At 42.7% G+C, this 60,948-nt stretch overlaps 1 protein-coding gene across 1 annotated transcript; it reads right to left on the reverse strand.

The window, feature by feature from the left end:
• Window positions 1-9,581: 9,581 nt before the first annotated feature.
• Window positions 9,582-57,240, reverse strand: LOC149273533 (E3 ubiquitin-protein ligase UBR1-like). The gene is made up of 47 exons (XM_089506187.1): window positions 56,131-57,240; window positions 53,316-53,572; window positions 52,959-53,037; window positions 52,423-52,524; window positions 51,310-51,440; window positions 50,889-51,030; window positions 47,796-47,858; window positions 46,172-46,295; window positions 45,818-45,919; window positions 45,608-45,696; window positions 44,410-44,508; window positions 40,558-40,715; window positions 40,133-40,232; window positions 36,862-36,990; window positions 36,386-36,566; window positions 36,093-36,154; window positions 35,702-35,812; window positions 35,392-35,457; window positions 34,769-34,873; window positions 33,970-34,033; window positions 33,680-33,804; window positions 32,311-32,363; window positions 31,851-31,953; window positions 30,977-31,025; window positions 30,618-30,772; window positions 29,867-29,966; window positions 29,339-29,448; window positions 28,902-29,015; window positions 27,842-27,996; window positions 27,246-27,448; window positions 25,588-25,681; window positions 22,297-22,449; window positions 21,458-21,555; window positions 20,699-20,789; window positions 19,384-19,532; window positions 19,114-19,169; window positions 16,801-16,897; window positions 15,222-15,289; window positions 14,828-14,978; window positions 13,504-13,591; window positions 12,608-12,744; window positions 12,069-12,177; window positions 11,795-11,851; window positions 11,004-11,081; window positions 10,383-10,553; window positions 9,810-9,911; window positions 9,582-9,723 (listed from the first exon to the last, which is right to left on the reverse strand). The coding sequence occupies exons 1-47, from the start codon at window positions 57,238-57,240 to the stop codon at window positions 9,582-9,584; spliced, it is 6,282 nt and encodes a 2,093-aa protein (XP_089362313.1).
• Between the last annotated feature and the right edge of the window lie 3,708 nt (window positions 57,241-60,948).

Genomic DNA, 60,948 nt, shown 5'->3' on the forward strand with positions numbered 1-60,948 from the left:
GAAAGAGGTGTCCCTGCTTGTGAAAGAATACTGGTATGAGGCACCTACCTTGGGTGGATGGAGCTCCCTGCCAGCATCCTTCCCTTCTACCCGCAATGGCCACCTCATCAATATTAATCAGGAGGACCCCATCCTTGACTCTGTAGCATCGCTATGACAGCTGATGACACGGTCACGTCATTGATGCTTCAGGACCCCCCCAGGCTATTTAAAGTTGCAATATCCCAATGCTCAGTTGTACTGTGGTTCTTGTGTAGATGGCCCTGCTTCCCAACGTTTTCCTAAACTTCTGTTATTATTTATTCCTTAATCTCTTAACTGTGTATCCTGACCCTGGCTATGTTATACGACTATCTGTGATCACTGGTAACCTGACTTTTGCTGTTATACGTGACCTCTGGTATCCTGACTCTGGCTATGTTATATGACAATATGTGGCCTCTTGTATGCTGACACTGGCTGTGACCTTTGTTATCCTTGACCTCTGGTATCCTGACCCTGGCTGTGATAAACATTTGTCCGTGATTTACCCTCAGCTACATTTCATCATATCTGTGCACCCCGTTCTTATGGTTACTCACTAAAGAGCCCTGTTATCCGATTCAGGCCTCTTATTGTGCGTCCCGTGTCCTCGTGAAATGTGAGTAGAGTCTTACAACTGTACATTCAGGGATGACATGAGCATTCGGTATGGTATACTGTACAAAGGTTCGACCTGCACAACTGAAAGAACCAATGATGTTGCATGTGCTGTCTACCCGACCTTGTGCAAATTGTAAGAATGGATCTATCCACCCATACAGGGCAAGTATTTCTACTACATTTTGACCATTGTTCTGAAATTGACCGTTTACCTTTGACCTTGATCTTGTTCTCAGCTTTCAACATGGTTCCTTTCTCAGTAAGCCTTTTTAATATAATAATGCACACACATCACATTATGTTCTGGCATCTCCAATGTTATCTACCCCAAGACTTCTGCCACTTCCAATATGATGTGTACACACATTATCCGGTAAGGTTAGAATGTTATCAATATCATTCTGCTTTGATTTTTAAGAACCGAAAAAAAATAAACGGGGAAAGGTATTGGTAAATATGAAAGGATGTGGAAACATGAATGTTTTCTTCTTTTATAAATTTAGGAAGAGATAGAGCAAATTCACTGACTTGGTCCAAAGGACCATAGTGCGGGTTTTCCTTCACCTTGGACTTTATTGTTGCAGGATGTCAAAGGTTGCCATGAATGTGGGTGATCCTTGATTCTCACCCATTTTGGAAATGTTGCGTCCACTACTAAATGACAGTCTTATGCAAGGCATCACCACCAAAGTTGCTAACATCCAGAGGATTTTTGTTTCACATTTACATTTTCAACACAAAACTTGACACAGACACCCAACTCCACTTTTCTATCCATTTTTACAAGGGAAAGACATATGTCTGTGGTTGAACATTCTCCTGTTTGACATTGGTACACAGTATGGAAAATGGCTTGTACCCAACATAGGTTAACTTTTATCTTTATCACACACCTCAGTGCACATGTCTCTATAGCCTCACTTGTAAAGTCTGAAAACATTGTATTCCTTTTGCTGTGAAAAATATTGCTGCATAGCTGGATCAGTGAATTGATTATTTACCCTGCTTTAATTATTGACTGAATATACATATTGAGCCAAAAGTCATTAAGAACTATCTTCAATATAAAGAACTGGCGGTACGGCCCTTACAGAGCCCTGATCTCAAGAAACCAAGGCTGCCTAGATCCACAAAGATGTGGTTCTCCAAAGATGTTTGGAACGACCTACCTGCCTGAGTTCCATAAAAAAATTTGCAATTCTACCTAGAAGAAGTGATGCATTTTTTGTGATCACATTAAATGCTGATTTGATTTAGATGTTTTTTTTCTGTTCAATCACTTTGCATTTTGTTAAATGATAAAAATAAACTATTAACATGTCTATTTTTGAAAGCACTTTACACATGGGCGTAGGTACCACGGGGGGACGGGGGGACAGATCCCCCCCAGTAACTGGGGACTTATGTCCAATAATCAAGAAATCCCCCCCAGGGCCGTAGGAACTCCCCCCCAATAGAAAAGACCTCGAGGTGCGGCCCTCGTAAGATCGGCAGCCAGGGCATCCGATCTTACGTGGTCCGCACCTCGAGCCCTGCTACAACAAGAGCCCTGCTACTTACCTGTGGGAGGGTCTTCTGTACTGCACAGAGGAAGCGGAACCCAGCAGAGTATTTTCGGTTTTGGTCCAGAATTTTCATTTTGGTGTATCCCTAGAATAAATAGAACTATTTCATTTTTAATTATCCTGAGTCCTGAATTTGTAGTCACAAAACTTTCTAGGCCCAGAAATCAGTGAGAGGAAAAGTAAAGGTTTTGTGTCATTTACTTTATTTTAATCTGCATATTTTTTTAAAGGCCATATTTTCTCACAGTGAAAAATAAGTGCGGCCCGCGCACGTATACAATTCTGATTAAGTGGCCCACTGCAGAAAAAACTTGGACACCCCTGGGGTAGACAGGGAGAAGGGGGGTAGGGAGAGGGTAGCTAGTGAGAAGGGGGTAGGGAGAGGGTAGCTAGTGAGAAGGGGATAGGGAGAGGGTAGCTGGTGAGAAGGGGGGTAGGGAGAGTGTAGCTAGTGTGAAGGGGGCGGTAGGGAGAGGGTAGCTAGTGAGAAGGTGTCATGATTAACTCATATAACGTAGTGGATGCATGGAAGGGTAACCCAGCAGAGGTGGTTAGTTTCTTTGTTTAAGCATTCAATGAGTTAATCTGAGGTTGATTTAATGTGTTTCTTTCTGAATGCCCTCTGTATCTGTTCTTGCTAGAGGTGTCATCTTCCCAAAGGACCCCTGTGGTGATTCATGGCCTAACAGATAAGGACCCTGAGTTATAGGAATTCCATTCCTATCTTAAGTGGGGGGTTTCCATCACCTTTACCCCACCATAACTTATTGGCACATCAAAGATGGGACCCGATTCTTGGGGATGGTGTCATATAATCAGTCATGTGGTCAGAGGGGCGTTTGCTTGCAAAAGTCTGATTTAGGGACAAAGCAGCGACCTCAAAGCAGAACTCCATGATATACTCTGATCGGAACAACATCGTAAGAAACCATCTGGACTTAAGGAGTTCCCACAGGCCTACTTATTGGAGAAACTCGTGAGTGAGGGTCCTGTGTTTAAGTCCTATTGTTTTTAAGAACTGTTTGCTGTTTTATTTTTATTTTGTATGTCTTGTTTTTGTAATTCTGGCACTGTGTAATCTTTGTCTTTTTTTTATTAAAATATTCATAATCCAAGTCTGTCTTTGGGCTCTAGTATCGATATCCACAAACCCTAAGAGAGGATAACACGTTACCATATTGTTATTAAGTTTTACAGGATATATATATATATATATATATATATATATATATATATATATATGTTAGTTGCCCGGGGTGGGTTGATATATATATAGAGATAAAGGTTCTAATTCGGATTTCTCACGAATCCGGTATAAAAATCGTGAGTGGTGGCAGACTACCTGGGGGGATACAGGCAGGATTTGGGGGTTAATTTGGTGTAACTTATGCCTTGTTAAGGGGTGACGTTAGTAAATCCAGAGGCCTGGTGCTATTAACCCCTTCATGCCCACGCCCTCCACACAGTCACGGCTTGGCAAGTAGTCCTGACCGTGACAGAAGGGGGGTGGGGAGAGGGTAGATAGTGTGAGAAGGGAGGGTAGGGAGAGGGTAGATAGTAAGAAAGTGTGAGAGGGGGTAGATAGTATGAGAAGGTGGAGAGGGGGTAGATAGTGTGAGAGATGGGGAGAAAGTGGGGATCTGATGGGGGAAAATGCTGTCCCCCCCAGATTTTTAGGGGTTCCTACGCCCATGACTTTACAGCGTTTTTACACCTGCCTAAAGCATTTTTCAAGGATAACCTAAAGTGTATACCATAGCCCAAGCAGACCTAAAAGGCCACACGCTTGTGGGTGACAGGTCCACTTTATAGATGGCAACAATAAACTATATTTCTGTACATATTTCGCAATCGTAAGGGGTAGATAATCTATTTTGACATAAATGCTGGGGGAGGGGTTCTTATTTAACTTGAGAAGGGCAGACAGACTTGACAATTAATGGAATCGGGGTGTGACAACACTTCATGTGGGTAGAAAAGATGGATGTTGATTTATGGAGACAGTAGGTTATTCACCTGAAATGTGGGCTACTTTCTGGCTTCGGCTCCACACGCTTGTCGGTCAGGCACTGAGGACAGGTTTTAAGAAGTAATAACTTTAAAACCACCAGCATCTTGGTTGCTATTAAAGGGGTCTTCACAGCTTTCAGAGTACCTAAATCCCCTTTCTACAACTACCGGTGTGTTTAAAAAAGATTGTTGGGGAAAAAGTGGCAGAATGTTTCAACATTATTGTCTCTCCTACTCGGCTGGCCAAGCCAACAAAGGAACAGTAAATAAACTAAAGGGGGTATAACATAATAAGGTAGAATAATCTTGTAGATTCTAAGAAAAGGAAGTGGCTGTCCAAAAATATATAGGTTTTACACACAGGAACCTTTTAACAAACATAAACTATGCTTTTATTCCACACAACAGGACATGAAAGGTTAATGTAAGAGACGTGAAGGAGCGCACAAGTTAGCTGGGACTTAACATCTGCCATCTGACCGAAATAGACAGGTTTAGCAGGAAGACTTAGAAGCCTGTCATTCTTGATGAAATCAGAATTAAGGGAAGCAGAAAAAGCCCTTGAGATGTGAGTAATAAACTATTAACATGGTAAAGCCAGGAGCAATGTGTGCAACTAAAACGACATACAGGACCTTTCAATATGGGTCATATGCTATTTACAAAACAAACATTTTCAACTCTTGAGGTCCTGGAGGTACTTACTACATCCACTGGTTGCCTCTCAGATGTCCTTCATAGCCATAGATACATAGTTTCTGGGTGAGCTACAGGACATAGTACTTACAGTATGCTGACTCTGGGACCAATGTTTTGTGTGTTAAAGAATAGCTTCTAAGAAGAAGTAGTAAAGCTTGTACCAAACAACACATGCAAGGGTGAGCCTAGGGCTGGTGGCATCTAGGTGCATAAATTATTCAGTGCACACCTCACCTAACTAAAACATATGCACATACTAACATGTAAACGTACTATAACACCCACTCGCTTACACACTATCTTCCCCCTCTCCCACGCATCATTAACCCTAGGCTGCCCTTGACACTCTGACATCATACACTGAAACGCACACTCACGCTAACACCATACACTAACATCCATATATTGACATCAAACACTGCCAAGCACACTAATACCAACATTAGACACAAGCATGCCCCTTGTTATTTTCCAGACTAATATCCACATACATGTATAGAGTATCTGACAAAAACAGCTTAAAAGCTTTGGGCATTGTGAATGGCTGTGGTAAGGACCATTTTTTGCTTTGAATAAAAAGGAATACTTTTGGTTTCTGTAAATGAGATAGTAGGTACTATTTCCCCAACCCATCACAAGGTTTAGATGTGAGTCTCCATTAAAAATCACCTGGGATGCATTATGTCTGCCACACATCTAATTCCCAAATGAAAGACTGGTCTCTCGATTGCGAAATGCATGAGGCACACTGTTAAAAATGCACCTTAAATTAAATTTTTTTATATCATCAATATGAGAAATTACATACAAAATCAGAGGAACTCTGGGAAATTCTGGAGAAATTGGTACGCTGCACCAAAATTGTTACTTTAAAGTATACAAGTATATATACAGTTTCCACGTGAACATTTCAGTGATTAAAAAATATTTGCACAGGATTTCATGCCTTATAAAGCTTTGAAAGTTCAATATATGGAGCGTAAACTAATTAAAAAAAATAAAAATGAGGGTTGTATCAATTTGAAAAGTGGTCTTATTACCATAGTACAGGGGCGTCCAACCTGCGGCCTTCCAGCTGCTGTAGGACTACATCTCCCGAAATGCTCTTTCAGCTAAGGTGCTAGCTGGGGAGGATGGGAGATGCAGTCCTGCAGCAGCTGGAGGGCCGCCCCTGCCATAGCAGTTTTGGGTAACAAAACTTACAGAAAAAAAAGTTTTAAATACAATATGTGCTCAAATCAAAACAAGAAATAGTTATTTTTAGAATGTAATTTTATTTGTTTTAAATATATATAAAGTAGTATAAAAATAAAAAAATCCAGGCCACCATATTGGCTATAAATCCATGACCAGGTTAGAAAACTCATTCCCTGCAGAATTCCCAGCTGAGCCGTGTATTAGTTTAATATTTAGATGTTCAGTGTAAATAAATACCCCAAAATTCAATATAAGCCATAAGTAATGAAAACATAACCACATGTGCCTATTACTAAACGGATTTTGCTATATGCATAGGAGGATATGACATGGCTTCTGCCAACGTGTTACAGTGACTGGAAACTAGAGTTGGGTGAGCTGAACTTCACTTTATCCCAACACAAAACTCAACTCTGGATTGTGGAAGGAGAACTATGACCCAGGGCTGCAGGATTGCAGGATAGGACTGGTACCTTTTTGGCCTGGGGGTGGGGGCAAGTAAACCCCTGTCCCTCCATGTACACAAATGCAGACACACTCACACACTCTATCACATTCACTTATACTAACCTGGAGCCTGGTGCCCACATGCACGTGTTGCACTGCTACTTAGGGGGCCAAATAACATTAAATTATGTGACTCTTACTGTACTCTATAGCCTGCCACAGCAGGCTGACCCTGCTTGCAGAATTTGGACCGGTCTGAGGGGACAATTGCTCTTCTGTCCCCTGAATGTATGTATGAAAGTACACGTTATGAAAGAACACGGTATGAAAGTATGTATGAGAGCACACGGTTTTCTCTAGTTTTCTTATTTTCCTGGTGTGTCTGGCTTGGCTTATGCATAGCTTGCTAAGCCAAGCCTTCCGGTGAGGCTATACTCGCCCTGCACACCCGCTCACCTCCTAAAAGACTAAGGTGAAAGCGACATTTTTAAGCGCCACAAAGAAGACAGGGCTATACATTGAAAAGTTATTATAGCAACATGAAGATCCCCATCAAAATCAAGCAATCAGCACCAACATTAAAACAGTTGCCATAGAAACACTGTATGTAAACCCCAGTGTTTAGATGTGAAAGTCTGCATACATTTTAACAAAGTAATGTGTGTATTATGGGACTTTTCATATTCCAAGTTTAGTTGCTCACATTTAGATGTTCTTTCTTGCAGATGAACCTTTAAATTCCCACATTTATTATTTATTATAGCCCAGCAACGTGATATTTAATGGGATGGATAGGAAAAATATTTAATAAGTAGAATATAATTCACAAAGAAAAATGTTCGTGTGCATTTTCATCAGATTGATTTATTTTATTTAAACATATTTAAAATTCATCTCTTACATTCTTATTACTTTAGTAATATTTTGGGAAAGGCTATTTCATTCTATTTACGTCACATTAGTGAGAGTAAGCATTTTCTACCATTTACCTGTCATGCCAAAATATTCTTTCCTTGCTATTATTAGGCTACATTTCTGTTTAATTTTTTTCTTTTTAAATTCAAGATTATTTGGTCATCAAGACAGCAGCTCAGAGCATTTTGTTGAAAGCCTTTGACACTTTGATGTTATCTAGGAAAACCTGGTAGTGTGGGGTTTATAAACCTGTACATGTCCACCTATTTTCGAAAGAGTTTGGGGCTTTATATTGTGTACGGATTGCAAGTTAATTGGGGCAAAATAAGATATATTGTAATAAAAAAAGGGGGTTAATACATTTATTTCCTGCTGTGGGATACAACCAACTTAGCAATGCATTACAGAAGGCCAACTTGGCCTTCCTTCAAGAGAAACCTACTAATCCACACACTTCATTATATATAGATAAGTTGGTGTCATTCAATCTGTTATCTGACCCTAACACACATACCACCCATATTTAGTGAATAAACCCAGTGGACATCTTGAATTGGGATACAAATGATCTAATTAGTTGACACACGTGGTTAAAGTCTGCATTGATTTAAAGTATAAAAGACCAGAACAGCTGAAACAACCTATAAACATTGTTTTTTGCCCTCTTAAGCGGCAGTTTGCAGGTGACTTGCAGTCTTGACTCTGCATGGAGTGAGCTGGTTCTGTGTAAAGCAGTTCAGCTTTGATTTTCGATGAAATCTCAGGGATTTAATTATGGATCACCAGAGTAGAATCACTTCTTCTCGCATGATCTCACTAGGGGCCATTCATAACAACCATAACTGGGCTCCAGAAATCACAGCTGATTACTGGTCCTGCGAGTTGGTGTTTAATCTCCTAGCGGTTTGTCTCCGCTCACTCCCCTCTCTTTTACACTCGTTTGCATGACTAGCCCTGCTTCAATGTGGCCACCTATTAGAATCGGGATGTACTGATGTTTAATAATAAGGTATGCAAGTTTAAAACTGCAACATTTCTGCAAACTCCTGCTTTAGTGACTCATCACTATAGTCTCTAATATACGAAACACTCAATGATGTGTTTGTGTTGTAAACCAAATACGAAAATTGAACATTCATAGTTCACTGATTATGTCCTCAAGTTAAGAAACAAATAACTCCTGCAAAAAAAAAAAAAGATTGTCAAATTTCATTATAGTTTAATAAACTAACAGAAGGCTTGAGTCAAGAGCTTATACAAATGTCAACCAGACGGTGTAGGCTTAAACCTAGCAAGAAGTATGGTTTCTCCACTATTTGAAACTTTAGCTGCGTTTTGTTTTTTGTAGGAGGGAAGAACCCCTCTCATTGTGATTAGAGCTGGTGTCCATAAGGCTGTCTCAAGCAGGGGTCCATAACAAAAATAATCTCTGTTTGTGATTAACAGGGACATGGGGAGTATACGGTTTTTAAAGCATCCACCTGAAAAAGAAAATATATATATATATATATGTATTTAAACAATAATACTGCACAGGTAAAAATAAATAAAGAGGCTGCAAGGCAGAGATTGGTGAAACCCCAAAATTTATATGCACTTTAATCATATGATAGCAGAGAGGTCCCTTTAAATTTACATGGAGTCTCCTTTGCAAATGCACGGGGCATTCTGCAGATTCCTCCATATGCATTTACCCACCCCAGTACTCCCAAATGCATCTCCTTATCACCAGTCAGCTCCAGAGTTGACTCAAACGCTCCAGCCATTGATTCCAATAGGAGTGCTTTCCTGCCAGGAAATATTGGACCCCAGAGGGCTCTGCAGCTGCAACTTCTCCCTAAAGCAGTATAATTCTTTTTCAACTTTGAACAAAGTACTTTCATACTTATTGCTTGTTTAGGGGGGGCTGGGACGCTGGAGTTTCTCTTTAATGCTCACATCCGCATTAATATCCTCACATTAATGGGACAGGGACATCTCTTTTTACTTTATCATACCTGTTTCTGCAAATGTATGAAACAGAAAAAGCTCAAATCATCAGGGGTCTTATTAAACCAAGTAAACGGTGGGACATTCTGCTCACCTGTTGGGTTCTTACCATGGCATTTAAAGCAGGCTCCAGTTGAAGCCAAAGAATATCTGGCTGATCTCCAAGCTCCGAGCTATTTCCTCAACAATGCAGTGTTGCTGCCACAGCTGGTGCAATTTCTGATACCGCTCGTGTGAGAGATGCAGAGGGTTCCCACGCCTAAAAAAGAAGTCAATAAAATAAATGATACACTTTTTGCACACTCAGCTGTTGCATTAAAGTACAAAGCCAGTGGCCCATCTTACTTCAGCCCGGGGTCAGTTTCTCCATACTCATCCAGGTAAGGTGCAGGGTATATGCAACCTCTTGTTTTTCCTTCAATAAGGACAACCTTACATTCCCGGATTCTGTTGGAAAAAAAATTCCACAAAAAAAGTTTTAATTTTCAACTGTAATTAAAAATGAGGCCAAATGAAATGGGGATTTCCTTTCTGCATGCCCAATAAAACTAACATTTATAAATGGCCAAAACATCATATTCATACACATTCTTCATGTCACTGGAAATTATATGTTCTAGAAGGAATCCTTAACATATTGGACATATTCCTGCTGGATATCGTAAGAGATAAGAGCTTTTGAACTGTGTTCTGTGTTGGTGGTGAACACATTTAGCCATATGCCAGGGGTTTCAATATTACTGAAGGGCCCGCTTCATTCAAGGGGAGGGTACAATTCTATAAACCCTGCAGGTCTTCTTGAATGAGCCCATGACCCCTTTGTCTTTGATGACATAGATGTTGTTACTGTCTTGGTTCAATTTGTAGACGTAGAGTTCCCCAAACAAATATCATTTGTCCACATATTGGGTGACATACTTAAGGAACATGCAGATGCCAGCTCCACACTGTATGGCGTGTGTAGTGCAAGCGCCCAACTCTTCTCCATTCACCACCTCCTGGCAGCACGTGTTCTGGGAGCAGAGAACCGTGCCGCAGAGCAGACACAAAACCGGATGCTTTCGTTCTGCATCCTTAGACTTTGGACACCTAGAAGGAGCACAGTCAAGAACGCCATTCAATAATACAAAAAAATCTCCAAAGCAAATGCCAGTATCACATTTACTTCCAAGAGTCCTTAAACACACAAACTGTACGAGGAAGAGCATCATGTACCTTAAGGCTGCCTTTTATATTTCCCAATTCTGACAACAGGGAGTAAAGATGGCAGCTCCCATACTATACACATGGGGTATAATTCTGATACATATATTTACTGTATAAACACAGTTCTACTTAATTTGAAAGAAAATCAGCAAATCTGGAAAGAGTTGAAACGTGGTTTAACACTTAAAGGAATATAAATCTTTACTCAGTGGGAATTTAAAGCTGAAAAGTATAGGGACTCGTAGTTAACCTTCTACAAATCTATAGAAATGATTTACAGCATGTATGTGAAGTGTGGAAAATGGCAAAAATGTAGAAAGTCTTTCAAATCACCTAAACTGAGAGGCTTGATTCAGGAGGGAGCTGTAGTCTTCGGGAAGTTTAGTCAATGTGTTGCGTTTCCTTGGATACCTGCAATTCCAGATAATTAAATTATATAAATACTAGCTGATAAATATCAAATACGAAAAAACAACAAATAAAGACTTCAATACCGTTATTGAAAACAATTTTACGTAGGAAATATGTCAAGACATCTAATCCACAGACGATAATGTAGAATTGCTTCACCATGTGCTTGAGTAAAGCAAAATGATTCTTTCCGTCCCATCTCCCACATAGGTTACGATTTGCATAAAAATAAGATCCAAAGCAGCAAATTTTTTTTTCCATATAATCCCTATTAATAAGTCTTTCATTATTGTTACAGATTCTAAGCCACATAGTGCCCTAGTATCAGTAGCCAAATTCACCGGCAACCAGGGTATATTCAATATCTCAAGGTTTCATCTCCGTGACACTATAGCACTATTCCCCATCACTAGGTAGATGGCAGCCAGCTTGGCCAGCATGTATACCAAGAAAGCGAGCGGTGGGCTGGACAGTCATAGCATCTCACACCGATCTTTAAGATTGCTTGGGTGGATTGCTTTAGTGCTTGATATATGCCTGTATTTACACACGTGTAGGTATAACAGTGCAGAGTGTGGCCGCACACATGATTAAGTAGCTTAAAGTGCTAGGGTTGGTTTTCAGCCCCATATCGCTGCCAGATGGCAGAGAATCAGAAAAACATTCAACAATTTTTTCCCGTCAGTCAAAACCCACGTACAGCGCATACTAACCTGAGTGCAGACGTTTTGCCAGAGAGGACGCTCAGCACACGTGAATCAGAACCCAAACTACATAGTGAACAGAGCAAAGTTAATAAGGCAAACCAGGCTACTAGTTAGTGAGCATATTATATCTGCGGGACCATATTTTAAAATACAAGCAAGGAAGCTCACTCCACGTGGTAATAGGCAGGTGCCAGGGCAGATATTTTGTGACATTTTCCAAATAGCCAAACTATAAACAAACTGAACGCAAATGAAATGGGTCCCCATACGGGATCTGTACCTCTGAATCAGTGGTTTCACAACATCCCGATTCTCCTGGAAAAGTAGGAACACGTTGGTAGGCAAACTGAGGTAGCTGCACAGTGCTTCTAGCTGGTCTTCTGACGATACTGGAAGGAAAACGTCATAATGAGAAATTCAAAGTGTCCCATCATCCCTAACGAAAACTGATGACTGAGGGAGAAGAAACGAAACTGGAAGAGCTTGCAATGTCAGCAGCCAACTGAAAGCAGACATAGACCCAAATTAAACTAAAACTTGTGCTTTATATTCATCGATCAGTGTCATTGCTTTCATATAAGCAGTGTCAGACGTCTCAGTTCCCTGTCCTAAACTTACCTCCCATACAACCCCCCCACCCCATTTTCAGGTCCAAAAACAAGAAATTCCAGTAAACAGACCATTTTATGAAGCCAGTGGTGGCCAGAGTGTATCGGTATTCATTATCCCAGAGCCCGCCTAAGTGTGATTAGCAGGTACATATAAATAAGTACAGTACAAGGGTGATATATACTAAGATTTGTCTGTCCTAAACAGTACCTGGTGATTTCAGCGCCTCGGGTGGTGTCACTCCCAGCAAATAATGGAAGAAGAGAGCTGAGCAGCGCAGGTACGGCATGAGCCCCTTCTTCACACAGCCCCAAACATACCAGCCCGGCAGGTCTGCCCAAAAGCAGCTGCAACCATGAAAGTCAGAGAAATTTACTATGTTACAGTAAAAGGTGCATGCGGAGTAACACAAAGAATAACGTGTGAAATCAGTGACCAAGCCTTCTTATAGATATAGACAGTCTTTTTACGGTGACCCAAAATTGGTGAGTTCTATCATAGACATACAGTCTTAAGTTTGTAGAAATACACGAAAAGACCAACAATATAAAACCTACAACAATACTATAATGTGATGCTTATAACACTTAAACAAGTTTTTTCAAATTATTAAAATGTATAGATTAAGGATATTGTACACAAAAGACTATTTAAGCTTTAGAAGAATGGTTAGCTATATTACTACACACTATACCTGTTATATTGGGGGGCAGAAATAGCCAAGCCAGTGAAGCCACACATGGACCTGACCTCTGTGACTGATGCACATGGGAATTGTGTAGCAGGGGCTCCAATCTGTGTTTACCTGCTACTTGACCGTTCAGGCTTTAAGAGACTCGAGACGCACTAAAATATTGTAAACTCAGCACCTGTCTGTGGATTTGTCTAGTTTTCAGATTAGTAAATGGAATATGATATAGTATCATATCTCCAATATAGCGAAAATGATGGAGTTTAAGATGTGAGGTAAAATCCAGAAAAACCTTGAAAACATTGGCGTATCTAGGGAGGTACGGTTACTTATTAAGGCAGAGGAAATTAGATCATAACACAGCTATAACCAAAGCATGCAGGGGAATTTTCAAAATACTGTATTGGGTACCTACCCATTGGTAAATTGACAAAGATCACGGCAAAGACTTGCAGCCATTCGAGCCTCTTCACAGTCTTCTGGGTCTGCAGAAGGCACCGTGTCTGCCAAAAGGTCGGACAGATCAATGTATTATACATGTATGACTTATTCAGCACATGCAAACTTTGGAATCTGGGCAGTTTTGATGGGTGTCATATAATTCATCATCTTTAGCACTAATTCTATTCAGACAAACCCAACCACCTTTCACATGTTGAGGAGGCCGTATAAGAAAGCCACGGTTTAGGGGGCATTATGGGGCCTGGGACTCAATGTTTATGAACACTTGTGCTTTTGAGAATTGCTTCAACCCCCTCACCAGCTAGGGTTCCCATAGCCCAGGGGCGTCCAACCTGCGTCCCTCCAGCTGCTGCAGGACCACATCTCCCATCCTCCTCAGCCAGCCCCTTAGCTGAAAGAGCATTATGGGAGATACAGTCCTGCAGCAGCTGGAGGGCTGCAGGTTGGACGCCCTTGTCATAGCCCCATTAACTGTCTTTAAAAAAATAGATGTGCTGTCCAAAGAGAGGAAGATGGAAAGTCTCAGTGATCCAAAGAAATGTGTATTTAAGGAAAAACAACACTGCAGCGGTCGGCACCACGGTGGACATTTACTGGGGTCTGTGTGGACAATTTAGTTCTATGGATCTTCAGAAACCTGTCTCTGCAACACTGTCAGTTCATTATTGTAATACTGAGTTTTCTCCCAGCAAGTTATGAACACATCTCTCAAATACCTCATACTTTAGCTCTTCATTAGTGCAAAAACAGCACCACCATATTAACTGCTGTTAAGAAACGGTGTTGTTTGGTCATCTTGACAGAGGGGGTCCAATAATGTATGAAATAAAACATGAACTGGCGGCCCACAGGCACTCCATGGAGTACAGCAGGTCCAGCCTCATCATACGGGTGACAGCATAAGGAAGAAAGGACCTTGGCACATGGTTTGCATACAGCGCCAGAAAATAACACGTTCAGGGTTCAATTGTATTCAACAATCATGAACAGAAAAGCATCCAAACTACCTTTGACAGCACATCTTAGACATTCGGCTTTCTAAAAGTTAATTTCCTTTTTAACTTAGTAGCGCTCTGAATCTATTATTAGGGCAAACGGACTATAACAAGTAGTGCAGCAAGTAGTACGAATTCAGAACACCAGCAACAAAAGACGAGAAGGACCTTATTCAATAGAGCTTACAAGAAACTACCTTTTATCCTCTTTTATCAATGCCCAACACAGCAGAAGGTTAGTTTAGTTATAACACAGTTTGCTCTGATTCATTAAAAAATCACCAGTGGCCGATGCAAAGATGATCTGCAAAATATGTGTCATCGTGAGCAGATGGAAGAGGTAGAGGTTGTTGTAAGCAGATATCAGAGGCGAAGGCTGTAGATCTACATTTTCTTCACAGTACAGAGATGGGAATGACAAAACGGAGCCCACCTAAGAAAAAAGATCAATCTTTTGTTACAATCTTTTAAGAACAAATTCTGATCTGTGTCACACGCAAGGCTTTTAATGGACCCTTTTTGTTAAACATTATAAGTAGCGTCAAGGGTATCGCATGATATGGCAGCGACATTTACATGTTCTCGGTATATGCACATTAGAACATCCATAATTACACCAATAAATACAGCAACCTTTCCATCAATTCTAAAGGAGAAAAGCAAGGCAGATTGTTACCAGTAGGTGGAATATGTCCACAGACAGGAAGGACGGGGTGTCTTCCAGTTCCATGTTCGGCAGGAACACTGTTAAAAGGAATTACAAAAACACGTTTTAAAATATGTTGACAAATGTGGTCTTTGAAGTTTAGTTCTAAGTTACTTAATTACCCTTGGAAATGTAGCTGCTGTGGCCTCTCCCCAAGTGGCCTCATCATAAGTGGCTATTTAAGAGTTACACTGGACTATCCAGACATCCATCACTGGTCTTCATGCTTTCATCCAACTACTCCTCTGGCAATCACTAATGTCTGCCATATCTCCTTCTCTTACAGGTATGAATATCCCATATTTCATTTGAACCCCTCATCTCCTGCCGATACCCCTGCTTTACACCCGGTATGTCCGTATCCTGCCTGTCTCCATACTTTGCTGCTATCAAAGGGTTACATTTGGTAAATTAGCTTAATTGCATTTGTTGTGAGCCATGGTATGAAACATCTGCCTCCTGTGTGCAATCACCTTATCTGACCACTTGTGAGGCAGCCCTATAAATTACCAGGCCTCACTTGGAAACAAGCTTTCTTGGTTATGTAGCTGCTGTGGCCTCTCCCCTAGTGGCCTCATCATAAGTGGCTATTTAAGAATAACACAGGAGTTAAACGGGAGGGAAACGACATACCAGCATGGGCGTAGGAACCAGGGGGACGGGGGGATAGATTCCCCCAGTAACTCATGCGGGGGGGACCGTTAATGAAGAAATTCCCCCCAGGGCCGTAGGAACCTCCCCAATAGAAACGGCGCAGGAGGAGAAAAAGCGGTCGTTTTCAGCAACCGCTCGGCGTCCTTCTGTCTCCCCTGCTCCCTGCCGCCACCTGCCTCAACGCTGCCCGACTGCGGTGGTGGGAGCGTGAGGCACCTGTCTCGGTGCCGGCGCTTCATGCTGAGCGCCAGCATATGACGTCATATGCCGGCGCTCAGCAGTGAAGCCGCGCACATCACGGCAGAGCAGCGAGGCAGCACAAGACTGCACGGTAAGTAGCCTACAAAGGGGGTACACACCCATGCATACCAGGTACCACTGCAGAAAGAGGCTACAACACATCATCGGAACCAGATCAACTCATCCCCATCCAAGCCGTGTCTCCTATTGTCTTCGCTTCCCCCTCAACCACCGACTAGCTTGTAAGCTCGGGCAGGGCCCTCTTCTCCTTTTGTACCAGTTTGTTACTGCATGTGAAATTGTTCTACTGACTGTAACAGCGCTGCAGAATCTGCCGGCGCTTTATAAATAAATGTAATGTAATGTACCCTATTTTTGGCTTGCGTTTGCTAACATGTATATGTAGGAGCACTCTATATTGCAATTATCTAGCAGTAGGCTGAGTCACTTGTGAGATTTTCCTCTTTAAATGCAAAATATTAACTTGTGTGAGTTTTTAAAGTCTTTATTTTAGTTTAGGATTCCCAATACACGTATTTGGTAATTCCATCTTCATAAAGAGCAGCCTAACAGATTTAGATATGTTTGCTTAAATAAGTGAAATGTTTTTCAAGAGTAGGGATGGAAATATATAACACATTATATGAAGATATACCTGCCAATAACTGAACCAGATGTTTCTGTAGTGCCGTTGGAGGACATGTTGCCCGTTGGGCTTCAGCAAATTTCACCAAGGCTTTGAGGCATGAGTGCTAAAAACAAGGAAAGCAGAAAAAAAGATGAAGCTTGCATACCCCCTTTTTTTTATAGATACATGGAACTAACTAGTAGATCCATCCCTGTTAAATTGCTGTTGATTTGTTTAGCCTGGATAATGCTGGCTCTGCCACATTGAGACACAAGAGTCGACTTCCACAATGTGACCTTTGAAATTGAATATCTCCAAAACAATTACGTAGATTTCCAAACAAACGAACGAGCAAAAGTATAAGTCAACTGACATGTATACAAAATAATATATTGGAACATTAAAATTAATTTTGACAGCCTTTATTTTAAACAACCACAGGTATAAAAGGCACAACATAAAAACCACCAGGCCTTTAAAACCGGTTGGGGTCTGTTTTAGGGCAGGGCTCGATAAATCCCAGGCGCCAGGTCGCCATGGCGACAGAGAATTTTGTCCTGGCGCCTAGGTTTTGTCAGCCTCTTACATCCATAAAAAAATGTGGATGTAAGAGGCTGAGTAACCACACGGGGGCGCTGCTGCTGTCTGCCCAGGAGTCTGGGCAGACAGCACAGCCACTCAGAGCCCGCCCCCGAGCCTGAGATCACTCCCACGGAGTGATCCTGTAGGCTGAAACTGCCGTTGCTGCAAAACCAGCAATCGTGTTTTCAGCTGCCACAGGCAGCTTCAGGGAAGGAGGTTGTGTGTTGATTGGGTCCCCACACAAGTGTGGGGACCTGACCCAACACCCCCCTGCTGCCTGATCGCTCCATGAGAGCGACAGTGCAGCGTTAACCCCTTCAATGCCGCGATCGCGGCATTTAGGGGTTAATTCCCGTTTTGTACGGGGCTCTGCTGCTGGTGGTCTGCCTGGAAGCCCAGGCAGACCAGCAACAGCAAAAACGAGCCCCCACAAGCCCTTTGATGATTCCTGTAGGCATGGAAGCCTACAGCAGTCATCAAAGACTCCCCTCCCTGCAATGCCTGGTCTATAGACCAGCAATTGAGTCCCAGCTGCCAGAGGCAGCTTCAGGGACAGGGGGAGAAGGTTCTTTGGTCTCCACATGAGTGTGGACACCAGCCCCAACACCCCCCTGCTGCCTGATCGCTCCATGTGCTCCAGTGCAGCGTTAACCCCTTCAATGCCACACTTGTGTATGACACATTCGTGGCATTGCAGGGGTTAACATTTTTCCCCACAAGCTTGTGGGGACTAAATATCAGTCAATGCTGTGCTCCAATGGAACATCAGCATCGAAAGAGTTAAAAAAAAAAAATTAATAATAAAAAAAAAACAGCACTGACCTGAAAGTCCAGGGTGCTTCCAGGTCAAACGCTGTGAGTTTAGTAAGTGGGCTGATGATGATCCGATCACTCCTAACCAACTGTTAGTTTAAAAAAATCCTGGCTCCTAACTTTTTTACCTGGCGCCTAGATTCACAACAAATTTGTCAAGCCCTGTTTTAGGGAGTCTTCTAAACCAGAGATCTACAAATAGTGGGGGCTTTTTGGATCTCTAAAAAAAATCTGTAGGATTAATAGTTTCATACTATTAAATATTGTGGAGAACTCTCTAGTTTAAAATGTCGAGGTGAATGGACTCAACGTTGGCCAATGGTTTTCTCCTAAAGCAGAGAATTTTAAAAAATTATGTCTTTTGTGATTATGCCGATTATATCAAAGCAAAGAAGTGCATAAAATAATTAGAAAACTACAATTTTTTTGGATTAAGTTTTTTGGATGTAAATCCAGACCTACAATCTAATCAACTACTAGAGACGTGGGTTCATTACGAAGACAAGAAGCAGCATTTGCATCTCTAAGCGCATTACAGCAAAGCATCGAACCCTAAGAAGCTTTTATATCTTGGCTTATGACATGCTAAGGCTTTGGCTCCATTCTTTGGGAGAGAAGTCGGCCGCTGACATTGTACATTTACTGTAGATGCATATTTATAAATGTTTTGTTCTCTTACCGAGACAATAAAACATTGTGACAAAATGTCACATTTCCTAGAATCCTCAGCTACATTCCAAAACACTGCAAGAGATCTCCCTGACCTTTTAGAACAAAAATCGCTACTAAAATAACCCATACCAGATATATATATCAAACCCAAAAGAGTATTTTGTACTTAAGTTCTTACATTGTATCTTATTCCCTTTAAGGAAAACTAACGGTTTTATATAAATGTTATACTATATATATATATATATATAATATAGTCACATGGTCAATTACCTGTCGATTCTGCAGAGAACCAAATAAAGGTTTGTCATCGTCCTGTAATAAGCTCTCTGGAACAAGATGACATTGTTTTAGTGATGATTCACAAAAAGAAAATTAAACCCATGTTAAAGTAAACAAGTTTATTGAATTAAAGGTTGATTTTATGAGTTTAAAAACATTAGGATACCGGGGAGGAATTTACTGATGAAGTTTTCAAGTGGCCGCTCACGGAAAACAGTTGATGACATTGATGGTATCGTGTTTTGAATGTAGAAAGATTACCTATGGACTGGATGGTGAAGGCACAAGTGTTCCACGTCATGACAGGTAGACGAGGGTCGGACTCATTAGGAGCAACATTCAGGCCCACGCGGTAAATCGTGGTAGCAAAATGGAGCAGCATTTCTTTTGTACTTGCTGAATAAGTTGGCCTGAAATGAATTAGCAAAACAACAACAAATATATTTATAAGGCCCATGCTACAACACTAATACACAGGGAGCACCGTTACCGACCATCTAACAGGCACCACTAAATGGGTTTTTGCACCGTTATATAGCGCTTTCTGCTCAGATGTAATGTAATGAATGTCACCGCCACTAGGTCAGCGCAGCATAACTTCCTTTGACGTGAAGTGTCCCCATCCTGGTTTAAAGCAAATTCTGGGGAACATGGAACAAATTTATAAGGGGGTAGTAGAAGCATTATTAAACACTCATCTACAGACACCCTCAGAAATCTCATGGTGCTGCCACAACCACAAGGGATTCTGGGTAGGCACATGCAAACAAGGTCAACAATGATCAACTTTTGCCTCTTTATCCACTTCTTACATGGATCCCTTGAAAGTAATTGCCCTCTGTACAAGACAGCCTTTAGACAAAACTCGGGTAAGATCACCGCTCATGGACTGCGGTTTCATCCTTAATGGGACTCATCAGTATGAGGTTGTGATACTGGCTTAATACTTGGGGAAGCACGAGAAATACCACTAACAAAAGTTATGGTGGGTAAAGGTGATGGAAAACCCTTCCACTTAAAATTAAGGGGTAGTAGAAGCATTATTAAACACTCATCTACAGACACCAGACAAGCCAGAAGGCTTCTTTCTTTCCCTCAGAAATCCCATGGTGCTGCCACAACCACAAGGGATTCTGGGTTGGTATAAATTTATAAGTGCAGACTAAGGGGTGGAATGAGTGCACTCGGAAAAATCAAACACTTCCAGGAAGTATTTTATCTGCCGTCAAACATATACACATGACGTCACTGTTGAAGGTAATTAGTCGTATTAGCTGAATCAAAGACACATACAAACATACACTGTATAGATATCTCTGCCACCAGTGTTTTATTATTATAATAAATAATAACGGCAGACTTTTGGATTATGGAACGAGAAATGCAAAGAGAGTTTGGGTCTCAGGCTGACTGGGCAGAGAAGGTTTGTATTGCTAGCTAGAAATTGACAAGAGTCAAAAGAAGTCATCAAACCCAGCCACCCATACCTCCAAGGCTGATGAAGCATCGTGGAAGTCCAAAGTACACAGTGTAAAAGGGTCTTGGGTATCACTATTACTTGTGTAAGGTTACTCACGGGGGCTCTACTCCAAAACTCAGGATGGAGCGGAATTCATTGCTTTGGTCCCCTTGACATTTATAGAATTTGGGTGAAATATATCTGTCTCCTAAAAGGAATAAAAAGGAAATTATATATATCATTCACTTGGACCTCTTTAAGTAGACTTCTTTAAAAAAATTCTAAACGTTTCTAAAAGTTTAGAAACAGATTCAGTGCATCTAAGTGGGTAAACTATATATAATGACAAAAGGTTGCCCCTAGCTGGGTTTTATCTATGGGGTGAAAGAAGCAATTGGCTGTGCCTAAAACCACCCATGAGGGCCTAAGGTGGAAAAAAAGAATTGTCAGACTAGCCTTCCCAAATTGCAAGTTCTTTATAGGGAATATGGACAGAATTGGTCAAAAAGCAGATGGACTCTATAGTTGAAGTGATGTCAGAAAAGATCTATAGTCACATAAGCTTTCGGTATCTCAGAGGTCTCTTCTATGCTGGTCCAATAAAAGGACTGAGGACTACAAGCTCTTCATAGAAGACTTGAGTGTGGCTTGTGACCTATTAAAGAGCCCCCCCTAAGAGGTTGCTATGGTCTGATAATCATTTTCATAAAATGCTAAATAATGTAAGTATTGGGAGCTTCAGGGCGCATTAAATAAGCCATCAGGCAGTAAAGAGGTCTGTACATAAATATGTTGTATTCTTTTACAGGGGTTTGAACGATTTGAGCTGAAATTGTGCTGGCAAAATAATGTAAAGAAACAGTTAAAAAAAGATACCGTTAGTGATTTTCAGATTGTAGCCAGTAATTCTGGCTGCGACCACATCCAACCAGCGGGGAAACGACAGTACTTGGCCAATGACTTCGGCATCAGAGCTGCAGGGAAATAAAAGTAATCGGTTAGAGGACTCTTGTAGGTTCCTCATTCACAAGGGACTCCTGGCCATGGTTCAAAGGTATTTTATTTAAGCAGTGTTCTTTCGATTTAGTGTCAAGCTACAAATCATATCAAGTATAACATGTTATGTTCAAAGTATATACTGTATCTAGGGATGTGTATTGAAAGTAAGCTTGGAGGACTACCTTCCTCCTTGCAGTTCGATCTCATCCATCATATGGAAGCTAATGGTTAAGTATAGGCTGTCAACTTTTAGCATTAGAAGATTCTCCAATGAGTTCCTCTTGAAACTTAAAACTGGAGATAATTTAGAGTAGCATTCCCTAACTCTTAATACAGAGGCTTTCATATGACTTGGGAACAAAGATGGGCTTAATAAATTATTAAAATAAACAAACAAGTAGGACGAGGCAGAGACAAGTCCAGCCTATGGGCTGCCACTTGAGAAACAGCATAAGCAGTCTCAGGAGAAATCACCCCAAAAGCATTAGTAAATTCAGAAATATAAACGTGAGAGGGAACATTGAGGGTTTTATGGAACAGGTGATTCTGATGCAAAGCGAGCAAGATGGTTTTTTCACATTAGTTTAGACAACCAATTAGCAACATAGAAACATAGAAACATCTCGTGGTTACTATGGCGATAATGGCACTTGTCAAACTTTGCACCAGAATCCCTTTTAAAAAACATAGTCCTTTTAGGTATAACTAGATGTTACCTGTTCACTTGATCAGCAACAAGTGGGATGATGGGAATAACAGTGTTACAATGGCACTTGCAGAGAGGACACAAATACTCTCCATTCCCAAGATCGAAGATCAGTTCGACATGAAGCCGCTGCCGCATATTTAGCTGCATAGCCTCGAAATACCTGACGTATACAAGATATGTGATTTGTACATGTAAGTTATGATGAAAACAATTCTGTAACCTTTGGATGATCGATTCCCTTTGACCATCTGGCAAGTTATAAGCAGAAATGCTTAAAAAATTTGTACAATTACTGTATTTCTGCATGTTTTTTTTAGGTAAAGGTTTCTTGGTCCCACAAAGTAATGAAAGGAAAGCAAAACAAAATCATGGTGTCAATGACAAATATCTATCACAAAACTGAAAAACATTTTCATGAATACTTTAATAAGACATATAAAACAAGAGACGACAGGCTGTGAACCTGAGGGGGCCATCCCTTGGAAGACCTGTCACCCATGGAATATTCCAACATGCTTCTGAGAAAAGACACATGTTGCACATACGTATTGGTATAAGAAACCCAGGACGTCCATAATTTCAGCAAGACCTCCTGAATATAGTTATTATGTAGGGCTGCAACTAACGATTATTTTCATAATCGATTAGTTGGCCGATTATTTTTTCGATTAATCGATTAATCGGATAAAAAAAATTAAATTTTTCATTTATTTTAAATTATTTAATAAAGTAACATAGGATGTTAAAAACAAACGGCAGAATAAATTTTTTTTCTTGTTTTTATTTCCCCAACCTGCCCCCCAGTTATGCATATTTGAGCCCAGGCTTGCCACACTGCCCTCCCCGACATGCCACACTGCCCTCCCCACATATGCCTTATATACCCTATATGCCTTATACCCCCAGATTTGTCACTCCGTCCTCCTCAGGTATGCCGTATACCCCCCTGATATGCCATAGTGCCCTCATAGGATTTGCAGACTCGTTCACAGACACAATACTTTTATAAATAAATACAGGATTAATCTTCACTGCCCCCAGGATTTAGATTCCCCTCAGTTTGCCCCCCTTTACCTCTAACTGCACCTTAAATTAACTTTATTAAATTAAATTAACCCTCAGTCCTCAGCATTAAATTAATCCTGAAGAGAAGACCCCATTAACCAAAACTGCCCTAAATTAACCCTGAAGACCCCATCAACCACAACTGCCCCTAAATTAACCCATTAACTATAACTGCCCCTAAATTAACCCTAAACACCCCATCAATCACCACTGCCCCTAAATTAACCCTAAACACCCCATTAACTATAACTGCCCCTAAATTAACCCTAAACACCCCATTAACTATAACTGCCCCTAAGTTAACCCTAAACACCCCATTAACTATAACTGCCCCTAAATTAACCCCCACCTCCCCTAACTTTCAGCAGCCCAAATATTAATTTTCTACTCACAGTTAGATGAGTGTCACAGCCATGGCGATGCTAAAGAAATGGGCGGAGCCAATCGACCGTTTGGCTCCGCCCCTTTCTTCCTCCCTGTAGTCACTGCCGATTGGCCCCGCCCCTTTCTTTCTCCAGCAGCGATTGCAGGGAGGGACTGGAAAAGGAAGTGGGCGGGCCAATCGGCAGTGACTGCTGCTGTGACTCCTGTGAGTCACGGATTATAACACGAGGGGTATTTTTCAGAGCATTTGCCAACGAATTTCATTATCGATTATCATCGATTTTATCGATTAGTTGTCGCAGCCCTATTATTATGATTAAAAAACTAACAAGAGGTGAAATACAGCGCTAACAAAACAGCAAGAAAAGCTCCAAACCAAATACTAAAGGTGGTCTCCCTTGAACACACCCAAAAACAATAAAGTGAAAACATATAGCACTTTATTAGTGCTGCTGTAAAGTGTGAGTTTGATACTGCACCATTTTTCGATCTTACCCATTCTGTAATTAGAGGTTGTGCTATGTATTATTTGTCTTTTTATGTTTCATGTTACGAATTCTAAATATTCGGACAGAAGATCCTTCCACATTCGGATATAAGTATATGTATCCATTTTTTATATTTATTCTTGATACCACAGGGTGTGAACAACACAGTTTTTATATTGATTTAGTGATTTGTTATTAACAGCTCACCTACTCTAAGTTTCATTTTTCACTTCATAGTTATTATGATGCTTATTTGTAAGATGAATCCCCAAAGGAATGCACAGTTCTCCCGGATGGATCTCATGGTGTCTACAGCAAGCAAGAGTGTCTTGTTTTATCTCCAGAACAGGCAGGAGCTAAAGCTCACATGGTCAATCTCTCTTTTTATTTTTGTTGGTACCAAAGCAGGACCAAAGAGATTGTCTCACCAACAACTAACCATCAGTCCAGAAGTGACTGGTGTTTATGCAGGATCTACATAGTGATGCCAGCAGATGAAGAATGTTGCTGTGAGGCAATTGTACAGCACAGATTCAGGAATCTGATCACTATGTTACTGACATGTAGTTTCCCCATTCAGGAGCAGAGGGGTTGTGTTTATGTATCTGTTATGTGCAGATGTGGTGGTAATTATGGTATATATTTCCACAATGTCAGTAGAAAAGGATTTTAAGAAGGAAGGTGCTTCTGCTGGTCGCTCCAACAATCATCTATCTAACCAGGGAGCATCTCCACCTGGGAACCTCTCCGATTTCTCCCCAAGCAATACAAAAATACTGGACGGGAGCCCACTCGGTCTCAGTAAAAGCACTTCTTTTTTTTACGCTTGGCTGATAAAGTAACAAAGTGGGTTTGATGTTTTGGACATGCTGACTGCCTCATGTATTTCGGGCTTATGAATGAGGGCCCCAGTAAGCCTGAAATGCATGAGGTTGTCTGCATTTTGTTGATACGTTCCAGTTTGTTATTTTTTGTGATGGGGAATAAAGTAATGCTTTCACCAAGTAAGCTCCCATCTAGTTTTTTGCATATATAACCAAAATGCCGTTATAGTGGTAATTGTATAATCAGTGAAATTTGCATTTGTTTGATGCTACATGTAAAACTAGAACCCTAGCAAGTGATAAATTATGTGTCATGGTCTCTGTTCACGCACATACATGGGATGCATGCAGGTCTGTAGGTTTATGTGCACATAGCTATTTTTGGTTATATGGCACAGTCATATTCCACTGCGTTGTACAATAAGGTTATATGTAAACAAAAGTCATTTAAATAGACAGAGACAAAAGGTAGGGAGGGTCATTCAGCACACAATCATAAGTTATGACACAACAGAAAGCAACAATATCAGAACTTACTTTTGCCAGCATACGACATGCATTACATGTCCGCAGCTCCCTGTATGCGTCCCACACAGCATCTCGGGGTTTGTAAAAAGTGGATCAAATGATTCTGGGGAAAGAGCTAAAAAATGAATGCAGCTCTCTTAAGGAAAAAAACAGGTAAAATGCTTATGTGGTGGGCTTTCCTTACTATCTCAGTGGATTTGACGGTGTATTTTTTCACTATACCTATACATACTACACAAGGTGTGTTTAACAATAAACATTAATATTACACAAAAATAACATTTATAATGGATTATTACGGTAATTAGATTCCCATCAACAACATGCCCCCCCAATAGAATTTCCTTTTAATCCCATTATTGCTATTGTCTAATACTGTCACAGCTGGACAGGTTGCATCACCCCTAAAAGGTTATTATACACAGTAATTATACAGTAGGATTTAGAGGGGGTTTATGTGGAAGTATGTCTCCTCTAAATGGTGACCATTCTTCAAGGATTTATTTTAGTTAGTTTTTTTATTGGCCTGGCATACAGACGGGGGGGGGGGGTTGGGACCTTCTGGCCACTAACATACACATACTACTACTCAACACACACTTACACACTCTCCCCTGCAAACTCACATACACACTCAATGAAACAGGAATGCTCATTTAAAGTTCACTTGTGCCGTCATATATATATATTGGTGTGGTTTTGGAGTAATACAGAAAAAGCCCAGTTGCTTTGTTGAACTATTTGAAAATAGGCAGTATCTATTGTAGATCTTGTATGGGGTAGGATAAAAAATACAAAGTAAATGCAGGTAATTTGGGTTCTAAATCATCAAGTTGCTTTGCCTTCACACTTCAGCATTGCTCTTAAATTTGTATTAAAAGATAGAAGACATTATTGTCTACCTTCACTTCAAAGATCTATGGAATTCAATTCATTCTACAAGGTTTCAAGGTTTCTGTTATTCTGGCTATGTTAAAATTGTTTGAGGGAGGCTGGCTAGAAAGAACCTTATTATATAGTTCTGGACCATTTTTTGTAGCATTTTACGCTGAATCCACGTGATCCCAATTTTTTACTATATTTAATTGGCTTGATTCTGGCATTTAATTTATTTACCATGTATTTTAACAATTTGAGGCCTTCAGCAACATAATACATATTTTGAGGGATCTGTTGCTCTTCATAGGAAAACACTGATTACCAATTCTAGACAGGAAAAATAAATCTGTATAGCTGTTTAAATACAAAAAAACATTTCCATACCATGAGAGAACTGCAATTGTAGGGGTTTGGTAGAAAGCAGCTGTGCTGGTCGGATCTGAAGATTATGGGACACTACAAGAGACTTGTGCTAAGTAATTCAATTCCACATATAACCAGCAGCAACCTAACAAGAAGTCCTATCTGTGCTTTTTATGTAGTTCCTTTTGTCAACTGCATACTACAGAGAGTCCACATCAACATTTAGCAATGTATGGTCGCAAGGCTAAAATGTAGTAGTCTGCCCTGACTCAATTACAGAACAAGAATGGGTCATCATTTAACATCTTACCTTCAGTGGACACTCACTAAAAAGGTCTATGTTTCTTTTGCATGATAACATTGCTTAGCATAAAAAAAACAAGACAAGAAACAATGACTTGTTTTGTCTGAATATAGCCACGTACCTCCTGAGTGTACATGACTTTTGCCCCGGCACTGGGACAGAGTGGTAGATTTCTGCACACATGCAGTTAGCACCATAGTCGCGCTGTTCAGTCTGACTTCGTGGTCCTCTTGACAGAGGATGCAAGTCAGCACTTCCTGCTCAGGAACACATGGGCCGCGCTTAGGACCCAAGGCAATCTTTGAGCCTTCTTCGGGTGTTGAGCTAAAAAGAAGTCCTTTTATTTAGTACCAATTTCATGACTGGATTTAGAACACTGAAATGAGGATAAAACCATATCAAATGCTACACATTTTAAACATCCTGAAATATGGATAAAATAATTGCAATACTAACAAGATGAAAAGAATGACGTTTGAGGGCTTTTTAATGAGGGAATAGACAGTCATTTGGTTCTTAACGCCCATAGAAACCTATGATTCTACTTCTGAAACAGTATTTTTATGCATGCAAGTATTCTGTAGTAGAACACATGGTATCAATTGGAAAGAAGCAGAAATCCCCTTTCTTTGTGAATATCATTCAGCGCTTTGTAACTTGCGTTGCAAAACTACCATCTGGAAAATGTATTATTTTACACGTTTACAAGTCTCTCACCTCTCCTCCATAGGAGTGGACCTTTCTTGCGCTTCCGGAGTGGTGTCATATAGAAGCTTATTACTTTCAATGAAATTTCTTTGCAGAGCAGACATTTGAGCCATAATCTTTTGCCTGTGAAGTCGTGCCGCCTCTGCTTTCCGTTTACGTTTTTCCTTCTCTACAGGACTCTGTTTTTGAAAGAAAACAAGGGGCAGATACAGAGATCCTCAACATACAATAGCAAAACAACCCAAATGTTCTTTCATATGCCCACTAGGGCCAACGCTTCCTCGAAAGGGCCCATTCAGTGGAGGAACAGGGAAGAGGCTGTCCAAGAAGTATTCCAGGGGGCCTGGTCAACGGAGCTGATACCGGAGGGAGAAGCGGATGAAGACAGAAGAAGAAGCGGAGCTGCGGGAAACGAGACAGGGACACGCAAGCAGTTCCGGAGAAGGTAAGACATTGGGAGAGAGGGAATTTCCCGGGGAGCTGGGAGCTCTGTGTGCCGGCATGGCAGCCCCATGATGAGTGGCAGCCCCATGATGAGTGGCAGCCCCATGATGAGAGGCAGCCCCATGATGAGTGGCACCCAGGTGAATGCCCCTCCACCCCCTAAGTACGCTACTGGAGCCAGTTAATACCAATGTACACTATGTGTGTGAATCTAGAATAATCAAGAAAAAAATGAGCCTTGGTGAAACAACTCATGGGTAATGCCACCTTAAAAGCAGATAAAGCAACCTCTTTGGCCCCCCATTGGTCTTAGAGATTCCTCAAAGTTATATCTGTATAGTGTGTGCTTTATTAAAACACACTTAAGATCATAAGTAACACGTTTCTTATGTGTAATGCTTGTAAAAAAGAGATCGTTGGTAAATATGTCAATTATCAGGGTTCAGGCTTGGTTTTAAATGTCAGATATTTTATGAATCAGGAACTCTGTATTATGACATTTTAGGATTTCACATTATATGCCAATTGCGTACTATGGCGGGCTGAAATCTAATTACAAAGCTTATTTTGTTTTCAAGAAATTCATACTTTAATACACTTTCATTAACTGCAAAAATGACAAGGCTCGATTTTTCTCCCATGTTGCTCTTACCTCGTCAACCGAAAGAACATCAGAAGAAATCGATGCCATTGCGGTCTGGCTGGACTTCTCTCGAAGCCTCTTCACAGTTTCAAACATCTAAAATGAACAAAAAGGCAATCCGTTTTAATGCTGAGTTGTTTGATATTATGTATGTTTGCCTTGGGTTAACAACTGTGGTCTAAGAATATGAGCCTGAAGCACCAATTCCTCCCTCTCAAACTAGCAGAGCTGAAGACGCAATGTCAGGTTTGATGGCAGAGGGTGCACTGATGGTCTTGATGTTCCCCAAAATCAGTGCCTGGTCATATCAGCTCAGCTCCCTTGTGTTTGTTATCATGGGCCATAGAAGAACTACACTTCTGCCAATATGAAAATAAATCCATCTTATGAACTGAAACAAGATTATTTTAGTTACTCACCTGCCGCACCCAGCCGACCATATCTTTTTGAGCCTCCAGCAGGGCAACACACCTCAATTTCTCTAAAAGCGTGAGCACGCTCACAGAGTTCACATCTGCGCTCCCGGCTCCTACACAGGGGAGAAAGAACATACCAATCGAGAAAACTGAAGTGGATGCATTCTTTATATATGATAACTACTCAATGTGTATATAAAGCATTGTATAAGTTACAGAAGCCAAAAAGCAAGATTCAAAACGCATAATAAATAGAGAAATATGAAGAAACTTACATTAAATAAGTGTTTTTCGTTGCATTCATTAATTCAGATGTTGGCAGAACTATACAGGGCCAACTTTTTCGAAAGAGAAGCTCGCTAAAGTTGGTCCATCATAATGCTTAAAGTCAGGTAGGTGAAAAGGTTAATCCTCCTGCAAAGCCCTTATGCATCCTTTGAATGGATAATACCAAATAACAGAACGTGCCAGTGTTGCTCTTTTAGAATATCAAGTCAAAAAAAAATCTTAGCAGAGACAGCAATGCCTTACTTGTTGCCTTGTGATAGAAATCAAATGTTACATCTTCCTCGGCTGCCTTTTGTAGCTGCTGCTTCTCCTCTAGCAAACCCAGGGCAATGAGGTGGAGCACCTATGCAGGCACAAAACAAATATATGTTCATATACCAGGCATGGAGATGCAGCAAAAATCTCAGCGACTTGAACAACATCCCCAAGGGGTAGCAAGGTCCAGGGGTGTAACATGACTCACATGTTACGTTTGTGTCTCCCCGTGCTGGTTCAAAATGGTTTAGAAAGGGCACCGCAATGTCAAAACTATTCTGAACCAGTACAAGGCGACAGGAACAAGGTGTCGCAGGGGCCGCAGCGGACCCCGTCGCAGCTGTGACCACTGCAATACCTGTAGTTACACCACTGGCCTCGCGCCTATCCAAAGCCCACAATGAGGTGTCTATTGTGCTTCCTAGACCATGCTCATAGAAGGTGTTAGACCTCTTTACCTCACCTACAATTCCATGATAGAAGACTTGCAGCACACATTATGTTGTTTCCATGTGGCTATCCTACATTCAGAGTTTAGCCCTTGCTTAAAACAAGTCTCTCCATGTTTTCCAAATACACATAGGTTCTCTTCCAGATATGAAAAAACTACTATTTGAAAGCCTGCTCATTAAAGAGCCCTGACTGTTACCTTCTATCTTTTCATAGAAGAAAGAAAAATGGTAAAAGCAGTCATGAACTGAACTGCCAGCATCTCCTACAAGAGACAAGATCATTGTACCATCTGGATCATGGCTTCTGTCCATGTGTTTGGCTCATCCTCTGTTGCCCTCTGGAGAATTGTTCGGAGTAGATGCATCATGACATCGCAACACAGGAGGTTAATCACATTACGAAAAGCGGGGCTGAATTCTGGAGGGGCTGGTGGAGGCAAAGCTGTACAAGTAAGATAGAAATAAACCCATAAATTCTTTGTGTTAGTGTAAAACTTACAACACTGTTTCTATGGCATTAGAGCGGTTCCAATATCAAGCTCTTACAACAATATCTTAAGTAGCTTTTGTGACCTAAGAACCAAAACTATGCCAAAGCACGCACACAATGCGGGAGCAAGTCTGACAAAGCACCCTGCACCTTTACCTTCAGAGCTATTGTCCTGCTTTCGTCTCTTCTTCTGGGTGTGTTCAGCCTGCAGTAACACACAAAATAATATCCGTATACACACAAACGGTAATAATACACCAGAAGAATGAAGAACACAATACATACATATGTATATATATATATATACACACACATATATATATATATATATATATATATATATATATATATATATATATACACAGTACTGTTCAAAAGTTTTAGGCAGGTGTGAACACATGCTGTAAAGTTAGAACGCTTTCAAAGACATTAATACTTTTTTTTTTTATCATTCCACAAAATGCACAGAAGAGAACAGAAGTGTAATTAAAATCAATAATGGGTGTGACCTGAGCCTTGTCCTGCCCTGCGCACACTCTGCCTACATTGAACATGCTCCGCCCACATTTGCTAATGCTTTCCCAAGTACAACCCTTTCCTATCAGCATGGATGGCACCATGGATGGATTTTTGTGCCTCTGAGAATATAGATCCGCTCACAACAGAAGATTATCACTAGTATGCAAGTACAGACTCTTCCTATACAGAAGAGAATAAATGTAAATATATAGCTCAATATATATAATTAGCACCGTACATAAATGGCTAGTGTTTGTATTACCTACTGAAAGCAGACCGTGCCCTTCATGTATTTATAGGTGACAGGGCCACTTTAAAAGCAACAAAATAGAGTTGGAGCCATGGGCAAACAGGGGGTGCCTTGGGCATATAGGAATAGGTTTGAGTTGAGCTGTGGGTCAAACTTACTGGCTGCATGCTTATTGCTTAATTTAAAGCTTACTCACGGCTTCTTAAAAAAAACAAAAAAAACAAATGAAACAAAACCTCTTGTACGAAGGGCGGCTCTTACCTTACTGCGCTGGGTCTTGGTATAATGATAAAAGAACACATTGAACTGATCGAGGTAATCATCCTTCAGCTCATACACACCATGTCCCGATACCCCAGGTTTCCTGTACGAAGATGACAATTCATTAAGTAACACAACTTTACACAATAACTACTCCACCTGTGTGGTCAAGGTAAAATTGACTACTCCTAATGCTGGCCCAGCAAACTCATACATCTGCACCCAACTTTACCAAGCCATATCCACTTCAAATCCATTAATATCTCATTCCTCATACACTCCGTTCTTTCTATGTTGATTAATAGGTTTGGGGTATTATAGCATTCAATTATATCCTGTTGTGACATATTTATCATTTCAATAGTATATACACACACTTACATATATACACACACATACACATACTTATATACACATTCATACATATGTTGTATTCTGAAGTATTTGTTACACGACTTACTTAAAAGTGGCCACTTTATTGATCACTTTATCCAAACATATGTCGGTGTTTTCCTACAAAATAAATGCATAAATAAACATTATAACAGTTTATCATCTACTGTATTCCGAGGTTCCGTATATTGTCATTAAGGGGCGAACCAATATATATATACCGTATATTCCGGCGTATAAGACGACTTTTTAACCCCAGAAAATCTTCTTAAAAGTCGGGGGTCGTCTTATACTCCGGGTACTAACCGAGTACCGAATACTTACCCAGCCGGAGAGTCCCACGAAGCCACAAATTTCTAGGGGAGGGGTGAGTGGAGAAGCCGCCTCCCCTGGGCCGGTCTTCAGGGCCACGCCGAGGTAGGTGCAAGATCGTGATCTCCCCAACTAGCCCTGATCAGCAGGGCTGGTTGGGGAGATCACGACCTCCCTCTAACTAGCCCGACATTAGGGAGCTCGAGGTCTGGCACTTCAGACCTCGGCTTCCCTGCTCCCTAATCACTACGTGCCGGCTATTGATGCCGAGCGCGGTGATGACCTCATGTCCGGGCGCTCGGCATCAATTGCCGGCGCGTAGTGATGAGCGAGCAGTAAACAGAGGTCTGACATGACAGACCTCGCGCTCCCACGACTGGATGGAAGAAAGAAGATAGAAGTTGAGAAAGGTAAGAGATGGGGAGAAAGGGGTGTGAGTGCAGTGTATGTATGTTGGTGTGAGATGGTCAGTGTGTTTGTGTGTTTGTAAGCTGGTGTATATATATATATATATATATATATATACATACATGTGTGTATATATACGGTATATACATGTGTGTGTATACATGTGTGTGTGTGTGTGTATATATACATGTGTGTGTGTGTATGTATGTATATATATATATATACACACATGTGTGTGTGTCTGTATATATATATATATGTATATACGTGTGTGTGTAAAGGCAGGGGTGTGTAGTGAGGGCAGTGTATAAATGTGTATGTATTGACAGGCGTGTGTGTGTGTTTGTATAACAACCAGCCAATCACCGGTAAGGTACATCGCTTGCCGTGATTGTCACATTAATCCATTAAGACATACTATGATCTTTGCCTCCAATGAATGAAACAGACAGACACATCGAGGATTATGTCTAAAAAGCGATTTCATCAATAAGAGTATTCCGTTGGTTGCTATGGTGATACGACTACCTTTCAAATTTGAGTTCCATAATCCCTTTTTATACACAGGCTCCAATCTGTGTCAGTAGAGATCTTTTTTTATGGCTTTGAGAGGCAATGGGGTGGATTAGTAATTCCCCTTAGCCCGTCCCTGGACAGTTCACCCGGAAGTAAAGCGCGTTTAATGAATGAAATAACTCAAAAAGACACAGACGTACAGTTTCAGGCAAGGCCTTGGCAATTGTGCTGTGGGCCATGGGTTCAATGCAAAGCAGGTGAACGATCTCCCGCATCATGCATTCTTCTGCGGTCACGTCGCTAATGCCGGGAACGTACCTCTCTCCTGAGTGCAGACAGAAAGAGGACGCAATAAACTTCCATTCACTTCAGAGAAATAGATCAGTAGTTAGAACGCATGTGTTTCAAGTCTTTACAGAACATTTTAAGATACCATTATGCTTTTATTTTTTTTTCTTTGACAGGCGAAAGAGATTTATGAATAACTTACCAATTACACAAATCAGAACATCTAGCATTTCTTCAATAAGTATGTTTCTTTGCCTTGCCAGGTCCTGAAACCGGTAAAGTACAATAAGGATTGTGTAAACCGAACAAAGCGAAATTATGTCAACCTTGGGGTCCAATTAATAAGTTCCTGATGCGGTGCGTGGTGGACGATTCCACGCTATGTATCTATCATCGACGAATCTCTAGGTTTCACACTTGAATCACTGCATGAAAGGGAAGACTCTGGGATCTTAATAGAAGGTAAAAATAATTGCTAAGCATCATGGATGATATATAACAGGTGAAGAGCTATCTGCGGGTTACCCCGGCTGTAGAATATTCATCCCAGACACCAAAAACATATATAGTACAAGGACTATATATATAATATATATATATATATATATATATATATATATATATATATATATATATATATATATACACACACACACACACCAGGGAACCAGTTTAAGGTATGACAAACGAATACTGTTCTTTGAGATATTCACTTAATCTGGGCATGTGAGTGAGTGAAAAGTACTATTTTCTCTCCATCATCATTAAAGTTTATAGTGCCCTGAGCAACCCCTAAAATTCCATAAAGCATCCACATTTCCAGTGTTCCCCATTACAATTTTGGAACCGCTCTATTTATCACAGCACGCATGGTTTTCTTCTTCCTCAGTGCCAACCATCTTTCCTTTATTTTCCCTACAACTAAAATAGCAAAAGTATTGCTTGCTGATGGCACCTGAATGCCCAATGCTTGGGCGCTCTGATGGCCTGGAATTCCATACCATATCTTTGGGGGGTGCTGTGATTTTGGAGAAGGCTTCCTCAAGCTCAAACCTCTGTAGCATCAGCAGCAGGAAACTATTGGGATCCATTAAGGATGCGCCAATCTGTGGACACCACATCATACAAAAAAGTGGTTACAGGACATAGGTTTATGCTAACAGTACACAACAAGACAGTAAACAACTGAAAATGTTATTTTCCCAAGAAAATAGAGAAATAATTAAAAGAACCATACATTTACCAATATGAGCTACTAGTAAACTAATATGATGTATTGCATTATTACTAAGCCAAGTGGGACTGGCAGAAGGCTTAATCTTCTTTCTTAACAGATACATTTCTGAATGTAGTGATTAAAAAACTGTTCAAATTACGCATTACACCCTGGAACTCTCACACAAGCTAAATAGCAGGACTGTTGAGCTAAATTAATCTTCTGCAATGCAAATAACCTGAGGGCTAGCAAAGAAAAGAAAAAGGATTCCAATTAAGCCATCAATGCATCTGCATGCAAAAAAATGCTAATTAAAAGGTAAAGCAGATGTATTATGCATTAAAGTTTCAATGATGGCTGGACTGTCACTTTAAGACCAAATACATCAACAGCAGTCAACAAAAGTACCTGAAGCATTACAATGTCCTTGTCATACATCTCGTCCCTGCACTTAACATCTTGGTAGTAGAACACCTAAAAAGAACACCCCACCATAAATCATTTAGGCAAGTAACATACTTTCCCTGAAATAAAAGGCAAAGTTTGTACACATTAAAATAAGCAATGTAAAAGTCTTCATATTAGAAGAAAAAGGTTAACAATAACACAATGTTAAAAGGTTGCATGGCCTCCTTGCAAAAATATATTGTTCTACAAAGTATTACTATAAAAAATAAAATTCACAAGTGCATATATTTTATGTATGAGTTTGCAATACCTGGCTGATAATGGTGAGACCATTCCTCCGCCACATTTCAGCGGCCACTTGCCCGACTAGTACTAGGCACCTCAGAGGGCACTCGATAAGACTTTCAACCTGGAATTCCTCCTAAACAGCGGCGAGAAATATATAAGAACATAACGGGAGTATAAAGAGTGGCGACCATGCAGCTGCAAATCAGAATATTAAAGACCTAGATCTTCAGAGTAATTATGTTTAAATATTATGAAGAAAAAAAAAAGGAGAGATCTACTCAACTGGGTGTCCACAAAAGCCAAACCGTTTTCTATAGTGCCCTGTTTTCAGACACTTTAATTGATTAAATCAAATAAGTATTTGACAGGATATATCTACTGTGCAAGGATACTAATGATATGTTTGTACTTACAGTGGGAATAATATGAGGTAGTCTGGCGATGGTGCCCGTCTTACTCATATGCGCATGCAGACCTAAAACACAAGAGCACGGTTAAAGAAATGAAGATGATGGTCACAGTGTTACTGATCTATATCTAGCTTCATTCTGTTTCTCTAGCCTCTTACAATGAGTGCATCGCCATTAGACAAATCTCACCTATGTTAAGCAATACTTTCTACACCACCATAAAAACAACACACATTAAAATGATTAAATAGATTTCACAGATGATGAGATCTGGAAAATGCTGGTGTAATACATACCTGCCAACAGCCGAGAGAGAGGTAGGTGGATACTGACAGGATCTACAGACACACGAAATGGGTAACTTTCATAGGAATGGCCACACATATTGATCCGTGTCTTCTCCTGACAGCTGCTGGCACTGCTACACCGGAGGACTGATTGGTAGCATTCCCTGTAGGCCTCCAGCAAGACCTCTTCCTTTTGTAGAAGAAAAGTAGAAATCAAACCAAAAAAAACACTCTGTGTCATTATCCGTTCCAAGCATTAAGCCAATTAATAATTCTGTGTAAAGAATGTATGATAGTACACATCTGTGAAATAAATGAGAGCAGCAACTTGTGCCGGGCAGAAAAAATAAGTCCTTTTTTGCACAATGCCCCTGGTACCAATGGAACTAGCTTATTTTTATTTATTAGGAGATTTGCACAGCAGTCCTCTCCATGTAACTACATATTTTCTGGATACAGAAGATTTTGTTCTTTATTTCTCTTACATTACTGGCGCACCACTCCTGGATTAGCATTAAAACGTTCTTCAGCTGCATCTGCATGACTATGGCTGCTTCCCAGTCGGAGTCCATCTCCACATGTTGCCCTATCATCCTACCGATGGCCTCCATGCCCTGCCGGAGTAAAGCTCAACGTCAGAAAATGATTTCACTGAATGGCCTCATAGATGCATCACCCGCAAGGCAAAGTGGACCATAGACCATGAGAAGCTTTACAAGGTGGTGACACCTTACCATAACTTTAGGGCTGCAACTAACGATTATTTTAATAATCGATTAGTTGGCCGATTATTTTTTCGATTAATCGGATAAAAAAATGCAATTTTTTTCAATTTAAAATAATGTAATAAAAAACGTACAATTTACACTTTCATCTCTTTATTGCAATGGCCTCTCTCTCGCTCTCTCTATTCACCTTCTTATTTTACTGACATAATAATAAAAGCTACAAGAACCCAAACACTGTGTTTCTCAAACTAGGTTTTAATGCAAAGTTATTAGTAAATATTAATTCATATGTTAACTATTTTTCATATTTAATAAAAACTATGAGAAGAAAGCCCCCGGTTATGCACATCTGACCCCCAGCTTGCCACTCTGCCCCCATATATGCCTTATACTCCTTATATGCCAGTGATATGCAACTGAGCCCCCTGATATACCTTTTACCCCCAGATATGTTTTATGCCCCCCCTGATATGCCTAATATCGATATGCCTTATACCCCCTATATGCCACTGAGCCCCCTGATATACCTTTTACCCCCATATATGTTTTATGCCCCCCTGATATGCCTAATATCGATATGCCTTATACCCCCTATACGCCCTGAAACTCATAATACCCCCCATACACCACTATAACTCACCCATACACCACTCTGGCTCCTCCCCCTCCCATACACCACTCTGCCTCCTCCCCCCTCCCATACTCCACTCTGCCTCCTCCCCCCTCCCATACTCCACTCTGCCTCCTCCCCCCTCCCATAATCCACTCTGCCTCCTCCCCCCTCCCATACACCACTCTGGCTCCTCCCCCTCCCATACACCACTTTGGCTCCTCCCCTTCCCATACACCACTTTGGCTCCTCCCCCTCCCATACTCCACTTTGGGTCCTCCCCCTCCCATACTCCACTCTGCCTCCTCCCCCCTCCCATACTCCACTCTGCCTCCTCCCCCCTCCCATACTCCACTCTGCCTCCTGTCAGCAACGGAGGTTCACAAGACACCAGGGAGCCGGGTAGAGAGGCAGAGTGGCGTATGGGAGGGGGAGGAGGCAGAGTGGTGTGTAGGAGGGTGGCTCCCATACACCCCTCTGACTCCTCCCCCCTCCCATACACCGCTCTGCCTCTCTACCCGGCTCTGTTACTGACAGGCACTTTCACTGCAGCTTCATAGAAGCCTCAGCGTAAGTGAAGGTAAGTAACGGAGGCTGTCTGTGCGATTCAGACCCCCACCGGCTTGTTACGTGGAATCAGGCACCACAGGTGATGGACCCACAATGCAGGTATGGCGAGAAAATCCAATAAACAAGCCGGGATCGAGGCAGGCAGCACAGGTGCGAAGTCAAAAAACAATAGCCAAGGTCGGGACGGGCAGCACAGGATCGTAGTCAAAGAACAATAGCCAAGGTCTGGTACACAAAAATAGCAATCAAAAGGCACAAGCGAAACAAACACCCCGAGAACAATGATATGGACTCGTTGAACGGGCAAGGAAACACAGGACCAGGAAGTTTAAATAGGACCAATGGCGGGAGAGCCGGTACGATGACGTCATCGCGACCGGCGCAAGAGAAGCATCGTCGCGATGGCAACGAAACAAAACAAACCCTCCTGCCTGTGGTACCTCCGCGAATGACGCGGAAGCGCCACACAGGCAGAAGAGGAAGGAGACAGCCACCGTGGACAGGCAGCGGCGATCGAACACTCGATCGCCGCCGACATGCCCGCGGCGGCTAACCACAATGTCCTCTCTGCCTGTGCTGCCGCCGCGAGCGACACGGCAGCGCCACACAGGCAGAAGAGGTACTGGTCGGGTGCCGCGAGCATGTAGCGGCGGATCGTCTCTTCGATCGCCGCTGACATGTAGCGGCAGCCCGATCAGGACTGTCAGTGGCAGGAAGGCGTGCCTGCCCGACACACACGCCCCCTCGTGTGCGTGCCGCACGCACGGCAACACACGAGGAGGACGGGCGCGAGGAACGCCGAGGGACCCCAGCCGGACGGGTAGGCATGACACGGGTGACAGAGAGGATGCGCACAGCCAGCCTCCATAACTGCCCTTCACTTACGCTGAGGCTGCAGTGAAAGTGCCTGTCAGTAACGAGGCGGGAGAGAGGCAGAGTGATGTATGGGAGGGGGGAGGGGTGTATGGGAGGGGGGAGAGATGGAAGTGAGAGACCGGCCGGCAGTGAGGGGAATCCAGGTCCCCTGCAGCGTTGCGGGGGATCTGGATTCTAGTATTATAATCCGATCTCTGTTTGAGGTCGGATTATATAAGGAGAGGAGTTTTTCAGAGCATTTGCTCTGAAAAAAACCTCTTTTTATAATCGATAAAAATCGATTCGATTAATCGATAATGAAAATCGTTGACAACGATTTTCATTATCGATTATTATCGATTTTATCGATTAGTTGTTTCAGCCCTACATAACTTATTTATAAAAAAAGCATGGGGGGCCCTCATTGGTGCCCTACCTAAAGCCAAGTGTTATATGAATCTGGCTGTGAATGGTCCAATGTGTTCAACAAAGACCTTTTGGCAGATCTGTCATTATATTCTAATATTAAAAATGGTAATTACATTCAAATAAGACAAAGTGGAAAAAAAAACCAAAAAAAAAACTACCATGAATGCAAAAAAAACCCAACAAACCCCATAACAAAAAAGCCTTACACTTGTCAGCGTCCTCTTCTTGTGTCACATGACTGTACAATAAAATTAAATAAACCGAGTGAAAATATAAATGGGTCAGAGTAGGCACAAGATTAATTTCTGGCAGGTTCTGGCTTCTTTACTTTCACCAAGTGTTGTATGCCATAGGTGGGTTAGCACCTTCTTGCAGATCAATATTAACTATCATCAAAGCTGCCTTGATTCATTGAAAGGCGCCCACAAACTAAACAGAACAGCAAACCAAAAGAGTCTCAGAATTAAAGATGCAACAGAAGATAGAAGCTACTGACAAGAGCCATCACTGTTTTCATGCAACAAAACACAGTTGCCAAACCCCACCATAACTCATTATCGTTACCTGCATACAGGATAATACATATAGGAATGATTTAAATCCCTCCAGGAATTTAACTCTCAACTTCTCCGACCATGATGTTGGTACACTGATAAGAATGTACCTAAAAGAATAAAAAAAAAAAAACATTTGTATTTTAGAGATTACATTTTATATAATTCACAGCGTAAAGTATATAGGAGAACAGTGAATCAATACAGTACACAGGAAAATACATGTAAAACAACTTGTACTGATGCAACGTATTTTGCGCACGATACAAAAATGGCAGAAGATTTACATGGACAAAGTAACATCTGGCTGGAATATTTCCTATCCAGTTGAAAATCTCTAAATGCTGTGTTATTATATGAGAATGTACATTATTTTCTTGATATTTCAGACACTCCATAGAACATCCATCAACACAGGGTTCTTTCTCCACTTACTTTAGGTCACAGATTGTGGCATAAACTCTGCAGAACCTGTCTTGGCTGTAGCCTTGGAAGTTAAACTTGTTGTCTGAATCTAGATATTCCGGCAGGACTTCCAGAAGAGTCTCAGTGATGACTTTTATTACGTTTTGCTCCTCGATGAGCAGCCGAGCCTGTGCAAAAATGCAGATATTCAGATTAACAGACACAGCATGATCCGCAGTGTTGGTTCCCAAGAGACATAAAAAAGGTTAATGGAGGTAGAATTCTAACATGATGTTCTGTTTTCATGACAAAATGCACCCAAAAAGTATATTATGCCAAAGTGAGAGAGAACAGTCACAGAAAAGAGTAAGGAGTAACATAGTAACATAGTAACATAGTTCATAAGGTTGAAAAAAGACCAAAGTCCATCAAGTTCAATCTATATACATATTGTGTCCCTACTGTGTTGATCCAGAGGAAGGCAAAAAAACCCTTATGAAGCAGATGCCAATTGCCCCATACCAGGGGGAAAATTCCTTCCCGACTCCAAATATGGCAATCAGAATAAATCCCTGGATCAACGTTCTGTCCCTATTAATCTAATATCCATAACTTGTAATATTATTGCTTTCAAGAAACACGTCCAGGCTCCTTTTGAACTCTTTTATTGAGTTTACCATAACCACTTCCTCTGGCAGAGAGTTCCATAATCTCACCGCTCTTACTGTAAAGAACCCCCGTCTGTGCTGGTGTAGAAACCTTCTTTCCTCCAACCGTAGAGGATGTCCCCTTGTTATAGATACAGTCCTGGGTATAAATAGGTCCTGGGAGTGATCTCTGTACTGTCCCCTTATATATTTATACATAGTTATTAAATCCCCCCTAAGCCGTCTTTTTTCCAAACTAAATAGCCCTAATTCTGATAATCTTTCTGGGTACTGTAGTCCTCCCATTCCCCTTATTACTCTCGTTGCCCGTCTTTGAACCCTCTCCAGCTCCACTATATCTTTCTTGTACACTGGTGCCCAGTACTGTACACAGTATTCCATGTGTGGTCTGACTAGTGACTTGTACAGTGGTAGAATTATTTCCTTGTCGTGATGCACCCCATGATTTTATTTGCCTTAGCAGCAGCTGCCTGACACTGGTCGCTACAAGTAAATTTACTGTTAACTAAAACTCCTAAGTCCTTTTCCATGTCAGTCGTCCCCAGTGTTTTCCCATTTAATACATATTCCCAGCCTGGATTTTTCTTCCCCATGTGCATAACCTTACATTTATCTGTGTTGAACCTCATCTGCCACATCCCAGCCCAAGCCTCCAACCTATGCAGATCCATTTGTAATCGTGCACTGTCCTCTATTGTGTTAACCACGTTACAGAGCTTAGTATCGTCTGCAAAGATTGATACTTTACTATACAATCCCTCTACAAGGTCATTAATAAATATATTAAAAAGAATAGGACCCAAAACTGACCCCTGTGGTACCCCACTAGCAACAGTAACCCACTCAGAGTATGTACCATTAATAACCACCCTCTGTTTCCTATCACTGAGCCAGTTACATACCCACATACACACATTCTCCCCCAGCCCAAGCATTCTCATTTTATGTACCAGCCTTTTATGTGGCACCGTATCAAATGCTTTGGAAAATTCAAGATATACGACATCCAGCGATTCACCCCGATCCAGTCTTGAGCTCACCTCCTCATAAAAGCTGATCAGGTTAGTTTGACAGGACCGATCCCTTGTAAAACCATGCTGATATGGAGTCATACACTTATTTTCATTGAGATACTCCAAAATAGCATCTCTTAGGAAACCCTCAAACAGTTTACACACAACAGAAGTTAAACTAACAGGCCTATAATTCCCCGGGTCACTTTTTGTCCCCTTTTTGAATATTGGCACAACATTTGCTATGCGCCAGTCCTGGGGAACAGACCCTGTCACTATAGAGTCCTTGAATATTAGAAATAGGGGTCTGTCTATTACATTACTTAACTCCCTTAGAACGCGGGGGTGAATGCCATCTGGACCTGGTGATTTGTCTATTTTGATTTTTTTTAGGCGGCACTGCACTTCTTCCTGGGTTAGACAGGTGACATGTACTGGGGCAGTTATCTCATCCTGCTGTATATTACCTGGCATTTCATTTTCCTCTGTGGATACAGCAGAGAAGAATATATTTAATAGATTAGCTTTTTCCTGATCCCCGTCTATAACTTCTCCCTCATTACTTTTTAAGGGGCCAACGCTTTCATTTTTAACCTTTTTACTATTTATATAGTTAAAGAACATTTTGGGGTTTGTCTTACTCTCTTTGGCAATGAGTCTTTCTGTCTCCACTTTTGCTGCTTTTATCTGATTTTTACATATTTTATTTTTTTCCCGATAGCTTTTTAGTGCTTCCTGTTTTAGTAGCTTAAATGCCTTTTTTTTGCCATTTATTACCCCCTTTACATTTTTATTTATCCACATTGGTTTTCTCTTGTTCCTGACTCTTTTATTCCCATACGGTATGTACCTTTCACAGTGAGAATTTAAGATATCCTTAAAAATCTCCCATTGAGTGTCTGTACTTTTGAGGACATTTTCCCAATTTACAGTGTTAAGGGCTTCTCTTAGTTGATCAAACTTTGCCTTCCTAAAGTTCATGGTTCTTGTGGCTCCTCTAAGAGTTCCCTTATTGAAGGACAAGTTATAATGTATCATATTGTGATCACTATTTCCTAGATGCCCCCTGACCTGCACATTAGTTACTCTGTCAGGTCTGTTGGTTAATATTAAGTCCAGTAGGGCGCCCCCTCTGGTCGGGTCCTGTACCATTTGGGACAGATAGTTATCCTTACTTATAGTCAGAAACCGGTTTCCTTTATGAGATTCACAGGTCTCTGTTTCCCAGTTTATGTCGGGATAGTTAAAGTCCCCCATAATAACCACCTCATTGTGATTTGCTGCCTTTTTTATTTGCTTTAATAATTGATCTTCTGCTGCTTCCATTATATTTGGTGGCTTATAGCAAACCCCGATCAGTATTTTATTATTTTTCTTTCCATATATTTCTACCCATAATGACTCCACATTATCATTTCCCTCACATATATTCTCCCGCAGTGTGGCCTTTAGGCTGGACTTTACATAAAGGCAAACGCCTCCCCCTTTTCGTTTTTTTCGATCCTTCCTGAATAGACTATAACCCTGTATGTTAATCGCCCAGTCATAGCTATCATCCAACCATGTCTCTGTTATACCCACTATGTCATAGTAATATATATCTGGATATGGTTTGGTGTAAGAACACTAGATTATGGTTGTAGAGCTAGGACTTGTGATGCAGAGCAACACACATACAATGAAGAGGGAATGGTCATTACATTTTGGATTAGAGTTAGGGTGCAGTTATTCAGATTATTAAAGTGGATATGTACATACATTTTAGGTCAGTAAACAAAATAGATCGATGTAGTACTGTTACTAAAAAAAAACCCTTATGTGGGAGCAGATATCTTAGCTTCCCATTCCAAGGATTTCTATAACTATTTTTCCATCATGGGTTCCAACTCCTTTTTTAGTGAAGCCACTGATTGGACCAGGGGTCATTTGTAAAGCCTAGTTCGGCTACCTTCCATGAGCTTTTTCTAATTTAAATATGTCCAAAACCAATTACGCTAATTTAAAAACAAAAAGCACAAGATATAATAGTAGGTTTAATATGAGAATGTGGGTATCCGTAATGCCGTGACGGTTTTCCTTTAAGCACGTGGTATGTACCGATTTAACGGATTCATATTTCATGCTATTGTAAAAAGGTCATTTTTCTTTGCGTCATGTAGAATTGGATATGTGATTTAGCTGATAACATGTCCCGTACATACCAAAGTGGGAACAGTGAACACCTGCACGGAAAATGCTGTGACAGAGATGTTCCTGTCTCGATCGTCATCCATGTATTCCTTCTGTACTTGTTTGTAATGCTGCAGAAAGGATAAAAACCAGTAACATACAGCCAAGTTACCAGAGATTCCGGGGAACAGCATCACCAAACATCTACAAATGTTATTTTACTTTAATATATGCAGAATTTGGGATGCGTCAGAAATACATGATCTATTATTAATGGCAGTTAGAAGGGCAAGAGGAGAAGGGAGAGGACTTCAGGAACTTGATTCAGCTTCTGTGAACTGAACTTCTTAACTTGGTGTCTCCAAAAACAATTTCACTGACAGGCAAACAAAATGCTCTGACAACAGCCCCCATTGAAGACATAATTGTATATAATATATTTGTGGCATTCCACTGTTTCGACTCTCTCCACTGCAGTCTGTCCTAAATGCTGCTGCTAGGCTCATCTTCCTTGCACGCCACTCCTCTTCTGTTTCCCTGCTCTGTGAAACCCTCCACTGGCTTCCTATTTCCTTTAGAATTAAGTTTAAAATCCTGGTACTAACATATAAGGCCCTCCATAACACTGCTCCTCCATACATTTCTGCCCTCATAAGCAAATACTCTCCTACTCGATCCTTACTTTCTTCCCATGGGTTAAGGCTCTCCTCCTCACTTATCACAGCTTCCTTTTCCCGTCTACAAGATTTCACTCGAGCTGCCCCATATCTCTGGAACTGCACCTTCAGCATTCACCCTCTCTCCCAACATTCAAGAAACAGCTCAAAACTCACTTCTTCAAAGAAGCCGCACCATCTTAGCTGCTAGAACCTCATTGTCACTGATACAACCACCACACTACCTCTCACCCTTTCTCTGTGCCTTATGTTTGTCACCCCATTCCCTCAAGATTATAAGCTTGCGAGCAGGGCTCTCTCCACCTAATGTATCGGTTTGTCTTAGTCTGTCAATTCTCGTCTTATCATACCTCTTGAATATATGTATTGTATTAAGCGCTGCGTAAATTGTTGGCGCTATATAAATAAAAGATAATAATAACAAAAATAATAAGTGCGAAGGCAAAAAATGACTGATATGATCATGATTTGTGTTAAAAATGCAGAAAGACAAAAAAAACTGTAAAATCTGAACAGTGGTGTAACGGCACACGGAGAGACTTATCCCCCTTACCTTCACAAACTCTATTGCAAATAGTTTCTTATACTCTACTTCCATGAAGAAGCTGCTGAATATCAGGTCATGTAGAACCTTCCGGACGCCTAATAAGAAGACATATTGTTTAAGATTCCTGTTGAGGTGTATTTTTGCACAAAATAAATGAGAGAAGAGAAAGAAATGGAGAAGTCATTTAAGTCATTGAAAGAACGAATGGGTTCATACCCTTATGGAGCTTGGCATCCCATAGTATTAGCTGGCTGACGTAGCACTGCTGGTTGGAAGAAGCCGTCAGACAAACCTGGCAGAAGATTTGACGAAAGTCACCTGGCGGTGGGTAAACAGATTTTGCAGTGAATACTGGGGCAAACATGAATATAATGTATATCAGCCACATGACAAATCTGTATGTGTAGTGGGAACCTTCAAAAAGGTGATTTACATATTTTTGGAAAAGCATCTAAAAGTTTTTGACTGAATGGGTCAGACAGTTCTTCTCTGATTTCTAATGTTATGTGAATGATGGATGCCTGTCAAACGACCTGCTGATCGCGGGCATGAAGATATAGAGATGCTTACTAGAGTACGCCAAGAGTTTGTTCAGCCAAATGCCTAGACTCAGAGCAAGGCTTTGGTGCGCCATCACAAGGGCTGGCAATACTTCCACACGCAGGGGCCGCAGGGACACGTTCTCTGAATACGTCTGGAAAAGAGAAAGGAAGTTCAATTACACTACATTACAAGGACATAACACAGCGTTTTGGGGCATCTAGTGTTACTACTGTTCTGCTGAAGGGTTGTGAGTAGATGTCATGGTACATCATGTATCCAAACTCTTATACAGATGAAGGTTAGGACTTATTGTAGCTAATCTAAGATCGCTCTGTTACCCAGCCAGCCAGCAGGGGGCCACATTTGGCATTTTTAGTAAAATAATTTGACTGAATTTTGTTTCTAAGTGGATATAGAGGCAAAGGTGATAATTGTTAACCTTGTGCCTACCCAGAATCCCTTGTGGTTGTGAAAGCACCATGAGATTTCTGAGGGAAAAACAAGCCTTCTGGCTTGTCTGGTGTCTGTAGATGAGTGTTTAATAATACTTCTACTACCCAATAAGGAAATACAAGAACTCCACACACCCAGTATCCTATTAATAACATAAATTCTGGTGCGGCAGTTTACGTAAGGAGACACTCAAACACAATGCCATTCCTAAATTAGTACACTGCCCTTTCAAAGTTTGGTCTGACTTAGCTGTTTTCATGGAAAACTAGGACATTTGTAGCTGTAACATAATTACAAAAGGGTTTTTAACGATCTATTAGCCTTTTAAACTTAAAACAACGTGCCATTGGAACACAGGAGTAATGGTTGCCGATAAAGAGCCTCTGTACGTCTATGAAGATATTCCATTAAAAACCACACGTTTCCAGCAAGAATAGTCATTTACAACATTAACGTCAAATACGCTGTATTTCTGATCCATTTCATGTTTTAATGGACAAAAATTGCTTTTCTTGCGAAAAGGATGTTTCTAAGTGACCCCAAACTTTTGAATGGTAGTGTATGCGTATTCAGAAACATTTCACGAAAGCAAAGGGACTGCAACATGTAAACTAAACATGAGAACAGTTGTAGCAATCCATTTGATGATGGATAGGGTTACTAAGTGTTTAACCATATGATGGCGAGATATTTTTGTGTAAACTGGAATGACATGATCAACATCAATGGGATATTACAGGCAGAGGTTGGGCAAACGTGGCAACAGCATTGCATGGCAAGAACCCAAAGTTCAAATAAATACAATATGACCTGAATTGGTCCCCAGGGAACAACCTGTTATTAACGGTACACTCTATTCGCTAATATTTTCCTATTTATAACTAGCACATATGTGTGTGTGTCAAGCTATCAAGCACTACTGTACAGATGACCAGCATACTTAAGTATGCTGCGTGCTTCACCACAAGCAGGTATGAGGAAAAGGAAAATGAGACGGAAGTCTTTTTTTTCTCAAACTCCTGTAAAAAGGAATTCATGCACAGTTTGCACAAGGTAAATAAAATACACTAAAATCCATGCAAATTGACTCCAATGCGTATGATACTTAAGATGGCCATATATGTGTTTATCAAAGCAATAGTCCCCAATTGTTTAACCAAAGAAGCAGCCGTGTGTTTTAAATATGAAAAAAAGCTACCTTGAGATTTTCGGCAGTTCCCTGGCATTCCTGTAAAGTACCCTCTTTGACTGCTCTTCGACCCTGTGCACAAAAAAGGCATTAAAAGGTGTAGAACAGTGAGCAGGTGTGAACAGTACACAAATCTAATTTTCTATATTTAAAAAAAAACCAAAAACATAAAAACAACAACTCTGGCTGAAATAGGGTCAACATTCTGCTTACGCATGTTATGTATATGGGAGGGCCCTTACTACTATGGAAGACATTCTTTCTTGAGAATACAATGAATGGGTCACACAATGAATGGGTCACACAGTTGCAATGTTGCAAGTCAACTTGAAGGACATCTAATGCATTGAGTGGCATCATCTTTAAACTCTAAAGCTTCACAAACTTCTGCTCCTGATTTCCGATTTTTTTTCTTGGATTATTACGTGTTAGGCTGGAATTGTGTTGTTTTAGTTAAGATTTGTCTGGATTTATATCCTAACATCTAGCCCTGGGGATTTTCTATCAGGTTTCAGATCCTTAGGTAATCGCCCTGATCTTTCTCCCCCACCTGACCCTGCACTTGCCTGGTCACCAGTCTTCAGATTAGACCATGGCCTTAAAGACCTTGAGTAAAGTTAGTTTCTCCAATGTGCTGGAACTTGTTAGTCCAATATTTTTTGTCATTTTGTAGCAGTTTTTTTCTGCTCAGTAAGTCAGGGCTTGACAAATTTGTTGTGAATCTAGGCGCCAGCTAAAAAAGTTAGGAGCCAGAATTTTTTTTTACACTAACAGTTGGTTAGGAGTGATCTGATCATCATCAGCCCACTTACTAAACTCACAGCATTTGACCTGGAAGCACCCTGGACTTTCAGGTCAGTGCTGGTTTTTTTTTAACGCTTTCAATGCTGATGTTCCATTGGAGCACAGCATTGACTGATATTAACAAATGTTAACCCCTGCAATGCCACGAATCTGTCATACACAATTGTGGCATTGAAGGGGTTAACGCTGCACTGTCGCTCTCATGGAGCGATCAGGCAGCAGGGGGGTGTTGGGGCTGGTCTCTACACTCATGTGGAGACCAAAGAACCCCCTCCCCCGTCCCTGAAGCTGCCTCTGGCAGCTCAGACGCAATTGCTGGTCTATAGACCAGCCATTGCAGGGGGAGTCTCTTTAATGACTGCTGTAGGCTTCCATGCCTACAGGAGTCATCACAGGGCTTGTTGGGGCTCATTTTTGCTGTTGCTGGCCTGCCTGGACTTCCAGGCAGACCACCAGCAGCAGAGACCCGTACAAAACGGGAATTAACCCCTAAAATGCAGCGATCGCGGCATTGAAGGGGTTAACGCTGCACTTTCGCTCTCCTGGAGCGATCAGGCAGCAGGGGGATGTTGTGTCAGGTCCCCAATCAACACTCAACCCCCTTTCCTGAAGCTGCCTGTGTTTTCAGCCTACAGAATCACTCCGTGGGAGTGATCTCAGGCTCGGGGGCGGGCTCTGAGTGGCTGTGCTGTCTGCCCAGACTCCTGGGCAGACAGCAGCAGCGCCCCCCACGATCACAGGCTGACAAACACCTAGGCGCCAGGACAAAATTCTGAGTCGCCATGGCGACCTGGCGCCTGGGATTTGTCGAGCCCTGCAGTAAGTCATAAAGAAGTCACAATGCGGACACCTTGCTCTGAGTTTCCTGCAGAGAACAGCTATGCCAGACTGACAAAGAACACTAAAACCCAAAACACACGTTTGCAATATAACTCATTCAGTGATGCCAAAGTGGACCATCTGTAGTGCAAAGGAAACCAAGACAAATACAGTCAGTTCTCTGGTGATTAGCCACAGTCAACTAAGAGTAACTATACACCGATCAACCATAACATTATGAGCACTGACAGGTGAAGTGAATAACAATGATAATCTTGTTATTATGGAACCTGTCAGTGGGAGGGATATATTAGGCAGCAAGTTAACATTTTATCCTCCAAGTTTTTGCGTTAGAGGCAGGAAAAATGTGCAAGCGTAAGGATCTGAGTGACTTTGATAAGTGGCTAAATTGTGATGGCTAGATTCTCCAAAAACTGCAGCTCTTGTGGGGTGTTCCCGGTCTGTAGTGGTCAGTTGTCCTAGGAAGGAAAAGCGGTGAACCGGCGACTGGGTCACAGGCGGCCAAGGCTTAATGAAGCAAGTGGGGGGGGGCAAAGGCTGGCCCTGTGGTCAAATCAAACAGACCAGCTACTGTAGCTCAAATTGCTAAAAAAAGTTAATGCTGGTTCTCATACAAAAGGTGTCAGAACACACAGTGCATCACAGTTTGTTGTGTATGGGGCTGCGTAGCTGCAGACCAGTCAGGGTGCCCATGCTGATACCTGTCCATTGCTGAAAGGGCCTACAATGGGCACGTGAGCATAAGAACTGGACCACGGAGCAATAGAAGAAGGTCTGATGAATCACATTTTCTTTTACATCACATGGATTGCCAGGTGTGTCACTTACATGGAGAACACATGGCACCAGGATGCATTCATGGATGCCCCACTTCCTTACAGGACTTAAAGGACCTGCTGCTAACGTCTTGGTGCCAGATACCACAGCACACCTTCAGAGGTCTAGTGGAGTCCACGCCTCGACGGGTCAGGGCAGTTTTGGTGACAAAAGGGGGACCTACACAATATTAGGTGTTAGGCAATATTAGGCATAATGTTATGACTGATCGGTGTAGGTTGTAGGTACACGTGAGTATACTATATCTGGATGCTGCAGTATGCTTCTTCTTGGTATAAGGCATAGTTGAGCTGAAGGGACTGCATTTCCATTGAACTAACCCTCTTGACGCTGTCGCGGTGCCGGTGTTTAATGCTGAGCGCCGGAATTATTCTGGCGCTCAGCTGTGAAGCGCGCACAGCGGCAGAGCGGGAAGACGGAAGCCTCCGGCTCCCACCGCAGGACTCCGGCAACAAGGTAAGTAAGGAAAGGGAGACGGGGTATATAATGAGAAGGGGCGGGGGGGATTTTGTCCTCTCTTTTTTGGGGGGATGGGGGCGCCAGAGTAGGGCGCCAGAATACTTAAGGCCGACTCTGACCAGTGATTTATGCTCTTCAATTTAGAGCATTGATATTACTGACCTCCCTCTCTGCAGCACTGATTAATGTCTGTGCTTCTTTCAGATCACAGCCCAAGGATCTCTGCAAGCTGTAGATAAAGTGATCGTAGGAATGATGCTCATCACTGAACAGCACACAGTAGTGGTGGTCCAACTTCTTTGGGCTGCAATACAAAAGCATGATTTGGTTGGCTAATATAAAAAAAAATATAATTCAAGGTAGCCCATTTTCTCTGAAGGTTTAATAACCTTTTCAGATTTTTTTCAACTTGTTGTTGTGCCAAATGTTAATTTAGTGTGCCTAACAAACTAGGAATGATTTAGATATATAACAGTACTAGGTATACTAGCTGTAATTAGCTATACAAGGGTTACATACAAAAACCTATATAAACAACATGTGGATTATATATATGGAAAAACAATGTAGGGTTAGATATTACCCTGTATCCAAATATCGTGGAATACTCTTTTGTTCCTCCCATATCAGCATGTCAACGATGTATTGGATGACCAATGGGAAGACCTTTCTCGTCTGGGCCAAGAGCTCTTCAGGCAACTGAAAGCCCGCATTCTGCATGTCAGAGGAATCCACAGTTAAGTGTGGGCCTGGCACTAATCACAACAACAAAAAATGGACTGCCATCATACCTAAAAGGCTCTGTGTATCTGATCATACGTCCACGGGCTATTCCCCTCCCAGCTGCACCTACTCCCTGTCCCATATTATGTTTTTATGGGAGTTTTGACTTTCCTCTGTGCTCATCTAGCCCCAGCTCCCAACACAGCCTCCACTTCCCCCCACTCCCTTTAGGAGCAGGAGGGGAAAGCTCTGGGGGACCAACCCAATTATGACTGCAAACACTTATCATGTCTGTAGGTTATCAATTTGCAAAGCCCGCTTGCCGTGACTTGATATGCCCTAGTAAGAGGACCTTCCAGGTTTGCATACACAGTGACTGCTAACAAATTACAAATGCAGCAGTTAGTTTGACAAATTCCACAAGTACAAAGGATATTTCTTTATGGGCGCACCATCTAGAAGTTGCTATGTTTAGGAAATCAATTGAGAATCTCATTTGCCATCTGAAAACGTACTATGTGGGCTAATTAGCAAAGATCCCTTCTTACAGTATTTCTAATAATTAATAAAATATCACTTCACCCACATTTAGGATTGCAAAGCTCTTAAAGATATTTCTTCTAGTTGTGCTGCTACAACTTCTCTAGCTTTAACGTCCAGAATCGATGATATATTTCCAAAGGGCTTTTAACAACAATCCATTGTGGAACTACATTGCGTACTGCTATGAAGTCATTACTATCTGTCATGATGCCCATGCTTCTCAGAACTCTTTACACAAGGCAGTTTACCACCCAATATCAAAAACATATTCATATTGTTAAAAAAATCTGATCTGATGACACTTACATCCATCATGATCATTTAAGGACACTAGATGAGTGGATACGTTTGTTGAAAACCTTACCTCTTTCTAACTTTGGGTGTAAATAACTCATGATTTTAGGGTAATAAATATCAGTATAAAGATCACCTGATCAGGTGTTCCTGGCTCATGAATCTTGCAGTATGGTCCAGTTTTCCAAGCCTCTGTGTCGCCGCAGTCACAGAATCCACCTCCCAGAGAAGAATGCATCTGAAAAAATGCACAACGGGCTGTACTTAAAAGCACACTTCTGGGGATCTAAATGCTAAATGTGAAACAAACTGCAGGAACGTTCTTTTGCATTCCCTGGAGACTATGTCAGTATGGTATGACGAAGTCCCAGTAGCTTCAGTAACATATTTAGTTACAATTGTCTATTTTAATTCCAATAATTATCTATCACAGTGACGTTAAAGTAATACACTTACCAGCACATATTGTATATAACTGCCTTATCTAAAAATAAAAAGTCCTCTGCAATATATATACATTCTGCTGTAGTTCCTCTTCTCCTAGGATCTCCACACACCTATTCCAATTGCAACTAACTCTGAAATTGCCAAAGATTTTCGGCTTCCTTTGCTGCTAGTCTCAATGTTGGTATGGACAACCCAATTAAATGTAATTTATAACACAGTTTTTACCTTGTATCGGTGATTCTTGTGAACGCTGTTTTGGAAACAATCCATACAAAGCACACAGGTTGGGTCTATCGCACAGTCCCTGCAATAAACACATAATCTCTAGTAACTAGATTAATACATCGGATTATAAGAACGGGTAGGATCTAATTGTTTACTAATACATTAAACTTTTTTACAACAGCAATTAATTTAGAATTTAAAACATAATTGACTACTGAGAAATAGCTTTTGTTAGTACTGGCAATGATTTCTGTGTTAATGAGAACAAAATGCATTCATGATTTATAACTGTGATTGTTTAGCACAAACTCCCAATGTTAACCTTTCCCATTTTTAACTTTGATGTTGATCACTAACCTGCAAGAATAGGTGGTCTCCCCTCCTCTAAACACCTTGCCACAGAGTGGAGGGGCCTCGCTGTGCCGTAGTTTCTCTAAAAAGTCTTTGGGGTCCTCTCCAAAGAGATACCACTCCAGTGGGGTAAGGATGGAGGCCTGGGCCAGCTCTTCCTGTCTTTCCACTTGTGGCTGCATCTCATTAGAATAAATACGAGGGACATACTTTGACAAATGCTGGTGAAATGCCTTTGCGAAATCAATTGAGCCATCCAAGCACTGTAATAGATCAGAATAACGAGGAAATATATTAATGATCAGAGGGTCTCACATGTGTTTCTATTTCTTCACTCCATAAATGATAGGTTCTGCTGTTGTAACCTATACATTTTAGGTGGTGATGGGCAGGTTTCCAGGGATGTAAGCCAGCGGCCACTAAATGAGGTACTCCAACAGTGCCCCCACACAGCTGAACCCATTCTTCCAAGGGTAAGGTTAAGTATGTGGTGCTAATGGCCAACCCATCGTGCCACATGGACAGCACAGGCCTGATTCCCATGTTATCACACCCCACACACCCTTACAAAGGCACACAGATGGAAGAACAGTGACTTAACAGTGAAGAAAAATCATTCACATTATTGCATATATACAGTATCTCACAAAAGTAAGTACACCCTCACTTTTTTGTAAATATATCTTTTCATGTGACAACACTGAAGAAATGACACTGCTACAATTTAAAGTAGTGAGTGTACGGCCTGTATTACAGTGTAAATTTGCTGTTCCCTTAAAAATAACTCAACACACAGCCATTAATGTCTAAACCTGGCAACAAAAGTGAGTACACCCCTAAGTGGAAAAGTCCAAATTGGGCCCAATTAGCCATTTTCCCTCCCGGGTGTCATTAAATTTGGTGTTATCGCTCTCTCACACTCTCTCATACTGGTCACTGGAAGTTCAACATGGCACCTCATGGCAAAGAACTCTCTGAGGATCTGAAAAAAATAATTGTTGCTCTACATAAAGATGACCTAGGTTATAAGAAGACTGCCAAGACCCTGAAACTGAGCTGCATCCCGGTGGGCAAGACCATACAGCGGTTTCACAGGACAGGTTCCACTCAGAACAGGCCTCGCCATGGTCGACCAAAGAAGCTGAGTGCACGTGCTCAGCACCATATCCAGAGGTTAAAGGGGTGGGGGTCAGCCTGTCAGTGCTCAGACCATACGCCACACACTACATCAAATTGGTCTGCATGGCTGTCGTCCAAGAAGGAAGCCTCTTCTAAAGATGATGCAGAAGAAAGCCCGCGAACAGTTTGCTGAAGACAAGCAGAGTGAGGACATGGATTACTGGAACGACGAGACCAAGATAAACTTATTTGGTTCAGATGGTGTCAAGCGTGTGTGGCGGCAACCAGATGAGGAGTACAAAGACAAGTGTGTCATGAGTACAGTCAAGTATGGTGGTGGGAGCAGGGCCGGCCCAAGGCAAAATGCCGCCTGGGGCGAATTTTAAAATGCCGCCCACCCTTATCTACCCTTCCTCTCCCTCCGTCCCTGCCGCCCCCCCCCCCATTATCTACCCTTACCCCCCCCTTGTACTTACCTTTCAGCAGTCTTGCGGTGAGTCTCCCTGCTCGGTCTCGGTGCCGGCTTGTAATGCTGAGCGCCGGAAATGAGGTAATCTTCCGGCACTCAGCATTACAAGCCGGCACCGAGACCGAACAGGGAGACTCGCCGCAGAGGAGAGAGGGGCCCCTCTTTCGCTTGGCAAAGTGCCGCCCCTTCAAAAGTGCCGCCTGGAGCGGTTGCCCCACTCGGCTCCATTGTCGGGCCGGCCCTGGGTGAGAGTGTCATGGTCTGGCCCTGCATGAGTGCTGCCGGGACTGGGGAGCTACAGTTCATTGAGGGAACATGTACCGTGACATACTGAAGCAGAGCATGATCCCTTCCCTTCGGAAACTGGGCCTCAGGGCCCCAGTGCGAGAATCTGTTAAGGCCCCCCCCACCCCAACCCAATCTACCCCCTTCTCATGCCATCTACCCCCTCTCCCCCCATTCTCACTATCTACCCCTCTCCCTCCTTTCTCACTATGTACCCTACCCCCATTCTCACTATGTACCCTACCCCCATTCTCACTATCTACCCTCTCTCTATCGTCGGATCAGGCACCACAGGTGATGGACCCACGATGCAGGAATGGCGAGAATATCCGATAAACAAGCCGGGATCAAGGCAGGCAGCACAGGAGCGTAGTCAAAGAACAATAGCCGGGGTCGGGGCAGGCAGCACAGGAACGAAGTCAAAGAAGAGTAGCCGAGGTTGGGACGGGCAGCGCAGGATCAAGGTCAGAAGAACGAAAGCCGAGGTCTGGTACACGTGGATATCAATCAGAAAGCAAGAGCAACACAAACACCCTGAGAACAATAACATGGACTCGTTGAACGGGCAAGGAAACATAGGACCAGGAAGTTTAAATAGAGCCAATGGCGGGAGAGCAGGTAAGATGACGTCATCGCGACCGGCGCAATAATAGCGTCGTCGCGATGGCAACCTAACAAAACCTCCTGCCTGTGTTACCTCCGCGAATGACGCAGAAGAGCGACACAGGCAGGGGAGGTAATGTAAACAGCCTCCGTGGGCATGCCTGCTGCGGCTCAACCACAAAGTCCTCTCTGCTTGTGTTGCTGCCGCGAGCGACGCGGAAGCGCCACACAGGCAGAAGAGGCACTGGTCGGGTGCCGCGAGCATGTAGCGGCGGATCGTTTCTCCGATCGCTGCTGATATGCTGTGGCAGCCCGATCAGGGCTGTCAGTGGCTGGGAGGCGTGCCTGCTCGATACGCAAGGATCGCTGTGGGACCCCGGCCGGACAGGTAGGTATGACACAACCCCTCCTCCCAGGAGCGCGCTCCGGGCGCGAAGGACCAGGACGGAGAGGGAATCGGGCATGGTAACGGGAGACACAGAGAGGCGCGTGCACAGCGCGGGCAGGAATCCAGGTCCGTTCCTCAGGACCGTACCCACGCCAGTCGAGCAGATACTGGAGGGAGCCGCGGTGCCAACGGAAGTCGAGCATGCGACGGACGACGTGTTCCTCGTGACCGCGGACAAGGACAGGGGCAGGAGGACGAAGGGACACAGAATAGCGGTTAACCACGCAGGGCTTAAGTAGAGACACGTGGAACGTGTTGGGGATACACATGGACGGAGGAAGAGCAAGGGACACGGCGACCTCGTTGATACGACGGACGATGCGGAAGGGACCGAGCGTCCTACTGGGCTGACGGAGTGCGATGTTCCGCGCGGACAGCCAGCCAACCCTGTAGCGAGGAGGCGTAGCACGATGCTTGTCAGCAGCAGCCTTGCTGCGGGTCTGGGCCTTGACCAGCTGGTCACTGAGGGCTTTCCAATGGGCACGCATATTGGCAACCCGCTCCTCGACGGCAGGAATGCTAGCACCGCGAGAGGCGGATGTCGGCGGTAGGACAACAGGATGGTATCCCAAAGCGGCATAAAACGGCGAACAACGCAAGGATTCATGGACAGCGTTGTTGTAGGACAGCTCGGCCAAGTGTAACAGGGAGGACCAGTTGTCTTGGCGTTCATTGACGTGTAAGCGCAGGTATTGTTTTAAGGTCTGATTGGTGTGCTCCGTCTGGCCGTTCGATTGTGGGTGATAAGCCGAGGACAGATGTGTCCGGATACCTAACTTGCAGCAAAGGGTCCTCCAGTATCTGGATACAAACTGGGGGCCCCTATCCGACACTACGTGGAGCGGCAGGCCATGTAACCAAACCACGTCTCTGATGAACACATCTGCCAACTGGGACGCCGTGGGTAGCTTGTGCAGGGCAATAAAGTGGGCCTGTTTGGTGAACCTGTCCACCACGAGGATGGTAGTGAACCCTTTAGAGACAGGAAGGTCGACAATGAAGTCCATAGCTATATGAGTCCATGGGGTTCTTGGAACGGGAAGAGGCAATAAGAGACCGGAAGGCCGGGTGTGCACGGACTTGTGACGAGCACATTGGGGACAGGTGGCAATGAAGGCGCTGACGTCACGTGTTAAGGACGGCCACCAGAAGGTTTTTCCGGATGTGGTACTCGGTTTTGCGGGCTCCAGGATGACCGGCTAGTGGTGGGTTATGACCCCAGTGGAGAACAGCATCACGAAACCGCCGGGGGACGTAGAGGCGTCCCGATGGAGGACGTTGGGAAGCGGTGATGTGCGCCTGTTGCATACGAATCCGGTGCATCATGGAAGATGATAAGGAAGAAATGACGCGTGCTTGTGGAATGATGGGTTCATCTTGGGTGAAGTCCCGATGGCTATCGAATTGACGGGAGAGAGCATCTGCTTTGACGTTTTTACTTCCGGGCTATGTCATGACATAATTAAAGCGGGTGAAGAACAAGGCCCATCTGGCTTGTCGAGGATTCAGACGTCGAGCAGATTCTATATATTGTAGGTTCTTGTGGTCCATCATGACCACAACAGGCAGTTTGGTACCTTCGAGTAGGTGACGCCATTCCTCAAAGGCCATTTTGACCGCGAGTAGTTCTCTGTTTCCCACGTCATAGTTATGTTCGGCGGATGAGAAGCCCTTTGAGAAGAACGCACAGGGGAAGCATTTGGACGTTATCGGGTTCTGTTGAGATAGAACAGCCCCAGCACCGTTCTCTGAAGCGTCCACTTCTAGGAGGTACTGTAAGGTAGGATCTGGTCGTTGCAGAACGGGAGCTGAACAGAAGGCTTGTTTCAGTCGCTCGAAGGCTTTCACGGCTTCCACGGACCAGTACTTGGGATTAGCCCCTTTTTTTAGTAAAGGCGATAATGGGCGCTGCGATGGAGGCATAATTGCGTATGAAGCGCCGATAATAATTGGCAAATCCCAGAAAGCGTTGTACAGCTTTTACGGTATGGGGAATAGGCCAATCGAGGATAGCCTTCAACTTGCTGGGGTCCATTTCGAGGCCATGAGCGGAGATGATGTACCCGAGGAATGGAAGGCTGTTCTTTTCGAAGTCGCATTTCTCGGCTTTGGCATAGAGACCGTTCTCATGCAGTCTTTGCAGAACAGAACGTAGATGTATACGATGGGTTTTGACGTCAGGTGAGTATACAAGGATATCGTCGAGATAGACGACCACGTGGGAGAGCAACATGTCTCGGAACACGTCATTAACGAAGGCTTGAAACACGGCAGGGGCATTACAGAGGCCGAAGGGCATCACCCTGTACTCATAATGACCATATCTCGTATTGAAGGCGGTCTTCCATTCGTCATTTTCCTTTACACGTACTAGGTTGTATGCCCCTCTTAAGTCGAGCTTGGTGAAAATCGTAGCCCCCTTCAATCTGTCATAGATCTCCGTGATTAACGGAAGAGGATACCGTTTTTTTACGGTAAATCCCCTGTAGTATATGCATGGCCGAAGGGAGCCCTCCTTCTTGGAGACAAAAAATAATCCAGCCCCTGCTGGTGAGGAAGAGGGTCGGATGAAGCCCTTCTCCAGGCTCTCTTTGATATATAACTCAAGGGCCTCATTTTCCGGCTCCGACAGGGGATATGTGCGTCCTCGTGGTGGCATGGTACCCGGCAACAAGTCTATGGCACAGTCGTAGGGTCTGTGAGGGGGTAGGCGTTCTGCCTGTCTCTTGGAAAATACATCCAGAAAGTCCCAATAATGTTTCGGCACTAGAAGCTTGGGGTCTGTAGGCTTGATCTCCAGAACGAGGTTCACCCGTGTGCAAGGTAGAGAACAAACGCGGTGACAAGAAGGACTCCATGCAAGTATCTCACCTTTGTCCCAGTCAATGCGTGGGTTGTGCAGCTGTAGCCAGGTGAACCCCAGTATCAAGGGGGCATGAGGTGACTGTATGAGTTCGAATGCGATGGTTTCTCTGTGGGTTGCCCCAATGAACATAGTAAGCGGACTGGTCTCTTGGGTGACCACTCCCCGACCTAAGAGACTACCGTCAACAGCCGTCACCACAGAAGGAGTCTTTTTGGGACGTAGCGGTAGCCCGTGTCGTACGGCCCATTGTTCGTCCAGAAACACTCCAGCCGCCCCGGAGTCTATGAAAGCGTGGGTGACCACGGAGTGGTCTAGCCACCTAAGCGAGACGGGTATCAACATGCGTTGGGGAGGAGAAATGTTGTTAATGCTTAGGGGTTCTCCTCCTTTGGTCCCTAAGCTCTTTCGTTTCCCGGACGTTGCGGGCATGTACGTAGGAGGTGATCCGCTTGACCGCAGTAGAAACAGAGACCTTGATTCCTCCTTCGTGTCTTTTCCGCTTCGGTGAGGTGACGTATAGTGCCGATCTCCATGGGTTCCTCGGAGGGATGGCTAGGTGGAGAATGAGGACTGCTATGGGAGGTAAACGGCTGATATCGCCTCCCTTTTTCTTTCTCCAAGTGTCTCTCCTGAATGCGCTTGTCCACGCGCAAACAGAGGGTGATAAAGTCCTCCAGGTCAGATGGGGGGTCGTGGAACAACAGCACATCCTTGATCTTGTCATTGAGACCCTTCCGATAAGCGGCTCGGAGGGCGCCTTGATCCCACTGGAGTTCACAGGCCAGAGTACGGAATTCCACTGTATATTGGGCTAGAGTCTTATGTCCCTGTTGTAGCTCCAACAAGGAGGTCTCCGCTGTTTATTTGCGGCCTGGCATATCGAAGACTGAACGCAAGGATGCCATGAAAGCTGGGCAGTCATCCATCAGGTCGGATCCCTGCTCAATAAGGGGAGAGGCCCACAGCAGTGCCTCACCCTTCAACAGTGAGATGATGAAGGACACCCGTTTGGAGGAGGTACAAAACGCCCGTGGATGGTTGCGGAAATGCAGCAAACATTGGTTTAGGAACCCCCTGCATTCTTTAGGATCCGGGAGAGGCAAGCGAGCGGTAGCGCCTCCTTCCTCTGGGCTGGGATCCCTAGGTAAGAAAGACGGTCTGGCAGAGGGAGCAACAGCCAGAGACCGTAGCAAGTCAGTCATGGTGTCCATTTTGCTGGATAAGGACTGTAATTGTGTGGAATAGGACGTAAGAAGCTGGTCCTGCAGGTCCTGGCGGGAGAGGACGTTAGCCATTTCCGCGGTGTCCATGGTATGGCCCGTTCAATGTGTTACGTCAGATCAGGCACCACAGGTGATGGACCCACGATGCAGGAATGGCGAGAATATCCGATAAACAAGCCGGGATCAAGGCAGGCAGCACAGGAGCGTAGTCAAAGAACAATAGCCGAGGTCGGGGCAGGCAGCACAGGAACGAAGTCAAAGAACAGTAGCCGAGGTCGGGACGGGCAGGCAGGATCAAGGTCAGAAGAACGAAAGCCAAGGTCTGGTACACGTGGATATCAATCAGAAAGCAAGAGCAACACAAACACCCTGAGAACAATAACATGGACTCGTTGAACGGGCAAGGAAACATAGGACTAGGAAGTTTAAATAGAGCCAATGGCGGGAGAGCAGATAAGATGACGGCGCAATAATAGCGTCGTCGCGATGGCAACCTAACAAAACCTCCTGCCTGTGTTACCTCCGCGAATGACGCGGAAGAGCCACAAAGGCAGGGGAGGTAACGTAAACAGCCTCCGTGGACATGCAGCCGGCATGCCTGCGGCGGCTCAACCACAAAGTCCTCT

This window comes from Sceloporus occidentalis, unplaced genomic scaffold, assembly GCF_023333645.1.
Source record: "Sceloporus occidentalis isolate IW3139 unplaced genomic scaffold, rSceOcc1.0.p SCAF_369, whole genome shotgun sequence".
Lineage (NCBI taxonomy): Eukaryota > Metazoa > Chordata > Lepidosauria > Squamata > Phrynosomatidae > Sceloporus > Sceloporus occidentalis.

Excerpts from the sequence above, each read along its gene's own strand:
- LOC149273533 (XM_089506187.1), bottom strand. The coding sequence starts at position 57,240 with ATGGACTTCATTGTCGACCTTCCTGTCTCTAAAGGGTTCACTACCATC. Across the intron at positions 52,525-52,958 it reads ACAAGAATCACCGATACAAG|ATGCATTCTTCTCTGGGAGG; the intron begins GTAAAAACTGTG and ends GCATTTTTTCAG. Across the intron at positions 12,745-13,503 it reads CTTTGTCAATTTACCAATGG|CTGCTTTTGGGCAGACCTGC; the intron begins GTAGGTACCCAA and ends TCATGGTTGCAG.